Genomic DNA, 72089 nt, shown 5'->3' on the forward strand with positions numbered 1-72089 from the left:
GTCCCGGGACAGGGGATGTCGTATGTGTACCGATTGTAAAGCCCTCTGAGGATAATTTGTGATTTTGAACAATACAAAATAAATTGAATTGAATTAACGCACACACAGAAAACGGGGGCTGAACTCTTCATCAGGAGGTCTTCCTCACTCTCCAAGTCCTCGTACTCCCATGAATCCATACCAGAGCCACTGATGTGACAGCACAACAAACTGCACAGCCTACAAGAGCATATGAGTCCATGTTACATGTTTATAACACAATTCAACCATAAATATTAACATAAACCATGAATATGACTCTATGGAAGTGAGCTCCCCAAGTTATGGAAATATCTATTTTCATTTCCCTAGCTTGATGCCACACATGATTAGCTCACCTTTCTGGAAAGCTTACGACCTACAGAATCCACCAATACCTCAAAATCCCTTGTGAGACAAAGCCTCAAGACATCAACCAAAATAAACTGAAATATGACTTATTTATGAATAAACGATACTTGGTATGTATTGTACTTACTTATGGATAAACAATACTTGGTATGTATTGTACTTACTTATGGATAAACAATACTTGGTATGTATTGTTCTTACTTATGGATAAACAATACTTGGTATGTATTGTTCTTACTTATGGATAAACAATACTTGGTATGTATTGTACTTACTTATGGATAAACGATACTTGGTATGTATTGTACTTACTTATGGATAAACAATACTTGGTATGTATTGTTCTTACTTATGGATAAACGATACTTGGTATGTATTGTTCTTACTTATGGATAAACAGTACTTGGTATGTATTGTTCTTACTTATGGATAAACAATACTTGGTATGTATTGTTCTTACTTATGGATAAACAGTACTTGGTATGTATTGTTCTTACTTATGGATAAACGATACTTGCTTGGTATGTTTTGGTGCATCTGCTTGAGCAGAGCCCCTCTGTTGTGAAACCAGAGGCGTTCAAGGTCCAGGAAGAAAGTTAGGGCATTTTGGCTTTCAGCATATCTAAAACTACGGTTCACAAAATCTGCACTAAATTAATTAATACAAATATTTAACTTCACTTAATCAAAGTCAAACGTGACAGAGATACTGTTAACATATTGTGATATTTTATAGTGATGATATGCATAACTTGAATGAGGAGACTTTTGTTATTTCTTTTTTTCTTTCCTGTGTTCTATCATCAACCAATAAACCAGTAACACACATACTGCTATATGAACCTCTTAACTGGTCTCACACGTGTTTTCTGTATATTCTACTTTTTGAAATTATTCAAATGGTTGAGGAGATATTCTGTATTTAGTATGGGGATGCAAACCATTCAGAATTTGTGAGAAAATGGCTGTGGCTCAACTGGAGTTAAAGAGACTTGCTCGTTTAAAACTTCTGACATTAAACTATCCATGTCAACCAAAACCTGTGAATATGTATTCTTCATTTCCCCCATTATGTAATTCACAGGAAATTCTGAATGTACACTTCCAAAACATAAATGGCAATGTCATTTTAGGTTTCAGCTTCAAGCAGATCCTTAATAATTTGGTATAAGGGTATGCATATGACGTTATTGTCCAAACAAAGATGGTGTTACTATTGACTAGCATCGTTGGCTAGCATCGTTGACTAGCATCGCTCGTTAAAAACGTATATTCCTGTCATACACACAGACATGCATGTACAGACACGTCACACACGCACAGACACACACAAATGAAAAGTCTAAATAGTTGTAACATGTTATGGAACTTTCATCATTGGGTCTGAGGAGAATTTGCGCAAACACTGAGAAATAATTCAAAACATACTGAATATCTAACAAGGACAATGATCTTTCCCAAACTTAGCTTAGTGCCCTTTCAGACCTCATTTGTTCTGGAATTTCTGACTTTTCAGTTTGATCTGTATCTAAATTTACAGGGGAATTTTCCTTAACTGGCAAGCCAATTATCAGACTTGGTCATAATCAGCATCTGGTAAAGAGAAGCACCAAAAGTTAGTATTGCTTCCAGGCCGGTAGCTGCAACTTTAAATGACAGTTACCAGATGAGGCTGTACAGCTGCAGACCTCCCTGCAGGTCCATTGTCTACTCTGACTGCTGGACTGAAGTACTGTAGCTTTTCCACTCAAGCTTCATTTGTGGGAATCGCTGGGCCGGCTTTGTCATTTTTGTCCCCTGCTCCCAGTGTAGCCGTGCTCAGCCTGAAGAAGAAAATAAAGAGGGAGAGTGAAAGGCCGACCCTGGAGTGCAGAGCAAACTCAGAGTGGGTGGGGGAGGGGGAGGGCTTTTCCTCTCCTCCATCTGGCTCTGCTGAGCACAATGAAGAGTCAATGAATGTGGCAAAGACGGCAGATGTGGCTCTGTCTGTCAACATATGCCTTCTACGTTCTTCTTCACATTCACACTTGTCCAACCATACTTGTATTTATAATTTACACACAGGATTGACATTTTTTTTTCTCCCCAACTTTTGATACTTAAGCAAGGATGACTGTGTGAAACTAAACTCTTGCTATTGTATTTGCAGAACAGTGAGCCCCCTGTGTGTAGTCCACCAGCATCAATTGGATATGGTTGAGCTGCGTCTCCGTTTGTGTAAAATCACAGTAATGCTGTAATGAGCTGATGGAGCAACTTCCCCTTCAGGCTGTAGTTATGGTGAACGTACAGGGTTAGCATGACGTGTAGCGGCCTGAGGTGCTACAGTTTATAACCAGACCCCTTGATATTTGTAGCACCTCAGGCGCCCATATGTTATACATAGTTCTGGGCTAGAAGGGGCATGCCTACAGCTGCTAGTAGATTCAGACATTTAGGACCTTCACCCAGGAGACCACTGTCGTCAACATTGACTTTTTTTTTGGACGTACCATACAACAATCTTTTCTAAAATTAAAATGATCCAATAATAGATCAATATGGTAAACAACAAACAGATAAAAGTACTTTAGAACAAGCATATATTCCTCCGAAGCCTTTCTGTCCTGTGCCTCTCTTTACCCCTGACCCCTTACCCCCACTGCATGGCTGCCTCGTCCCCGGCTGGCAGATGGGCTGTGATCAATGAGAGTTCTGGCCACAAATGTTCACCTCTTTGGATCACAAAAGAACGAGAGCAGACAGGTTACTGCAGTGTCCATAGGATCCAGACCACAAACTACATTTCCCTAAACAAACTGTCATGCCTTAACTTGTCCCTTCTAAATCCCCAACAGCTTTGCAGTACTGGATTTTATTTGTTCCTTGTAAAAATCCAAAAGAGTATTTACTGCAGTTGCATTATGCACAAAAATAAAATCTGTTATGAAAAAAAAGGTGTTAAATATGAGGATCGGCGGTTTGATTCCCGGCTCTGCTAATCCATGTCAATGTTTCCTTGGGCAATACACTTAACCCCACATTGCTAATCATCCATACCCATATGGGCAGGTGGCTCCTTCATGGTAGCTCCTCCCATCAGTGTGTGAATGAGTGAATGATGACATGTAGTGTTAAAGAGCTTTGAGTGGTCGGAAGACTAGAAAAGATCTCTACAAATACAAGTCTTTTTTACATTTATCATGTATAGTTATTAGCTCAGGTGCACATCGTGTTACTGGCTCTTTGTGGAGAATTCTAGATGTTATTTGCTGCACTTAGTTCTAGGCAAACTGCACATTTATCAAATTAATGAGATAAAAATCTTCTACCTTCTTTTTATTTTGGCCGATGTGCCAGTGTTGCCCAGAGGGCAGAAGGCAGACGTCTGTTGATCTTGTCCAGCTGTCTCGTGACGCCAATTGTGTGGTGGCAGATGTTGATGCAAATTCAAGAGATGAGGTCGAGATGAGACTTGAACACTTGAGGAGCGTTTATTTGCAAAGGAAGAGCTCCAGCTGTGGCGTCACGGTCCCTTTCATAGCTTTGGTGTGATTGTGTGTATGTGCATGTGTGTGTGTGCAACTTTTGACTCAGCGAAATATGACCTAATATGAGGAGATACTGCTGTGCTGTTCTTTGCTCATCTAGATGTTATCAACATGTTGATCATTTCTGGGCAAAATGATGTTAAATTCTCTCTCCTGACCACCAGGGGGTGTCTCCTTTGGTTGTATAGAAGTCTATATAAATGACTCTACTCCTCTGGTTGTATAGAAGTCTATATAAATGACTCTACTCCTCTGGTTGTATAGAAGTCTACATAAATGACTCTACTTCTCTGGTTGTATAGAAGTCTATATAGATGACTCTACTTCTCTGGTTGTATAGAAGTCTATATAAATGACTCTACTCCTCTGGTTGTATAGAAGTCTATATAAATGACTCTACTCCTCTGGTTGTATAGAAGTCTATATAAATGACTCTACTCCTCTGGTTGTATAGAAGTCTATATAAATGACTCTACTTCTCTTGATGTATAGAAGTCTATATAAATGACTCTACTCCTCTGGTTGTATAGAAGTCTATATAAATGACTCTACTCCTCTGGTTGTATAGAAGTCTACATAAATGACTCTACTTCTCTGGTTGTATAGAAGTCTATATAGATGACTCTACTTCTCTGGTTGTATAGAAGTCTATATAAATGACTCTACTCCTCTGGTTATATAGAAGTCTATATAAATGACTCTACTCCTCTGGTTGTATAGAAGTCTATATAAATGACTCTACTTCTCTGGTTGTATAGAAGTCTATATAAATGACTCTACTCCTCTGGTTGTATAGAAGTCTATATAAATGACTCTACTCCTCTGGTTGTATAGAAGTCTATATAAATGACTCTACTCCTCTGGTTGTATAGAAGTCTATATAAATGACTCTACTTCTCTTGATGTATTCCCTCAGTAAACATTGTAAACATGAGTTTATGTCTCAATCTCTAGTTTCAAGTCTTCTTCAATACAGCATGATGTTCATTTAGTAACTTATGGTCATTTAGAGTCAAACAGACCATAAAGCAGGGACACTTTGGGGCGGGGCTACAAGGTGATTGACAGGTCTTTACCACGACGTTGTCCATTCTGGAGTGTTTTTGTCTAACAACCCAAACCCTTTCACAATGTGTTACATGGAAGTTATTTGAAACATTCTGGTCACCTAAACAGTCTTTAGCATTCCGTTGCACTAAAATAAGATTCCAACGGCCAAACTTGAGGCTTCAAAGCATCAGTCCAGAAACCAATGGGTGAAAACCTTCACTTCTTATATGAAGACTGCGGCCGTAAAGACACACCAAACACTGTAGTGTTTTTGCATTGTCCAGCTCTTTTACACACTCGACACACGGGACAAGCTTTAGTTGGTTGCAATCTGCACCTCACTTCCAAATCCTGAACACTGCTTCCATGAGTAACAGATCTGAATTCTCCTTCAACCGTTCCACAGTTTTGCATCCCAAAAGTCAAGCTTCATTTCCAGTTCTGTATCTCCAGCTAGCTGACCCTCTCCACCCTCCAGTTCCAGAGAAGGGGCTTACGTGTGTGTGTGTGTGTGTGTGTGTGTGTGTGTGTGTGTGTGTGTGTGTGTGTGTGTGTGTGTGTGTGTGTGTGAGAGTTCACACCATGATTGCAGCTTCTTTGTCACTCCAGTCAACTACAGAGGGTTTTGGTTGGGTGTCACCATATATCTCAGTTTAAGTGATAGCAGACAGACATCATTTATCTCAGCTCACTGCACACAACTTCAACAATTCTCCCTCTCTCTCTTTCTTTTCTAGCTTTTTACCAACACATTGACTTTCTACTTTATAGTCTCACCTCAGCTATTATCAGCTATCACTATTATTATTATTATTACTTCAACTTCTTTTGACACAGTCCGCTCACTATGATTTTAAAGCCTTTAAGGTTTTACAATCGCCCATCTATGTTATCAAACCATATACAGTAAATAGGACTTTAATAACATTGTCACCCATAAGTAATTTTAGCATTAATGTAATGTTTTTGAAGCCTCATTGTACAATGACAAATTCATAAAACGAGATTTGTTTTTCTTGACCAAAATCACAGCTGTGTGTTGACAACGTTGCTGTATTTGTATCAGACTTTTCAAGTTTATAATCAATCAGTAGTTATTGTCAAACAATATCTTCCCAATCTCTACATGATGTTTTTGTCAACCTTAATTATTTTGTGATGGATTCTTTTTCATGGTGATAAAATCAAGGCTAAGAGCAAGTGAAGCCCAGTAAAATGGTTGAGAAACAAAACACAAGACAAAAAAAGTGATTAAAGAAAAACAGCATCGTAAGAAGAAATTCTCTTCATGACTGCACCTAATGAGGAGGAATCATTTTACCCAGAGTCCCAAGAGAGGATTGATGGATCAGGGGAGGACTAAGCAATTATACCGTTGTATGAGGATACGTTGAGATACAATAATGATGTTTAGATTTAATACATACACACGATGCCCTGTTTCCTGTATGACCAGTCCATCTTCTCCCCCTGTGAGCCTCCAGTCAGGTCCTCAGGATGGGAGCAGCGTGTCTGAGGACAGCAGCAGACACCAGCCGTCATGGAGGTGGAGGGAACTGCAGAACCAGCCTTCGTGGACGTGGACCATGGCTTTACTCTGGCCTGCATCGCCTTCCTCTGTCTGCTGCTGGTGGCCATGATCATCCGCTGTGCCAAAGTCATCATGGACCCCTACAGCGCCATCCCCACCTCCACCTGGGAGGAACAGCTCCTGGATGACTGACACAGGGCAGCCCACTGCTCCTTAACCAAGGACGGGTCAAGTGCAGAGAAGAATGTCCCCAAGGGGATTCATAAAGGATAACTTCTTCTTCTTCACTTAGGCATACATAACGTGGATATACGTGTTCCTCCAGGCATCCAGATATGACAGTTTCCAGACAGAAAAAGAAGGTTCTTCAAGGGTTGTGTAGTAAGAAAGTGTTTTTGTATGAAACCTAATGACTCCACATTTTAAAATGAAGACAAGCCAGCAAACATGTACATTATTTATCTTTGAACCTTTAGAGCATTTCAGTTATTCTAAAACTATGAGATACCTACTGGGTGACTGTGGCTCAGTGGTGAGCAGGGTCGTCCTTCAATCAGAGGATCGGCGGTTCGATCCCCGGCTCCGCTAGCCCATGACGATGTGTCCTTGAGCAAGACGCTTAACCCTACATGTCTACGGTGTGATGATGATGATGTGGCTCCTTCATGGTAGCTCCTCATCAGTGGGTGAATGATGTCATGTAGTGTTAAAGCTTTGAGTGGTTGGAAGACTAGAAAGTGCTTCATAAGTATGGGTCCATTTACTGTGAAAGTTCATGGCTTGCTTTGTTTGAATCCACAATGTAAATAGTTCTGCTGTAGTTGTATTACAGCGGGGGCCGTGACCAGAGTGGTCGGAAGAGTAGAAAGGCCATTAATCGTTCACAGAGCATTGAACTGTGGCTATGGTAGAAAACCCTCTTTGGTATTATCCAGAACATTTTTGGAGGGGAGAAATACACACAGACATGAACAAGAAACCTGCACATCAGGTAGATCAGATGTTCATTGAGAAGACAACATGTAAAGATTGCTTCATCCACAGACATGAGGAGGGAGGAAGTGGGTGAAGCTCCCACTGGTACGACTACAGAGTAAAGCACACATACTTGCCCTTTTGTATCTACCTAGAGACGACTTCAGGAGCTGCCTTACATTCCTGTCGGATAACAAACACAAGCAGTAATCTCAAGTGGACCTCAACTTTTACTGAATGCACTTTCTCTTTATAAACTGGAATGAAAAATTAGCAGCATAGAGATAGATTAGATTAGATTATATATTCCTTTATTAGTCCCGCAGTGGGGAAATTTACAGGATCAGGATATCAGGATATCTATCAGGATATCAGGATATCAACATGATGAAGAGAATTCACAAAAGTTCAAGGACAACGGTTGGAAAATAGAACCAAAGATTCTAGAGGCTCACACCTGGAGACAACAATCATGGCAACATGTATTCTGCAACACAGCAAAATCATCATAAAGAATAATACACACATCCATCACAGTTGGTATTGACTCCCTTTTCTGGTTCAAGTCGCACTACGGTCATGGAACCACCACGGTCAGGAGACCTGGTGGTTTCAATCATCTGGCTAAACTGACTGCGTGTGGTTCCTACCATGCTGTGACAAAATCTGACCATTTCGAACCAAAACTACGAAAATAATCATGGTTCTGTTCCACTACAGCGGGCCAGGGCCCTGGTCTGTGAATACTGGAATGACAGTGACATTCTAAATAGAATGGGACCATAATCATTTACACCTGAGTTTACTCTGCTATGACAGCATGGCTGCTTGGAAGCAACAGAAGCAACAATCACAATCACTCAAGCGTTCAATGTTGTCATCAATTGAAGCTAAGATTGGTAATCTTCTTTAAAAAAAGCAATAAATCAGATGCTCTGACAAAAGAATCCCAGCTAATGTAAATTCTGCGAGAATGAATGATTGTTTTTGGGGGTGGGCTTTGGAGGGTGGCCTTTTGGGGCTATTGCTGCTAGGTTGTTCATTTTTTGGTCAGATCCCATTTAAAATGTAGTGTACTTGTTTCTCAACATTAGTAATGCCAGCGTTGATGTTTAAGTTGTCCACTAGGACTTCATAATATCATAAGACAAGTTTAAATGTAAAAATCAGTTTGCTAGAAAGAATGGTTGTTTACCAAGAAGGATGTGTTCTTGAGCTTGGACCCATTGCTGCTGGTTATGGAAGTGCAACACCACATCATCAGTGTCCCTTTAAATCACAGAAGATAATCAATAAAATGTCTTCTGGTTTCATGAAAAGCCAGCAGGTTTTTCAAGGTTTCCTAAAGAAGCATGACTTTCTTGCAGGACTTGATTGACTTGTGTGATTGCTATTCCGTGTCTGAGTATTTAGCATTGCCATGCAGACAGTCTGTCAGCATTCAGCCTTTAAAGCAGTCCTGCTAGATGATGTTGCTGTGGCAGCATGTCCTTCTCTTGTTGCTGAACCAGATGCACAAACATCCGTGCACCCAAAGACAAAACTGCTAAACAGGCACCTCATGCTGTGTAGTATGTCAGAGGATGCTCTATCACACACCTGATAAATGGGCCTTGTCTGCTTTGCCTTTCTCAGACATTAGTTTAGAACAAGCGAAAGAGTTCTTGTTGCTGTTCATTGAATCTGTCTAACTTATGCACCATGAAATGTTTGTCAAGAGCACGTTATGACGTGCCTTTGCTGAAAGTAAACCAGAAGAGCCATTTAGCACAATGCTGAACACAGCAGCCCCAAGTCTCTTTATCTGAAGTTACTCGGACAAATCAACATCATTTTTGGGATGGGAAAATGTCACATTGTGCTTCTCTTCAGGCAGCTGAGCTAGAGGTCAAAGAAATACTGATATGCTTAACTTAAGCTTATATGCTGTATAACAATGAGGTGAAGGTAAAGCCCCATAAAGGAATGAGAAGTGTGACCCATAGGACAGCATGACATACAGACTATTTTTATTCTCTATTTTTGCTGGAGCCGCATGCATTTCTAAAGCCTGAAATTCACTGTCGATGAATATCAATGTCTACATGTATGAGCAATTGACATTGAATAAATATTTGATTGTGCATTTTAGCTGTTTCTGACTTCTACTGTGTCTGTAAATAAGTAGTGAGAAAGACAGACGGAGAAGCAGAAAGAGACAGAGGAGTTGAGTTTGGCAAAGAATAAAGCTGCATCCCAGCCAACATCTGGAAGGAGCGACAGAGAGCTCAGTCTGCTGCATCTCCCTGCAGTCGCTTCCTGGTTTGTGTTATTCCCATGACTGTGTTTTAAAACAGCTGCATTCACCATTTAGTTGTTCTCTGTGTTTCAGTTGACAGACAATGAAACAAGTGTTTTTATGTTATTATTCAGTGCACACTGAATATAATGCACCAGGCTGCTGCTGCTGCTGCTGCTGCTGCTGCTTCTTCTTCTTCTTCTTCTTCTTCTTCTTCTTCTTCTTCTTCTTCTTCTTCTTCTTCTTCTTCTTCTTCTTCTTCTTCTTCTTCTTCTTCTTCTTCTTCTTCTTCTTCTTCTTCTTCTTCTTCTTCTTCTTCTTCTTCTTCCCCATTTTTTGATGATTGGGAATGGTGTGTTATGACCTTTCTCAGAGATTCGCCTCACAATTTTCACCAAAATTAAAAAATACAGCAATACATTTCAAATCATGGGAAATCTGCATGAACAGAGTTCAAAACCTCACCTCTTAAGGCTCATATTGCCTGAATGTTTTTTTTACTTCTTTATACTGTCAGCGAAAACACTCCATTAGTACCTGCAGTAGTACTTCAAATGTCTTGAAATGGTTCATTTGAGGATACACATCCTTTTGTATGGCAGCATAGCAGGTAAGCACAGGGGTAGTTGACGTAAGGCACAGGGGCCTGTATTCAGTGTTTGACTTTCCAGCAATCACTCGCTGTGTTTCCATTCAAGTCTTAAGCCAATTTTAGGTGAACTTGCAAATGTGAATTAAGGGCTACTCCGCTACAGAGAAAGTCACAACCATGTCTGGTTACCTGTGATAAGAAACAGATGAAATACACATATTGGTCAGATTTCATGCGGCCTGGAGACAAAGACATTTTTCGACGAAAGCAAAAAACACCTCAAGCAAGTTTTTGACAAGCATTTTGACGAGTGAGTGAGTTTTGGGATAATTTAAGTGCTTCATCCTTATGCTTATGCATTAAAAAAAAAAAAAAATGGATTGCGGTTCAATAAAGATAACTGTGAATTAAAAAAGTATCTGCCTTTTGTTTGCTTTATCAGTGAACATGAATGAACCTGGAAGCTAATCTTACATTATTTTGGACAAGTAATTAGGTCACACCAAAAGCCTGATGGGATTTCATTCTGCACTTATCCATGGGGAACGTCTGCCAGCCCAAACGCCTTTATCATCAACTTCTGTCTCATATAATGGGCTAAATGTTCCAAAGATGAAAATCTGTAATCGGGCTTTGAGTCAAGGGCGTCCTCATGTAGCCATCCACAGGGCTCTGAAGGTCAGGTGCACGGTGCAGTGTGTTATGGTAATGAGGTTGGCTCTACATTGTGAGAATGTAAAACAGTGATTTCATTTGCCTTGACAGTTAAACTGTGTCCTGTTTCTCTCTTCCCTTTGACCTTGGCTCTGGGCTGCAGCCGCTCATGTTGAGCATCTTTATGTCATTCAGATGCACGGCCTCCTGCTAGCGCTCCAGCGTTTACATGCTGCTGCACATTTCACATCAACTTTCTTTGATTCTGTGTGTGTTTTGGGGCAATGAAGCCAGTGCAATGAGTATTCAGAGACGGAGTGTTTCCTGCAGAGTTAATACAGGATTATTGTTTTTGAACATTGAAACATGTAAACATGTTCTAGTAACCAAAATACAAGTATGAATGAGCATGATGATATGTCCAATTTAAAACGTGTGCAGAGGGAACTTCCACCTGTGATCGGTCACACTGTAGATCCTACAACCAGTCTAATTCATATATGCATAATATGCATTACTTCATTAATTATTAAGGTAAAAACCTTTTTAATGCACCAACAAAAGGGTCAAAAGTTAAACAGGATTTGAATTCCAGTAGTATGTAGTAAGTATAATATATAGACATAGAATAGAATAGAACAGCTAAAAGAGAGAGAGATGTGACTTACATTCAGCGACAGCTCCAACTGAATGCTAATGCTAATGCTCATTCCTCTGTCGCTGCATGCATCTATAGACAATGGTTTACACACATGTTCACCATATTGGTTCTATGTATAATATGTATAATATGTTGTGTATACAACCTGTTCCGCTGTCCCCAAGTCATTAAAAATGAATGCAGTTTTACATAAAACCATGATATTCAATGCAATTCTTTCTGACTCTTGTATTATTGGAGTGATGCAAGTAGCAGACTAATAAGACTGGGATGGGTTCTTTAAACCCCCAGACCAGCAGGACTGTGACTGGCAGCCAGGCCTGGTGGGGGTGCAGCCAGGCCTGGTGGGGGTGCAGCAGGCCTGGTGGGGGTGCAGCCAGGCCTGGTGGGGGTGCAGCAGGCCTGGTGGGGGTGCAGCCAGGCCTGGTGGGGGTGCAGCCAGGCCTGGTGGGGGTGCAGCAGGCTGTGATGGATGTTGTGCTTTACGGCATTCAAGCAGAGCTGGAACGAGACGGAAAGGGACCTTTCAAAGATAGAAGCTGGTGTCGAAAGCTTCTGCAACAAACTCTTTGACATCTTTTATTTTTCAGATCAATACATATTTCCTCTCTGTGTATGCAGCACAGCTTAACACAAATACTGGAGGCGACACTGGACACAGGGGTCTCAAACAGGCGCCCCCCCCCCCTCCCAACTGCCCGCTACGTAATGCCAAAAGTATCATATTTCCGGGGCCGCACATTTTAAAAAATATATTTTTCTACTATTCTACTACTGCCCCTGAATATACAATTGGAAAAATAATTGACTTGCAGAGCAACAGTGATCTAAAAGCTAAATTCAGAGGCACAAGGAACACCAGACATGACGGACCATTTCTCCAGACAACAGTGATCAGTCGGGTAATCTGTGAGAAACCTTTCCCCACTATGAACTTTAATAAATGCAAGTACAGGTCCAGGCTTAGTGATGCCCACTGTGACCTGCATCAGGTTCCACTGTGACCTGGATCAGGTTCCACTGTGACCTGGTTCAGGTTCCACTGTGACCTGGATCAGGTTCCACTGTGACCTGGATCAGGTTCCACTATGACCTGGATCAGGTTTAAACTGTGACCTGGATCAGGTTTACACTGTGACCTGGATCAGGTTCCACTGTGACCTGGATCAGGTTCCACTGTGACCTGGATCAGGTTTACACTGTGACCTGGATCAGGTTTCACTGTGACCTGGATCAGGTTTACACTGTGACCTGGATCAGGTTTACACTGTGACCTGGATCAGGTTTTACTGTGACCTGGATCAGGTTTTCTATACTATGACCTGGATCAGGTTTCACTGTGACCTGGATCAGGTTTCACTGTGACCTGGATCAGGTTTTCTATACTATGACCTGGATCAGGTTCCACTGTGACCTGGATCAGGTTCCACTATGACCTGGATCAGGTTTCACTGTGACCTGGATCAGGTTTACACTGTGACCTGGATCAGGTTTTCTATACTATGACCTGGATCAGGTTTCACTGTGACCTGGATTAGGTTTACACTGTGACCTGGATCAGGTTTCACTGTGACCTGGATCAGGTTTACACTGTGACCTGGATCAGGTTTCACTGTGACATGGATCAGGTTTCACTGTGACCTGGATCAGGTTTCACTGTGACCTGGATCAGGTTTCACTGTGACCTGGATCAGGTTTTCTATACTATGACCTGGATCAGGTTTCACTGTGACCTGGATCAGGTTTACACTGTGACCTGGATCAGGTTTACACTGTGACCTGGATCAGGTTTACACTGTGACCTGGATCAGGTTTCACTGTGACCTGGATCAGGTTTTCTATACTATGACCTGGATCAGGTTTCACTATGACCTGGATCAGGTTTCACTGTGACCTGGATCAGGTTTACACTGTGACCTGGATCAGGTTTCACTGTGACCTGGATCAGGTTTTCTATACTATGACCTGGATCAGGTTTCACTATGACCTGGATCAGGTTTCACTGTGACCTGGATCAGGTTTACACTGTGACCTGGATCAGGTTTTCTATACTATGACCTGGATCAGGGTTTCACTGTGACCTGGATCAGGTTTACACTGTGACCTGGATCAGGTTTCACTGTGACCTGGATCAGGTTTTCTACTGTGACCTGGATCAGGTTTCACTGTGACCTGGATCAGGTTTACACTGTGACCTGGATCAGGTTTCACTGTGACCTGGATCAGGTTTACACTGTGACCTGGATCAGGTTTACACTGTGACCTGGATCAGGTTTACACTGTGACCTGGATCAGGGTCAATGTGACCTGGATCAGGGTCAATGTGACCTGGATCAGGGTCAATGTGGCTCAGCTGTGTGAGCAGAAGCTCTTCCAGGTGTTTGGCAAGAAATAGAAAAAGTACAAATGTATTCAGGGATGCATTAGTAAATAAATAAGTAAGCTTTTCTGTGTGGTCTCCTATGAGATCACAGCACCAGCTGTGGCCCCAAGGCCAATTGAGCTTGAGACCCCTGCTGTACACTGTACAATACATAAACACTCTTTGACCATATTCTATATGTTGTCTTATAATTTGATCAAATCTCATGTGCTACATTTTAGCAGCAGCGCTCATGGCATCAGAACATTAATGCCTTTGGGATTCAACAGGTGTCATAGGTTCTTCAGGACAAATGAAAGCGTCTGGAGGAGAAGATGGAGCGGTGTTCTTCCTCTATCCCCATTACCATTTCCATACAGTGTGTGAGTTGTAACTACAGCAGCAGAGCATGAATGAATAAGGAAAACTATCACATGTATGGCTATACAGTATGAATATATGGCTTTGTGCCAGGCTGAGAAGAGAATCAAGTGCTTCACTGGTTAATAATCTGCCAGCTGTTTCCAGCTAGTGGTTCATTTACCATCACAGAACCAAGAGTGACGCACAAATGTCGTTCATTTCCACTAGCATGCTGTCAACTTCTTCAACAGACAGCATGACTCACTCTGCCCTCTAGCTAGTTCACTCATATCGTACTAACATGTCATGGTGCAGGTCAGCTTCAGGCTTTGACAGGCCGCTACAACTTTTAACACTGAGAAAATAATACATGTTGTTTGGTAAAACGGGCTCTCCGGGTGATGTTGTTTAGTCAGTAAATTCAATATTTTGTCTCACTATTATTTATCCTTTTCCTCTGGTGGACCTCCTGAGCCGTCCGCCTCCAGACCCATCATGGGTTTCCTTGGCGACGTAAAAGAAAAGCTCACATCAGACCCACAGAGGACGAGCTGAATGATGACTGGCTACTCTGAATATGACTTCTTTTAATAATTCAGAGATGACTCACTTTACTCCCTCTGTTGTACTTAAAGTCATATGCATTCATGTATTTAAGAGGAACTCAGCGTACGGAGGGAGTGCTCTTCTGTTCGGTGGACGAGTGTCCTCCTGCTCTCCTGCTCTCAGGGTCAGGGTCAGGGTCAGGGTTAGGGCTAACCCTGACCCTGACCCTAACCCTGACCCTAACCCTGACCCTGACCCTAACCCTGACCCTGACCCTGTTCGGTGGACGAGTGTCCTCCTGCTCTCCTGCTCTCAGGGTCAGGGTCAGGGTTAGGGCTAACCCTGACCCTGACCCTAACCCTAACCCTAACCCTGACCCTGACCCTGACCCTGACCCTGACCCTGTTCGGTGGACGAGTGTCCTCCTGTCCTCCTGCTCTCCTGCTCTCAGGGTTAGGGTTAGGGCTAAGGCTCCCGGCCTGCAGCGGTGGACCCCGGCTCTTCTGTGGCTCTGTGCCAGAGGGCTGCCTCGACTATAGTGGTAATCACCTGCTTCTGGCGTCTCTGGTTTTTTGCTTTTGTTTTTTGAGATGTGATTAACTGCCTTTTCTCTTTCCCTTTTTTCTAGTTTTCGATATCATCGGGCAGCTCGTGCCTTTTGGAAATCCTGGGACCGAATGGATGTGGAAGAAAGCACAAAAGAGCCGAAAGCCGAGCGTCCCAGAGGCCACTGAGCCCAACCGCCTTAACTCTGCTGTTGCATTCCACGAAACAAGCACTTTTGTATTGTGAGATTTACTGTAGCTTCAGCCGTGTGGAGTTAATGTGGTGAAGGGGTTTTAAACGGTGAACCGGTCGCAGGTGTCGTGAAAATGCCGACAGTGCCGACAGACCTCTTCCACCAACATGCACAGGACAGGTCGTAAACGCTTCAGAGAGGAGACAGGAGACAGGAGAGAGGAGACAGGAGACAGGAGACAGGAGAGAGGAGAGAGGAGACAGGAGAGAGGAGACAGGAGAGAGGAGAGAGGAGACAGGAGAGAGGAGAGAGGAGACAGGAGAGAGGAGACAGGAGAGAGGAGACAGGAGACAGGAGAGAGGAGAGAGGAGACAGGAGAGAGGAGAGAGGAGAGAGGACAGAGGGAGCACGGAGGCCTTCAACACACATGCACACCTCAAATCAACATAGATTAATTTACATTAATGTCAAAGGCATGTTCTGCAAACCAGTGAATCAATATTTCATTCAGCATTGCTTTGAGTTTGAAAGATTAACATTAAATGTAATAAAACTTCAGCCATGCTGGTGGTGAAGGGATCGTATTTAATAAAACCTATTGGAAGAATATGAAATACACAGCACTTGATGAAAAATAGAGAACAAAACATTGATATTCTTGGCAAACACAAGGCAACAAAAATAAAATAAAGTAGTGAGGAGGTTTGGCCTGAAGGTGGCACCAGAGGTACACAAATGTTACAAATCCAAAGGTTAACCTTTAAAAGGTGCCAAACTATTAAAAATGTGAGTAAATTGTGTGCAAATTGAAAGGAGGTATGTTGCAGAGTAAACGGAGCTCCTCCTGCAGCATGCAAAAGGCCCGCAGCCGTCTTCAGGCGCACCGGGTGGGATATCTAATATAATCTAAAACATAAAGTGGCTTCTGGTATGTTTTACACAGTTAAATGGAGCTTGCAAGTTTAATGTAAACTCTTGAATATTACATGTGCGTGTAGTTTATTTTAATATTTAGATGTATACTAATACTTAATTAGATAGATTATGTTGGTTAGGGTCTGGAACTAAACATTCTAAAAACAAGTTATTGCTAACAATTACACACTACACTATATATGAATTACTCTAGTAATCTTTGACAGGTTGGAGGCTCCTTCATCTTTCTTGTTTGAAGGATTTTGACTGAGGACTCTCTAAACATTGAACTATACTATTGTCTTAACATGTTTGCACCATAAGCTGTCTTTATTATTATTGGTTGAGCTGGTAATGGTAGTTGTACTGCAGCACATGCAATAGCATGAGCATTGGCATGGGAACATTTGTCCTGTGCACAAACCAGAATATAATAATAAATAGTAAAAAAACTGAACGCACATCTCAAAGTCAAGCTTGTTTTAGAAATGAAAAAGTGAAAAACCGTGAAAACGAAAACTCTTCTAAACTTGTTTTAACGCGTAAAACCTTTTGTGAGGCACTAAGTCTCTTAATGAAAACAACATCTTCAGCATTGTGTTTAAATTATGAAAATGAAAGTCATCATGGTTTGGTGGCGTTCTCAGTATCACACATTTGGCCTCTGCACAGCCACACTACCGTGTCTCTGTCTCTAATTAGATCATTCCCCTTTTCTGAAAGTATTTGATTAAGTCATGTGGGTTTTGTGGAGTGTTTACAATGTGAGATGTTATGGAGCTGTTGTCATGATCTCTCATTCGTCAGTGTCTGTCAGACTGCCTTCACTTCAGGGAACAATGTATTAAACATCTACTTGGGTTAGAGATGTACTTGAACCAATGTTTCCGTCTGTGTATATTTTCTTCAAATAAACGTTATACATTTTGAACAGAAGTAAGAATGATGGGCTATTTTTTTTTTTAAAACACATTTTGAATGTAAACCCTCTTAACTTAAAATGGCAAGTTGTACACACATGTTAAACTTGAAACTGTGAGTTACAAAAAAGATGACATTTGTGTTTGTTCGACTACTTGAGGAACGTTTTCTTGACCTGATAAAGTAAAACAATTCTTTGTGGATTAAGTTTAAACAACAAGGGACAGAAAGTTCACTCAACTCTGACAGCGGCTCTTTGAAGCCAGCAGGTGAACTTTCATCACAAGTTGAAGTGCCTTGAAATGTTTTACAGTGCAGGGTCACCAGGTTGACCTGAGAGCATCCCTCTGCTCGTACATGTCCTGCTGTCCCCTCTGACTGCCACACAGCCCTGTGACCCTCTGACCTCTGACCTCTCTCTCTCTCTCTCTCTCTCTCAAAACCCACTGCAACAACTCATGTGGTTTAGACTTGTTTAACAATTATATTCTTCTTAACACTCAACAACTCAGTCTCGTACAAAATAACTTCCCCATACAACTAAACTGCGTTCTCAGATACATTTTAAGGGATTATGGTTGCTGTTTTTTAAACATATTTAAACATGTGTTCAACAAAAAACATGTTTTTTAATTATGTTTAGGCAACAAGCTACTTGTTGAGGCAACAAACAGGCAGGAATGAATGAAACAGAACAGAAGTATGATTCTGGGAATTTCCGGATTCGTGTAAACCTCAAACAAGACCGGCAGTCATCCAGGAATTCAAAGAACTGCAGTTTCATGGATCTCAGATTGTGGCCCTCTTCCCATTGCATTCTCCTGGTAGAATGGCAATGTGGTTTACAGATATAGTTGCACGTGGACATTTAAGATTGGAGCTTCAAAAAGATACTACAAGTAGCGCAGAGTGTTCTGCATGACACTGGACCTGACCCCTGTCATCCGGAAGTTTCTATAAAGCATTTTTGTGGAAAGAGCCTTTGCACTTTCTCACATATTGAGGTCTCAAGATCAATTACAAGTTGACAATTCCTAAAAATGCCCAGACTTCAAGAGGAGCTCTGTTCTCTGTTCTGCCTTCCAGGAATGATCCAGTCTCCGAGGTTCGGGAGAGTCTCCGCTCCCCTCAGTCAGACTGCCCTCGAGCATCTGGTCAAAACCAAAGGAGCCGGAGATATGCTGAAGAATAAGACGACAAACTGATATTCATGACCTGAAGGGCAAAGCGGAGGAATTGTTTTAGTTCTGGGTGAACAGAGAAGATACAGAGGTGCTACTCCCTGGACTCATCGCACATATTAAGCATCTGAAATGGAAGCACTTTGAGATACCTGTTCAACCTCCTCAGCTCCAGCATTGGCCTGAAAGAGTTTCTCTCTTTGGAATGAGGAAAGTAGTGTAGTGTAAAGGGGATGTATTGTGGATCGGTTGCAGCGGTATGAGACCTCAATGGTCTGCAAGTCTTTGACAAGTCTCTGAAAGCACTTCATCACCTTCATATAGCTACTGGCAGCGCAACCAGCGGGGTGCGGCTCCTCCAGGACAGGGATCACAGCTGGCAGGTGGAAGCCTGTGGTCACAGGGAGGGAGGGTTGAAGATGTGTGAACACTTCACCAGCCTGTTGACACACACTCTGAGCCGCCATCAGTCCGGCTGCCTTCCTGCCTTCACGCTCCTGAAGCCCAGTGTCGACACCAGGAGGCCACGCAAGGAGTTGTAATTCACTATACAATTATATCTCATTCAATATTCATGAACACACTTTATCACTTTTATAAAGTAAAGAAAGGAGACAACTACTAGAAACAACAATTGTATCATAATGATATCCTGTAAAAAACTAGATTCAGCTGGTAAAATATTTACTCAAATGTAGATTCTCGTTAAACTCTTGAGACATACTAATAGTAATTCATTATTTAACTTCTTAATTTAAATGTGCTTTGATCGTATTTATAGCAGCGCCTGGTTAAAAGATGTCAACACGTCATGTGTGATTTCCATCTTCAGAATCCTACATCATGGCCTCAGATCATGGGGATGAGAGGTCGTGACCCCAAGGTAGCCGGTTCGATCCCTGGTCTCCCCCGAGGTAAATATTAATAAAGGATCATTTCTATTCTTTCAATTGGTGGGTCTTCATCTGTAGTCTGAGCAGTTTTAGTTTGACAAAGCTGTTCCAAAGATTCAGCAGAGGCTCAGTCACCACTGCTTGTTTCTGAATGTGGGGACATCTCACCGGTCGATTTCAGTTCTGACTGGAGGATGGAGGTGCAAACGTCTGGATACACAATATAAGGTGGCGGCAGCCCATTTAAAACCTGAAAACAGACCAATATCAGTTATATGTGATCCCGTTTTCTTTTCCCTGTTAGAGGACGAGCTGCTGCATTTTCTACCAACTACAGACGACAAGAAGACGACTGTCCTCCACCACATACGAAGAAAGGCACGAAACAACTCTGACAGAAAGATAGGCTAAAGGGCCTACCTGGAAAGTGAGTTTTGAAAATGGACAATGTGTAACTTGCACCAAGATTCTTAACAGAAGTTTGCTTGTGAGAAGATAAAAGGGACAAACATAATGATCTGAGTCTTAAGATTGAAATCCATCCGGGTTTTGATATAATTTGACCACAGACATCTGAGAGGAAAACAAAAGACACAGACACAGTGAGATTAAAAATGGATGATTTCATTACAAAGCCAACACATGAAACTTCAATAACACTGATCCTGTATGGAAGTAACTGATGTGGGAGCTTCCCTCTGCTGGACGGGTAGTGCAGAGGTACAACGCTGCAAGCCTCTGAGTGAGGAAAGAGGACCAATTGAAGCTGGACACCTCGCTTTAAGAGGAAGAGCGGAGGAGTTGGTAAGCAACGCGTTTGCTTGCAGTCTTCTTCGTTCATAGATAGTGACTGTTACCACAGAGCGAGATACTTTGTAGGTTGTGTCTTCCAGTGGTTAAGCGTCACAGCGGCTGCTCACTTAAACAGCGTGTTGCAGGGCGGGGAGGACGCTTCCCTTGCACGGCCCGAAGCCCACCCTGTACCCGTCTCCCTGGGCGAAACCTGCACAGCACACACGGTGGGACGTTACTACAGGAATATAAACATGGGATTATGAGTCTGTGATGCAAGCCATCTGACAACTCAAAATGCATGTATTTTTGCTGTCAAACATTTTGTTGAACTTCTGGATCGTTAATATAGGGAAAAGAATCCTGAGGCCCATCAGAAGGGTTTCTCCACTCAGAGCCTGAGCGCGTCATTTCAAACAGCAGCAGCACCTGCACCTTACAAGCAAAGGACATGAGTAGTTTCATATCAACATTTCTCATCGTTAGCGTTTCAACCACTCAGGCTTGAAACTGCTTTCATTGGTTTCCTGCTTTATTTGTCTTTGCCCACCTGTCTTGTTGTCTCATTAGTTTCTTCTTTATTTGTCTTTTTTCTTCCGGTGTCAGTTGTCTGCCATGTTTCCTGTTTCTCTCGTGTCCTTCTGATCCTGTTCTCATTTTACAACTTTCTGGTTTTTGGATTTCCAACCGCTCACCTTTTGCCTCACGTGCCTTGTGCGTTTTGTTTGGGAGGCTTTCCTTATTAAATCACTGTCCAACATCCTTCTGCTTCCTGCGTCTGTCATCCCCTGATGTCTGCTTGCCAGAGCGTGACGGATCTTAACGGGACGAACTTATGTGACTTACTGGCGTAACATTACGGGGGAGAGCGCTCCCTCGGGTTGTCTTCGGGTCAAAATGACCCATCAACACACATCCATGTACACGGGTCACTTTGACCCGAAGACAACACGATTATTAAGAATCACTCAACTTTTGAGTTCACACGGGACACAAACAAACACTGAGGAAAAGTCCTGTTGGTTTGACCCAACCATGTCGTGTTATTCCTACTGTGGAAACCACTTTTTTTTGAAAAAACTTTGCACAACCTGCTGTTTGTTATTATTTCCCTATTAATAATATAGTTTGAAACCTCAGATAAGAACCACTCTATGTTTCCATTGAATGATTCAGGTATCTGGTTCCCATGGGAGAAGTTTGTCTAAAGGGCCTTCTGCCAGAAACCCTGGTTCGGGTTAGGAACATGTCCTGCTTTGGGTCAAATAAAACCTTCTGGCAGAAAGCCCTGAATGCATCTCCTGCTCTCCTCAGTGGTCACCTGTGATGGTGACCTCGTCTCCATCCCGCAGGAAGGTTCTAGACTCTCCTCCTCCCACATCGATGCTCTTAGATCCCCTCCATGACAGCTCCAGCATGGAGCCGAAACTCTCTGGATCCTGTTGAGAAGCCGCACACACAGAAACATGATGCACTGCAGATGTGAAACACGAGACAGACAAACATTCCTGCTTTTATAGATACTCCCTTGGCAAAAATGTATCATCCAACCCCGCAAAGTGATTCAATTACTACCGAGAAGTTTACAGTCTGCATATTGATTACAGTATCTTCTGAATGAGTCAGATCTTTGCTTGATGAAAAAGCAGTCATTTACTTTTGTCACCAGGTTAATCCATCTATTTAAGACTAGAAGTTACGAGAAAGAAAAAGGAAGCAGATTACAAAATATAAAAACAGGAGATGAAAATGGCTGACTAAGCTGACAGTGGAGCACTACGCAGACTACATGCAGACACTCACAGGTCCACTGATGGTTCCAGAAGCCAGCAGGTCTCCAGGTCTGACGTTGCAGCCGCTGACTGTGTGATGGGCGAGCTGCTGCTTCATGGTCCAGTACATGTACTGGAGACAGGGACAAGGATGGAGAGCATGAGGGAAGCGACTCCATCCTGGTTCACCATGTGCATGAAGGAGACTGCTGGTCCCAGCTGAGCCCTGAGGGCGTCTGCACCAACAACATGTGTGTTTTGATGCCAATGCTCACAGTATTGTAACTGATTAACCAGGAATAATTGTGATACAAAATAGTTAAAATATTGTGCTCAGCCAAAGCGGCCCTGAAAAAAGCTTGGGACTTTAGTGAAATCATCCGTGTGAGTTGCCATTAGAGCGAGGCACCGAGATCAAACTAGACTGCACTTGTCCTCAAGCAGAGATTAATAATTCAGAGTATAGATGATACAACTAACAGAAAAGTGACAGAAGAACATCTTGCTGGTGATCATTTAGATCATAATTATCAAGAAAAAAAATCTGAATTGAGCTGGTTTCATTTTCTTTCATGTGTTTTATATCATTGAGATTGACTTAAAAAACTGTGAATAAAACCACATTGTGCTTTTGGGAAGAAACTGTGATGGATATTTTTAAATCATCGATAGACTTAACAATGACCAAAAAAGACCATTTAAAGACCACCATCACAAAGTCCAAGTCAGATAGTGTCACAGTTCTAGACCCTAAGGCAACACCCACTCTGCAGACATTAATGGCCAAAATCAAATTTCAAGGAATTTTATGTTTTCAATTCTGTTTATGCGATCCAGGTCTAATTTGTAAACAGCCGAACAAACAAAAAATGATGAGAACAATAAATGATAATCGAGCACTAAAGCCTCCGTTATACTTTACAGACATGAGCCGATGAAACGTTTGGAACACTCAGCACTACCTCTGTGTCAGCGCAGTTACAACATGTTGGATGTGCACAGACACTCACGGCTGGAGCAAGAATCATACTTAAGAAGATAGGATGTCGCCTACATGCTGTATTATTTATTATTGATCCAACACACGAGGTCGCTACCTTAAAGTTTGACTTGCAGATGTTTGCTGCCTCTGACATGCGTTGTCCTGAAAGAGCAAACAAAAAAAGTAACACATTGAAACCCTGAGAAGTTTGGAAAGCACAGGTGGTAAAATATTAAGCAACACACACACAGAGAGATGTGCAGGTTCCCCTCTGAACTGTACCTTTAAGTGACACAAACAGGTCAATATTGAGAGTGTAAGCATCAGAGTGCTGAAGGTAGGGGAGGGGCTCTGGGTCCTGTAGGAAGATGAGGAACAAAATGAGCAGGAAATGAACGCACACCACTCTTTCCTGATGGAAGGCGTGACCCTGTACTAACCTGGATGGCGTTGGGCTCTGCAAAAGGTAACAGCGCCTCCATTGGGATGACCCAGGGTGAGATGGTGGTCCCAAAGTTCTTCCCCAGGAAAGGACCAAGAGGAACATACTCCCACGCCTGGATGTCCCTGGCTGAGAGCGGACACAGATAATACTGCATGAGTATGCGGGTTGTGATCTCTTTAGTCATTACATGCTGCTGGGAAATAACAAGGAGTCCAAAAGTAAAGAAACTACCAGGAGAACCGGAACCGGTGACCTGAACCGTTCTGCTGAGCAAGGTAAACAACAAACAATGACATGAATACGTTCAAGCTCTTTGACTCATGCTTCCATTATGCTGCAGATACAAAGGATTGCATAGTGCTGGAAGATTTATTGAAAGAAGATCTGGTTAAAAGTGGCAGGTTGTCTCAATCACAATTTTTGTATATGAAAGACAGGATTAGAACTGTAATTGTTAAAAACACATTCTGTATTAAGAACCACTGGTCTTGTAGACATCACTGCTAATCCTCTTTATTTATCTTCAAACATGCATTGTGGTGTTTTAAAGTCATAGCATAGTCGTATAATGAAATATTAAATGTGTGGGTTGCTGCAAGGCCCACCTGCTGATGTCTAATTTGTTCTAGGACTATATTTAATAATATAATATACACTTAGGAATATATACAGTAAGGAATATTAAGTCTGACTGGAGTTCAGAGTTATGCCGTACTATATCCATACTATTCATACTACATAACTCTAAGCAGGTGTTGTTCACACTGGGAACAAAATGTGTAAATCAAAAAGCGTAAAAAATAAATAATCGTGAAAAATAAATAACAATAACAATGTGCGGAGGTGGGGCTTGTGAAATGCTAATTTGAATCGACCACATAGCTTACAGGTGAGAGCAGGGCTCAGGGCCTCCAGGGCTCAGGGCCTCCAGGGCTCAGGGCCGCCAGGGCCTCCAGGGCTCAGGGCCTCCAGGGCCTCCAGGGCTCAGGGCCTCCAGGGCCTCCAGGGCCTCCAGGGCTCAGGGCCTCCAGGGCCTCCAGGGCCTCCAGGGCCTCCAGGGCTCAGGGCCTCCAGGGCCTCCAGGGCTCAGGGCCTCCAGGGCTCAGGGCCTCCAGGGCTCAGGGCCCCCAGGGCCTCCAGGGCTCAGGGCCTCCAGGGCTCAGGGCCTCCAGGGCCTCCAGGGCTCAGGGCCTCCAGGGCTTAGGGTCTCCAGGGCCTCCAGGGCTCAGGGCCTCCAGGGCTCAGGGGCCTCCAGGGCTTAGGGCCTCCAGGGCTCAGGGCCTCCAGGGCTCAGGGCCTCCAGGGCCTTCAGGGCTCAGGGGCCTCCAGGGCTCAGGGGCCTCCAGGGCTTAGGGCCTCCAGGGCTCAGGGCCTCCAGGGCCTCCAGGGCTTAGGGCCTCCAGGGCCTCCAGGGCTCAGGGCCTCCAGGGCTCAGGGCCTCCAGGGCTTAGGGCCTCCAGGGCTCAGGGCCTCCAGGGCCTCCAGGGCCTCCAGGGCCTCCAGGGCTCAGGGCCTCCAGGGCTCAGGGGCCTCCAGGGCTCAGGGCCCCGCAGCCAGAGCCTCTGCATGAAGGCGCTGCTCGTGTCATTTCCACCATCGCATGTTGCCTCGTCATGCCTCGTCATGCGTGTGCACAGCTTTGTGTCCGTTCGTCCAGGATAATCTAGCGTGCTGCTGCATCCTGCTTCATGACTGCGTGCTCAGTGCCAATGGTTGCTGTGATTCACACCTTTTTCTTTTCAGTTTCATACGTCCTGGACTGCTGGCTCCTCATTACTCTTGACAGGCAGGTGGAGGCTGCAAGTGCTTCAGTTTGAACTCTTGTGACCACTACACATTACAAATGGTTCCTATTGAGTTGCATGCCATGGGAGGACAACTAGTCATAATAACTATTCCTTACACACTGAGCTGTGTGCTGACTACAACAGTCACAGCTCTTCTTGCGCCGGTAGAGCTAGTGACAGCTGTTAGCAGCCGCTAAGGGTTACACGTCCCCACCCAGGCTCCACCGCCTGCTAAAGGCATGCAGCCCTCGTCAAACTGCAACAGTCAGCATGGGGTTGGGACAGATCTCACAGCAATGCAATGTTCCACACAAGCAGAAGAGAGATAGTGTTGCACTGACAGAGCTGTTTGCAGTCTGCTGTCAGTGTCCGTCTGTCTGTCCTCACACGGACACGGCTCATTGGCCGAGCCTCCCCTCACCCACTGTGAGCCTTTAACCAATGACTGTTCAATTAAGCCACTGTGGATCGTTGAGAACAGAGGGAAGCAAGATTCTCTCTCTGCCTTTCGTAAGCTCATGCTGCTGTTCCACGCAGCCCTCCGCCTCCCCAGCACCGCCCAGTCTGCATCACTTCCTCAGCCTCATCAGCCTCATCAGTGTCTGCGCTCCACAGGGGATTTATGTAGCTGCTGCCCAGGGAAGAGATCTACTTGTAGAGTCTAGCATACGACAAACTGTTTCAGTTCAACCGTTTCAGACAGCATATAATTTAACCTAACCAATGCTATATTGTACACGTTCTAAGACATGCTTCAGAAGATGCATGTTCTCCTGTGTTTGTGTACAGCAGACATCCAGGATAAACTAGCTAACGTCAGAACGTTTGATGTATTTCTACATCAAAAGCTATGTGATAAATAGATTTGTACTTCAGATTGTGAGTAGAAGTACAACTTTTTTCACTGAATTGTTGATAAAAAAAGATGCAGATCCACAAATAAATCAAATACAAGTCAGTCTGAGAAGATTTAAAGAGGACATGTTCTTTCTAGCCAAGTTTTGCACATCAGTAATTCACCTCAGCAAGTCTTCCAGTTGCTTCACATGGCTGCTCTCCGTGTAGGAGCTCCGCTCTCAGGAATACAGACAACGCATCAAATCGTCCCACAGCTGAATCCACAGACTCGCTGTTCCTCACAGACTGCTCACTTGAATACAAGTCGCCAAGAACTGGAAGAGCAGGGACAGCTGCTAGATCAGGCTGTACATGTAACCCTGCTTTCAATAAAATAGGTTTCAGCCTCCTGGTGTTTAAAACTGCTCTCACACATTTTGAGCTGAATTTCACAGTATATTGTACATCATCATAGTACTTGTATCGAGGAACAAGAGACATAAGAGAATAGGGGCACCCTCAGAAGAAACAACCCAAAGTAAAACTTTTCTGAAGGTATAATTGCTGTCTTTGATTTGTGCTGGCAGAGATGGAGAGTTTAGCAGGATGAGTAAAGAGGGATACTGGAGAGAAGGACAGGGCAACCGCACCATGCAGGTCTTCTCCAGAGAGATTCAGCTGAATCAATAATACATATAGCCACTCGTGTTTCGATGGGGACTGACACCATTTAATCTAAATCCATTTCCATCTGACTAAATCTGAAGTGGCATCAACATGAGTAATGCAGAGCTAAAGCACGCTGATAAGTGAGATGTCATCGTTAATAAGAGCTGCATACCATCAGCCTCATAATTATGAAGCACATACGGATGATGTTGGTGTGACGCTACCACTTACCACTCCAGTCATTCATGAGCACCATGCCAAAGATGTGTTCATGGGCCTTCTCAATGGGAATGGGCTCCCCGAGCTGATTCCCCCCTCCGACGAAGAAGGCCTAGTCACAGCAAAGAAGAAATATAACAGCACTGACATATATAAAAAGCAAAAGAGAAGAGCAAGTCTGGCATTTTTCCGAGGCAACTTTCAACATCTAATCAAATATTATAAACATGCCATCGACTCGCTTAAGTAAACACTGTAATCACCATCTCCAGCTCAATGTCCAACTGCTTAGACGGTCCAAACACGGGAGGTTTTGCTAGGAGAAAGAAAAAGGCAAGCGTGGTTATATCATATATATAAGAGGTTCAGCACACACAGCGGTGAATGTCAGGATCTTACTCTGGTCTGGTCTCATCTGGCCTGAGGGGCGGCGGATGGGGGTCCCAGAAACAACCACTGATGAAGCTCTCCCATGGTATCCCACTGGAAGCCTCAACCTGCACAAGGCAACACTGAAGGCTGAACAGAGTCTACGCACGTCATTCAGTCTACAATGTGCTTTTGAGGATTTCCCTGACACTACTTTCACAGTATTCATGTCATGGTTAGAGCCGACTGTAGAATGAATGCTTGGTAAAACTCAGTTACATTATGAAGACAATGAGGACGTAAAGATTGATCAATACTGCCCAGCAATGACTCCTGAGTCCAAGATGGACACGAGTAGTTCAATACATTGCTGTGAGCACCCTGAGCACCCTGAGCACCCTGAGCACCCTGAGCACCCTGAGTGAAGGCTGTCTGTGCCGTGTGACTGAGGCTGACTGCAGTGCAGAGCGGTGAGTGCAGAGCGGTGAGTCCAGAGCGGTGCGTGCAGAGCGGTGAGTGCAGAGCGGTGAGTGCAGAGCGGTGAGTGCAGAGCGGTGAGTGCAGAGCGGTGAGTGCAGAGCGGTGCGTGCAGAGCGGTGCAGAAGAGCTCCAGCTCCTAAATGCACGCTGATGGGGCCCAAATCAGTTAGAGAAACCTGGTAGTGTCCCTCCACATATCACTGCTGCAGAGAGCCTGAACCATTAGTTTCAAGCTCTCTCTCAACATCTGCTCAAACAACTATTAAGGCCTTTAAAAAGCTGTCAGGGTCTGCTGGTTAGATTGATAGTGTACCAGTTTGGCATCAGAGCGTTCTCCTTCCCCCGGAACATGGTGCCAACGTTGGTGGCGTGGTCCCTGGAGGAGTAGAAGTCGGTGTAATCACCTGGGAAAAACAGATCAGACAGTTCATGAGAGGAAAAGACTGAAAAATACACACACACACACACACACACACGCACGCGCACACGCACACACACACATGCACACGCGCGCACACACACACGCACACACACATGCACACGCACTCCGTTTGTTACTAGAAATGGAATATGCTGTAGAACAGCGCCCCCTGGTGCTGACCTACCTCAGGTCACTTTAACTATGCGTATGCAGTATTAACGAGTTGAAGGGAGCTGTTGGTAACTTTGATCAAAATGACTTGTTGTCACATCTCAAAGTGTCACTCCAGCCTGACGGCACATGAGAGCGATTCTCATGAAGAAGTCTGCCTCCTCTGATGCTCCAGATGGTATTTGCTAAATCCACTGGGCCTGAAGGTAAACCACCAATCACAGCCGAGCTATCAAACTTGGCAGCACTGATCCAATAGGAATCAAGATCCTCTAACTGAACTGCCTATTTCTTGCCTCAAATGTTTTCAGAAACATATTTTAGTGTACTATAAAAATTTGAAAACCAGAGTTTGGGAACCGGTGGCCAAAGCGAAAGTGAGCCAAGTCTTTAACTTGAAGCTCAAACGAAGACATTTCTCCGGCTGTGTGATGGGACATCGATAGATAGAAGTGATGCTGAGGGAGCGGCCACATCTCTAACAGGCTCACCGATGTCTGCAGGAAGGTGCATGGTGGCTGCACTCTGATGGACAAACGCTCTGCAACACAACGACACAACACACTGGTGAAATAAGCAGTCTAAAAAAAAAAGGAACAATAATATGAATGCAAATAGAAAAGGTTAAATATACGGCTGGGTTTCCTCTCTACAATAAACAATTTCCCAAAACAATACAGGTGACGAGTTTGATTGACATGTTTCAGAAAAAAGATGAGTACCACAGACCTGAAGCTCTCCATTACAGCCGAGCATGACCATTTGAAATGACATGTTTAGTTGAATTGTATTTTCACCACTTAGCATAACCACAAAATGATGAAGCACTAGACTTCTACAGACTGGGAGGCTGACCTGCTTCGAAGGCTGGCGTCATCTCTCAGTGTGCTCTCATTGGCTGACAGCAGCGACTGCAAGGTCCTCCTGGTCTCCCTCCAGGCCTCATGACCAAGAGCCATGAACGCGTTCAACGTGGACTTAAGGAGACAAAGGGAGACTCAGATAACAAGTCAAACCCTTTGGTTTGTCACAGGCAGTACATCTGATTTCCTCTCCTCTGATTGTTATTAATGATGAAACTCACCTGCTCAAAGACATCCTGATGTTTGGAAATCACAGGTCCTCGAAAAAAAGACTTAATCACGCTGAGGACCAGAATCTGGTCTCCAATGGCAACGCCAATGCGACGTTTGGGCTGGGGAAACAAAACACACTACTCGTGATCCACCGCACACTTCCACTACCCTGCATCTATTCTCAGTATGTCTAGGAGTTTAAATTAGGAGCCATGGCAAACATGAATGAAATACATAGTTCAAGCTATTAAAACTACAGGAGGTGGAGTAGTTAGTTTTTTTAACTTCAGGACCCCAATACAAATAAAGCACCCATGAGATCAAATAAAACGTATACCTCTGGGGTGTGAAGGGACCCACGTTGGTTTAAGGGTTCAGGTAGAGCAGGTTTCCTTGAATATATTCGCCCTTGAATCATTATAATTGTGTTGCACTCTCTTACTGCTGTTTGATTGGTTAGACTGATACAGGCTCTGGCATTGGGGGCTTCATGAGGAGACTTCAACATGCATCCTGTCCTTCACACTGCAGCAAGCTCAGATCACCGTTTTCCTCATGAACCCACATTTATGTGAGTATTTTATTTTGAAAACCACGACCAGAAGTCCTCAATGTGCCTGACCTGACAACAGTTTTTCTTTTTGCAAACCCAGTAGAAATAACCAGACTGCACTTACATGATCAGGCGTGGAGAATACTCCATAAGGGAGGTTGTGGAAGGAGAAATCCGACGAAGCATCTACTTTTAGGAAGGACATCTTCTCTTTGGCCGTGGTATTCCTCTCAACCTGGCTGGTTCCTGAGTGAATGAGCAGCAGCAGCAAGCACTTCCAGATGTTTGACTTTAGACAAGCCCGCCTCCCACTGCAGAGCCAATCACAGGCTGCCTGGAGTGTCCACCCTCCTCCAGCCTCCTTGGAGGTTAATGCAAACCAGCCTGGTAAATGACTAAGCAGAATCAGAGTCAAGGTACTGATAAGCCTCATGAAAGCCTGAAGCCCTGATTCCAGCACATGCATATGAACGTGATCCTCATGTTGGAATGTTGATCCTCCGTCAATTGATTCAACATCAACAGCCCTGGCACCGCCTTTGTTGTTCAGCTAGCCACTGTAGTGTACTTCATATACTTTGCACTTTTATTGTTTAATTTTCTAAATGAATACGCTCTGTATTTTGTTGTATATATTAAGTATTTTTCATTTCATTTTGTGTCTATGTAACTTGCTTGCTACTGTGACAAACTAATTTCCCCTTGGGGATGAATAAAGTATACATCTATATCTATCGTATGTCTTTTAGGCAAAGACAGTCCTCAACATTAGATTTTGACAATAAAATGTTGTTACATTTGTATGTTTAGTTATTATTTGGGCAATTAGTTAATGTTTAACTACTAGAGTTTGTTTAGGGAAAGTTTTGTAAGAAGAGCTGAGGTCAGAAATTGGGATACTAATTACTGTTCATGGACATTTTATTGTATCATTCTACTCAGATGTCAATGTTGTCCAATAATAAACATCTGAAGTGTGATACATGAACAACACACCGGTCTCCATAACTTAGGGGGACTGCCTGCAGGTTTAGGCTTCAAACACTCTGATACAAGATATATTGACCTACAGTTAGGTTGGGTGTTAAAAACAATATTTACGATATGGTTTATAACTCAGAGATGCTGACCAGCCACAACTCTCTTGAGCTGCTTATGATTATTCGGTGAAAAGAACTACAGATTGGGCTGTTGGCCTACACCCCATTACTTCCGGTATGCAGCTGACGTCACAGACATGCGGCGTTGTGATACTATGGCGTGGAGTCTGGACTCGTGACTGGTATCCACAGTCCTCGCTGGTAACTAACTGGTATCCACAGTCCTCGCTGGTAACTAACTGGTATCCACAGTCCTCGCTGGTAACTAACTGGTATCCACAGTGACGTCATCTGCAGCGTCATGTGTGGACATACCTGTTAACGTGTAACTTGTGGAAGCGCAGCACTGTCTACGTGGAAGCAGTCAGCTCAGCCGCAGCCGCTGAGGCACAGCAAACACACTCGAGTTCAGTTCAGTTCGAGTCCAGTTCGCTTCCCGCGGCTGAAGCATGGCCGCCCTGCGGGCAGCAAAGCAGGCTCTGAGGAGAGAAGTGAAGCGGCGGGTCGCGGCGCTGAGTGACGAGGAGAAGCGACGACAGTCCCTCGCGCTCTCACGGCAGGTAAGCCCCCCGGACTGGCTGCTGTGACGTCACTTTAACGGTTATGAATAGGCCATTAGATTGTCTGGCTATGACCAATTAGTCTAATACTAAAACAAACTCCAAGTGTGTGAACGTGACCACACGCCTGTTCATCTGCAGGGCTCTCAAGTGTCCCGCATTGAGCCTGACTGTCACGCATTGAGCGTGACTGTCACGCATTTCGGTCTTAAGCCACGCCCTCCCGCCACGCATCGTATTTCTCACGCTGAAAACAAACTCTCGGCTATTTAATGTGCCGCAGCGCGCTAACATGACCTGGTCGCTGCCCTCACCATGGAGGAATCAAGCGCGTCTCCCCGAGTCCCCTGGAGCTCTGCCGCGAGGTGCCACTCATCAGCCAATCAATAAAGACATGGGCGACACGAATAGCCAATCAGAAAAACGTATCTGTTGTATCTGGGTGAAATGTAATCCAGCAACCAATGAAAATAAAGCTAATAATAATACGGGGGGGGGGGGCTGGTCTGTGGGGGGGGGGGGGGGGGGGGGGGCACGCGCAGTATCTCATGGGATTTCCGCAATTATTGTATTATTGCCGTTATTTTGAGATCCCAAGTTAATGAGTTGTCTCTAGAATACAAGAGATGATGTGCACTTCTTACTAGTTGGTGTTGATCAGAGTTTCGGTGCCAGTGCTGTCAAACAGCTGATGAGAGGTGGAGTGACCCAGTGCTGACGTCACAGTCAAGCATCCAGCCGCACAACATTCAATTCAGTTGTTTTTATATAGAGGAGCTCCATGTTATATATGTTATATAACATTATATATGTTATACAACATGGAGCTGACATTAGACTATAAAGAGATTGATCGAGAAATGAAATAGTTGCCGTTTATTTTTCAACCAATAGATTAATTGGCTTCTTGTTTAATATAGTGCGTTCACTGAGGAGAAACTATAATGTTATATACAGCTTTAGTCTTTATGAATCATTTATTTGGACCCCGTGCTTTATAATGTCACAGATTTAAACTTTCTTTCACTGCATTTCCTTTCAGCTGTTCGGACACCCTAAGTATCGGTCCTGTAAGAGGGTCGCTGTGTTTCTCAGCATGGATGATGAGGTGGGCACCGAAGAAATCATCAAAGACGTGTTTAAGTGTGGTAAAAGCTGCTTCATTCCAAGGTATGAGAGCAGCAGCAGCCACATGGACATGCTGAGGCTCAACAGTCTGCAGGACATGGAGACGCTGCCTCTGACCTCCTGGAACATCAGACAGCCGGCGGAAGACGACCGCAGCAGAGAGGAAGCACTGGCCTCAGGTGAGCACCCACAGTCTGCAATCACAGGTCAGACAGACCTCTCCACTACTACGTTATTATTATTATTATTATACTACTGTAGGACTGAAGAGGGGTGGGAGTCTCTAAGTACCTCACAAATCGATTCTGATTCAAAGGGCTACTATATGATTATAAAACTTATCGATTGATCATCTTCATAAAATATATTCTATACATTACTTTTTTTTATGTATACAATTTGTAATGATTCCTAATTTAAAAAAAGATGAATTTACTCCCATTATCTTTTATTAATTCACTATTAGTTACAAATGGAAGAGATGTGAGGCTCAGTGGTGAGCAGGGTCGTGCTTCATTACAGTATCATGTGTTCATGTGTTCATGTCTAATCTCATGAACTGTAGTTTCAGTGAGAAACTTTAATACACATACAGGAGCTGTTTTCACAGCAATATAAATGAGCTGCTCACTAACTCTAAGCAGCTTATAATACACCATCGACTACTCCTGACATTTGTTTCAGTCAATACAAGTCCAACCCTTCATTTCCTTATCAAGTTAACTTGTATTTGTTGTGTTTACATTCCTGATGATGCAAGTCGTGGAAAAATTACTGTTTTTGTTTTGTCGTGTTGAACATGGGCTCCAACTGAAGTTTGCATCCCTGTGCTGCATAATGACTAAATTATCCTTGAATAGTGTTTTTATGAAGAAAAACACACAATTAATTACTATAACAAAGTAAAAGGATAACATTTATAATTGGTAATAGTTTACTGACTTCAGAGCAGTTTAAATGATTCTTGTGGACCAGCTGGTACAGCCAGCAAAACAACGGGATCTGTGTCTGCCAATGTGGATCATCAATGATCATCAATTAGTATCGGCGGCAAAAACAGAACGTGATCAGGGATCTCTAAAAGATATTTGCTCCCTTTTTCCTTTTGTGCTGATCCGATCTGTGAGATTAATGATCCGTTGCACCACTAGTTAATTTACACATGTATTTTTATTCATATGATCATTTATTTCGTAATGTGTTATTCTTTAACACTGAACTCTTTGGGTCCCAGTGTCAGACCCAAATCATTGTTTCACCGTGATGTTCAATGGATTCTGAAGACCAGAGGGGATTGAAGGGATTGGAATCTCCTCTCCAGGAAATTTCTCGGGTGTTCAAGAATTGACAGTACAGGTTATATTACAATCAAGGTTATTTATTTAAGCCATTATTACACATACATGGAATGCATACCTACAAGGCCTTGGACTCAGCTCCCCTGATGGTCTGCTCTGCACACAGTCTGCACACAGTCAGCACACCCCCAGAATGAGAGTGGGCCTCGTTCTCTAAGAACAATGGATATTTATCCCATTTCTGTGAGACTCCTCCTTATCTGACTTTCATATTTGTCTCAGTCTTAGTAGCGAAAGGGGAGCTGAGTCCGTCTGTAATTCAGACATCTAAAGGTCACAGGGTGAGCCACACTGAGCACAAAGGCGGAACCTCCCACCCCCGACAGGAGCCAGACAACCGTCCCTGAGCCAGACCGATAACGGCCTAAAGCAAGCTTTATGTGTTAATATGCGGTAGCAAGGCATATGAGGCACAGCGGCCTCTTTCTAGTCTGTTCAGCCAAGGTCAAGAGCGACTGAGAACGAGACCAGTTACGATTTCCCATCAGCTTCGAGACACATTCTTTTAGTGCAAGCAGGACATGAAACTTTAGTCCAAGTAAGGCAGTGCAACATATAAATCATTGAATTCTCTTCAGCATCCATACAGGATGGGAATCCAGGTGTTGAGATGTTTTAGTCTTGATCAAAGTGGCAAAGTGGTTATGACAAATAAAACAACCGTTTCATATTCAGAGCTGGTGTGATGAAAGTGTTTGACTTTTAATTCAGCATTAGTGTAAAGCAGTCCTAAAAGAGTATCGTCATAGATGCAGCGGTCCACATGGACTGACCTTCATCACTGTCTGCTCTCCTTCTCCAGGAGGTCTGGACCTGATCCTGATGCCAGGCCTGGGCTTTGACCAGCTGGGGAGACGTCTGGGACGAGGGAAGGGCTTCTATGACACCTACCTGCAGCGCTGCATCAGACACGCCAAAGGAAAGCCCTACACCATCGCCTTGGCCTTCAAAGAGCAGCTGTGTCAGGAGATCCCTGTGGACGACAATGATGTGCTCGTAGATGAGATCCTGTATGAGAGTGATGAGTAGCTTCAGCTGCGTTTACTTCATCTCACTGAGCCGTGTGTCGTATTCACATCCGCCTCTTCGCATCCTAGTCGGATTTAATTTGCGGTCAAATGAGCGGCTGTAAATCGATGGACATTTCATTTCCTATATATTCTTCACAATAAAAGCTTGGTATGTTATTCAAAAGCTTTCATTTTGAAGCAGCAGAATCACTGCTAAGGTAACAAGACTTACCAGTCTAATGTCATCACACAAGTGTATGGCTGTGTTGATGCTTGTGTTGAAGGGGCTGATACTTTGAGCCGGTGTTCTGGTCTGTATGTCATGCTGCTTGTGTTGCCATGAAGAGCTGTTAGCTAATCACCAACTGCCTAAAATGAACAATTGCTTTACACAATTAATTAATGGATAATTAAATTAAAGGCAAATACATGTTTTGAATATATCTCCTAATGGATCCTGATTGCTGTTTTATATATAAATATATAAGCCTCCAACAATCTGTCTCTCACATTGTTGACCATCTTTCCTCCTCACATGGTGACTGACCCATTACCACAGTAGCGACTCTATTGAGCGTCACTGCTGGAGCATATTGACTGTTATCACTAGAACTAGAAGTTCTACATGCAGGTGTAGCAGCCTGTTGACCACATGACTGAAGTTCCGTAATCAGGTCACATGATGATGACTCGGCAAACTCCATCCATGCATCTTCTTCCTCTTACCTGGGGCCGGGCTGCAGTGGCACTCCAAACATCATCCGCTCATCAGGACGATAAGGTGTCACTCAGCTCGTCTCTTTTCAGAACTGGTGATCAGGTTCCTCAAGATAATCCAGCGACCTCGTTGTGAGGAGTTTCATGCGGGGTCATGACTTCTACGGCCGATACCTCCAACTCTCAGCAAAACAATCTAGACTAATAAATAACATTACAGGTAAGAGGGGAGATGTATTTCTGAGGCTTTGGGACTCCAGTGAACCACAAATGGATAACACTTGAACAGCAGGGAACGGCCTGCCAAGAGCACATTGACGACTCATCCATGAAAGACCCCAGAACATCCTCTTAAATCCTGCAGGCTCAGCTCAGGTCAGTGTTCATGATTCAACAGTGAGAAAGAGACATGGTGGGAGAGTTCAAGGCCAAAGCCACCGCTGACTGAAAAGGACACAACGGCTCGCCTCATTTGCCAAAAAAACATCTTGATGATCCCCGAGACTTTTGTGAAAATATCCTGTGGACTGACTAGACAAAAGTTGAACTTTTTGGGATGTGTGCGTCCCGTTCCATCTGGCCTAAAACTACCACAGCATTTCATAAAAACAAGTTCAACATCATACCAACAGTCAGACGTGCTGGTGCCGCTTCAGGACCTGGACGACGTGCCCTACTCGATGGAACCGTGAATTCTGCTCCACCGGGACATCCTGAAGGAGAATGTCCGCTCAGGAGTTCGTGACCTCAAGCTCACTTGTGTTGTGCAGCAGGACAATAACCCCAAACACACCAGCACCTCTGAATGGCTTCACAAGACATGATTGATATACCTTCATCATTTATTGAAATGTACCAGACGTGATTGCTAGGAACAGTTCTCTACTTGTGCTAGGAGCTTCAGGAGTGAGGACGGGTTGTAAGGGAAGAGGTTCTTTGTCTGCAGCCTCGTCACCACGTCTCTGAGCTCTGACATGCAGCGCACTGCTCTGGCCAGTGTTCCACAGGGCAGCGGCCCCGACGTGGCTGGACATGGCGTCTGCAGCACCGGCAGTGATGGCCCTTCCTGTCTTCTTTCCAGTGTGGACTCAGGTTTAGAGACCGATGACTCGTATTGTTTCTGCCTGATAGGCGTAGGTGGTCCACGCATCTTTTGTTCCACATCCAAGGCACTAAATCTACTTTCCTCACATACAGACGGCCCCGGTTCCTCCTGAGAAACCTCCATGTCCTCTGGATCAGACTGGTCAGAGCTATCGTACTCCACAAGGGGAACCCCAGCAGCCAAGCGGATTCCCACTGCGGACGTAGCACCTGTGGGCTGGACATGGGAGCGGCCTTGGACCTGGTCAGGCTCAGCTGTACAGGTCACCTTCAACAGGTCGCCACCTTCTGGCCAGCTGATTCTTCCACATGCTGCAGTGAAGCCCCGCCAGTCAGCTCTGAGGTACTTGAGGTACCGCACAAAGTACTCTAGAAAGCAGGTCTCGGTGGAGATGAGGAAGTCGAGGAGGATGCTGTGGTCGAAGGAGATGCTGTGGAGCAGCAGCAGGAAGTGGCAGTGAGGGTTACAGCCAGAGGCACAGGCTGCCTCCAACACAGCCGAGTCATCCAAGCCAGAGCAGCGTCTGCAGGCAGAAACAACACTTCAGTTAGCTCCTTTTGAGAACATGATACCTGCATCCTGGCTGCACCGGATCACTGTGTCTCTTCTCCGATGGATGACCAGTGTTAAAGGTTTACTTGTTTTTGTCAACCTGGATTCTATTTCCCAATGTTTCTGTTTCTAAGTGACTAATAGGGACAGTCATTTCTGAAGCTGTTCCAGTATTCAGGAGGGTGCAGGTATACGAACACAGGACAGTCATCACATGCAATACTGGACCAACTAAGACAGAAAATAAGTCAAAGTGCAAAGATGTTTTTTCCTAAAGGTAAAGTCCCCTGTGTTAGTGTGTGACTTCCCCTCTGCACTGCTCTGGGCCTTCAGTCACATGGTCCCATTTCAAAAGTAATCAGCCAAACCCTTTTCCCCCAGGTGTTACTGTTGTACCTGTAGTGGATGAATATGGAAAACAAAGCTTTGGCTGCCTCCATCATGTCGTCGTCCTGGTCCCCAAACAGCAGGGTGACCCAGCAGCAGCGGTGAGTGTCCTCTGTCAGCGGGACACTGCAGCGCCTCAGGAAGCACCACAGCCTCTGCAGGTACCCATAGACCTGTGAGGCGCTGCCCCCCCCTGCTGTGACAGGACACAAGGAGGCGTCAGCAAACCACTGGACTCACAACGAGCGCCCCCTGCTGAGGAAAGACTGCAATACAGAGTCCTCTTCTTACTGCACGACTGACCCACGGGATGAAGTCAAGGAACATGACCTGAGTGAAGGAAAACTTAAAAGAATGACATGTCGCCACGCCGGTGGCAGTTTGTAAACACAGCATTTTACATTAGCCCCGCCTCTCGGCCCAGAGACAGACAGACAGACCACATCCCACGAACCTGCTGGACGTGAGGTCTGAATGCTGACCCAAATACAGCAGAATGAGAAGGAACGAGACACCTCTTCACACCGCTGGTGGAGTGAGAGGCATTATCTTTCTATGTCTATACATTGTTTTTTAGTAAAGTGCTGCATAGTATACCTTAAACTAATGCCAAGTTATGTAACTTAGATTTGAATCTAAACCAAAATCTGTGCAGTCACCCAACCAGAAGCCTTTTTCTTTTTGGAGCCTGAACTTAAAATTGTTTTAATTCAATTCATAACCTTAAGTTTCACTGTCACAACGTGGGAGGTGTAGTTTTGTATTGTTATATTAATACTGGCTCAATTGAAAATATTGCTAACACTAATGAACCCATAGAGGAATGTCACCCTCTCCCCTCAGCCCTACTCAGGGTTTCAGCATCTTTCAAGTGAAGCAACTCATCAAAGCACTAATCAAAACGTCTCGACACTTTGCATTGAAGCTCTCTTCAAACTCCTTGCAGCTGCTCTCATGTGACATCAATACATACATGTACCGTGTTTCCACCGTGGGTTCTCACCTGTTTCCCCAGCGGTTTGGATGTGACGCTCCGTGGACTTGAGCAGAAGCAGGCTGACGGCTCTCAGCATCACACCGTCTGGTTTCTGGCCTTCCTCACCTCCGACGCGTCTGGTGCCCCCAAAGAAAGAGGCCGGCTCCACTTGAACGCTCTGCAGCCAATCGGCGGCCACCGCTGTTAACGCGCTGCGGGCCAGCGCGTTCATGTCCGCGTGGAAGTGTGTGGACCTCGGCCCAGTGAACGGCCCTCCTCCTAAAGCCCAGTCCTCTCCTGCCTTCTGCAGCGCCGCTCTCTTCAGCAGCAGCAGCGCTCGCCTTTTGACAAAATACTGTGATGAGCAGCTGACCGCTGTCAGCAGGGCTGAGGCGTGGAGGAGGGTTATTCTCTGACTCTTCAGGCAGACGGCAGCTCCACATGTCAAACTGGATGCAGTCAGCACCTCCAGCAGGTCCAGCAGGAGACAGCAGCTGGTTCCCCAGCGTCTGCTGCTGCGGAGATCCACCAAATACTGGGGTCCCTCGGTTCTCTCTTCAGGGAGAAACGTTGAGCATAAAGCGGTCAGGCTGAAGTCAAGCGCTGCCAGAAGTTTCCCAAAGACGTCTGTTGGAAGGAAACAAGCATTCAGAGGAGAGATCACAAGGATCACTGCAAGAAACCTGGGCTCCATTCATCTGTTAAAGGAATACCGGAGAACCACATACACACATACATATATACACGTGTGTGTTTGTTTTATTTCCTGCTGCAGTGTATGACATCACCTCTCAGGAAGTGAATATGGAACCAAGCTAGTGATGGCAATACGGTGTATTGTTTGCACTTTCAATTCTCTTCCTGCAGCAGAAGCCACGAGCCTCGTCCTCGTTTGGGAGACACACTGATGCCAGCCGGTCCTGAGGAGAGGAGCCGGAGCTCATGAACATGGTGCTCAGCGTTGACCAGCATGGTGGGTTGCTCTCCCTGAATGAACAGAGCTTCTGCTCCCAGTGTGACATGAATACAGTACCAGCTTTACCTTGATGAGCTCCTTTAAGAAGTCGCTTTAAGATTTCAGTCAGTGACCACAGACAAGCGTCCAAGTCAGGCCCGGGGGCGCAGCTGTCAAACGCCTGCACACACTTCTGCTGCCAGACAGGACTGATCGTATCCTGAGGAATTAAAGTATATTAGACACATATAATGTTGGAACATAGTACAATATGTCAGATGCTATATGAAGCTAGTATTGATCAAATAACTGCTGACCAGCTGACTTCAGGTTGGTTGTGGTTGTTTCCCTGTAAACTGTAAAGGCTCTGAGACCCAAAGCAAGGCGCTGTAGATGTTTGGCCTCTTTGTTGGTGCTTTGTGTGTCTTTGGAGACATTTCTGTGGTTGTTTTGCCACTTGTCATAGTTGTTGTGAGTCTCTGTGTCTCTTTGCAGTTGTTTTAGCGTGTTATGAATCTAGAACTAAAGGGTTATGAAATAACCGAAAGACAGTCCATCAGTGAAGTTTCACAGCAAAGAAGCTAACTGGTGAACCTGACCTCGTTTATAAAAGAACGAGGTCAGGTTTTCTCAGCACACGTGTGTTTCTAAGAACACTCACAGACTGGAGGAGCTGGTAGAAAACACACGTTGACGCGGTCTTTGCAGCCAGATGGGAGACGATCAGGTCCTCCGTCTGGAACTGGTGGATCTGTGGGAAAGTAGTGCTTTCAGAAAAAACCTCTGCTGTTAGGATTCATTTGTGTTGTGTAGTCCGGAGAGATGATGACTTACAAGATGCGACATGAGGTCCATGTCCTGGAAAGACACCGACAGCACCTCCCCGCAGTGGAGCGCGGCTGCAGGAGGCAGAGCGCGAGACGCCAGGCTGGACGCCATCCTCTCCACCAGGGTCAGCGCGAGGCAGCGCACGTCCACGCTGCGGTCACGGCGGCTCTCAGGCGGAGAGCGTGCTCTGTCCTGGCCGGGGACGAGTCCACACACGCCGGAGGATATCAGGCAAGCCACATCCGCAGCACTTTGTCTGGGACGCGATCCGCTCACAAAGCATCTGTACGCATCGGTCAGAGAGTCGAGGTCCCGCGCGGGGCAGCGGTCCATGGTGCTGCCTCTTCCGCGTGGACCTGCCATGTGACACACGCGGAAGCAGCGCTGCAACAAATAACACCGAAGTCAGTCGGAGTCAAGTCCCCCAGAGTTAACGGAATGAGACCGGATGTATGCCACATGCGCCTTCAAAATAAAACGAATTCCAGCCGGTTTCATTCTGGTGGATTAGATATCAATGAGGACCCTGGTAAATAGACCCGGACTTGTCTTCCGACCACTACAGGACATCATTCACGGGAGGAGCTACATCATTATCAACATCCATACACCATGGAACTGCTACAGGAGACATGTAGGCTTAGGCGTCTTGCTCTAGGACACATCCACGGGGGCTGGCGGAGCCGGTGATCGAACCGCCGATCCTCTGATTGAGGGTCGACCCCGCTCACCACTGAGCCACAGTCTCTGCGTGGACACATCCAGACACCCTCAGCTTCCCACTGAGCTACTGGTACACCAGATAGCACATGACACAACACACACAGTTTGATAAACAAGCAACTTTAATTTAACTGTTGCATATTCATCTACAATGTTAAGAAACGGTGGAAGGACGAGGAAATGTTTAACTCTGTAAGGGTCGCTTTTGTTTTGACAAACATTCTTCAACAGGTATATGTATCACCAGAAGTGCCGTTTTTAAAAGGTAGCCTCGTGAACATGGGGAGCATCAAGAGTTGTTAACCGTATAGGGACGACAAAACAGAAGAAAAGAAAATAAGAGGACTTTGCTGTGTTCCAATGGTCTTGTGTTTCCCAGATGTATATGGTAAATAATGGAAATATTACAAAGGGTTCTATGTTTCCAGGATATTATGTTCCCAGTTCTACATGTGTGCTCTATCAGGGTCCTATGTTCCCTGTTCTACATGTGTGCTCTATCAGGGTCCTATGTTCCCTGTTCTACATGTGTGCTCTATCAGGGTCCTATGTTCCCTGTTCTACATGTGTGCTCTATCAGGGTCCTATGTTCCCAGTTCTACATGTGTGCTCTATCAGGGTCCTATGTTCCCTGTTCTACATGTGTGCTCTATCAGGGTCCTATGTTCCCAGTTCTACATGTGTGCTCTATCAGGGTCCTATGTTCCCTGTTCTACATGTGTGCTCTATCAGGGTCCTATGTTCCCAGTTCTACATGTGTGCTCTATCAGGGTCCTATGTTCCCAGTTCTACATGTGTGCTCTTTGTTCCCCAGTTCTACATGTGTGCTCTTTGTTCCCCAGTTCTACATGTGTGCTCTTTGTTCCCCAGTTCTACATGTGTGCTCTATCAGGGTCCTATGTTCCCTGTTCTACATGTGTGCTCTTTGTTCCCCAGTTCTACATGTGTGCTCTTTGTTCCCCAGTTCTACATGTGTGCTCTTTGTTCCCCAGTTCTACATGTGTGCTCTATCAGGGTCCTATGTTCCCAGTTCTACATGTGTGCTCTATCAGGGTCCTATGTTCCCTGTTCTACATGTGTGCTCTTTGTTCCCCAGTTCTACATGTGTGCTCTATCAGGGTCCTATGTTCCCTGAAAAAGATTTTCCAAGTTTCACCAACTCTTTTCACTTAATATGGCATTGGCTATTGTGGGAACTTGTCAAAGGGAACGTAAAATGGAGTTGGACAAAGAGCCCTGCAGTGAACATCTGCACTTGGAAACATAGTAACCTGGGAACATAGAACCTTGGAAAGATAGGAGCAAGATAGGAGCATGGAAACATACGACTCAGGGAACACAGGACTTTGGGAACATATGGCCCTGGGAATATATATATATATATATATATATATATATATATATATATATATATATATATATATATATATATATATATATATACATCTATCCATTATCAGCCCCTTATCCGGGGTCGGGTCGCGGTGGCAGCAGGTTCAGCAGGCCGACCCAGGCTTCCCTCTCACCCGCAACACTTTCCAGCTCATTCTGGGGGATCCCGAGGCGTTCCAAGGCCAGCCGGGAGATATAATCCCTCCAGCGTGTCCTCGGTCTTCCCCGGGGTCTCCTACCAGTTGGACGTGCCTGGAAAACCTCTAATGGGAGGCGTCCAGGAGGCATCCTGACTAGATGCCCGAACCACCTCAGCTGACTCCTTTCAACACGAAGGAGCAGCGACTCGACTCCAAGCTCCCCCTGATGTCCGAGCTCCTTACCCTATCTCTAAGGGTGAGCCCGGCCACCCTGCGGAGGAAGCTCATTTCGGCCGCTTGTATCCGAGATCTCGTTCTTTCGGTCACGACCCAGAGTTCATGACCATAGGTGAGGGTTGGAACATAGACCGACCAGTAAATGGAGAGCTTCGCCTTCCGGCTCAGCTCCTCTTCACCAGGACGGACCGGTACAGCGCCTGTTTTACAGCTGCAGCCGCACCGATCCGTCTGTCGATCTCCCGCTCCACCTTACCCTCACTCGTGAACAAGACCCCGAGATACTTGAACTCCTTCGCTTGGGGTAGGCAGTTTGTCCCCACCTGGAGGGAGCAATCCACCGGTTTCCGGCAGAGCACCATGGCCTCAGATTTGGAGGCGCTAACTCTCATCCCTGCCGCTTCACACTCGGCTGCAAAACGCCCCAGTGAATGCTGGAGGTCACGGTCCGAGGAGGCAAACAGGACCACATCATCCGCGAACAGCAGAGAGGCGATCCCGAGACTCCCGAACCGGATCCTCTCCGCCCCCTGGCTGTGGCTAGATATCCTGTCCATGAAGGTCACGAACAGGACCGGTGATAAAGGGCAGCCCTGGCGGAGGCCAACACCCACCGGGAACGTGTCTGACTTACTACCGAGGATACGAACACAGCTCCTACTGCAGGCGTACAGAGACCGGATGGCCCGTGCCAACGGGTCCGGCACCCCATACTCCCGCAGCACCCCCCACAAAAACCCCCGAGGGACCCGGTCGAAAGCCTTCTCCAAGTCCATAAAGCACATGTAGACTGGTTGGGCAAACTCCCAGGACCCCTCCAGTAGTCTTGCAAGGGTAAAGAGCTGGTCCACTGTTCCACGACCGGGACGGAATCCGCACTGCTCGTCTTGAATCTGAGGTTCGACAAGCGGTCGGAGCCTCCTTTCCAGCACCCTGGCATAAGCTTTTCCCGGGAGGCTGAGCAGTGTGATGCCACGATAGTTTGAGCACACTCTCCGGTCCCCCGTCTTGAAGATGGGAACCACCACCCCGGTCTGCCAGTCCATGGGCACTGTTCCCGACCCCCATGCGACACTGAAAAGGCGTGTCAACCAAGACAGCCCAACAATGTCCAGGGCTTTCAGCATCTCAGGGCGGATCTCGTCCACCCCTGGCGCCTTGCCACCAAGGAGCTTTTTGACTACCTTAGCGACCTCTGCCAGGGATATGGGAGAAACCACCCCAAAGACTTCCGGCGCTGCCCCCTCTCCGGGGGACATGTTAGCCGGGTTTAGGAGTTCATCAAAGTGCTCTTTCCACCGCCCGACGATGTCCCCAGTCCGGGTCAGCAGTTCCCCCCCTGCTGAGAACAGCCTGGGGTAGCCCTATATATATATATATATATATATATATATATATATATATATATATATATATATATATATATATATATATATATATATATATATATATATAGTGTTCTTATTAATTAAACTATCTAGCAGTTTCTACACGTAGAGATGAAACAATTAGTCAGTTGACTGAACATTTATTGTGAACTATTTTGATATTTGATGTAATTTTGCATGTAAAAAATGTCACGGTCCACAATGTGTAGATTTGCTATTTTCCTTTCAATAATGTTCATCATTTTAATATATTAGTAATTAGTGTTGGTTTGACTAAATACATATTGTGAACGTGTTACTGTGGGCTCTGGGATATTGTGGAGCATTTCTCACTATTTTCACTGTTTTTACCAATCAAATCAATCAATTTATGGGAAAGATCATCAAATCGAAATGAGCTACACCTCAACCAGCTACAACACTAAATTATTGTTTTTTTTTCTTCTTTTTCTTCTCCAGTTTTTGTAAACTACGGTTCGTAGTCAGTTTAGATTTGAGGATATTGTGTGTTTTATTCTGAAGGACCGCAGACGCCGGAACTCGTCTGGTTTCTGCTGCTGGCGTCACACTGACGTGTCCCCAGAGATACTTTGTTGTTAAAGCGGATTGTTCAACAGCGAAACGATGCGCAACACTGCTGCGACCCACATTTAGGGAAGTTTTGAGAGTCGCTGTTGCCGCTAAGTGATGGGTTCGAGTTGAAAGCGACAGCAATATGCAGCTTTGACAACTCCAATTCCTGCTGTCTGGAAGCTGGTTGGCTCAGTTAAGCGTCGGCTCAGCGTCTGTCAAGTATGTTAAGTCTTTGTTTTATAGTATCAAAGCTGTTGCGTTCGTCAGTACATGTGTGGACTCAACTTTATTATCGATGTATTGCGGTTTTATCTGGAGTTACCCACTGCAGCAAGTACCGTAACAAAAAGTCAACACAAGCTAGCAGGCTAGCGTTAGTGAGTTCGTTAGCTTGCTGGCTAGCCAGCGTTAGCTAACAGTTACCAGCCTGGGATGCAGCCCTAATGCGAAGGTTTTGTCACAGAGTCTTTCATGTGTTACGTTTGTGAACATGAATGTGTGAAATGAATTGTCTTCGTCTGCCCGTTTGGCTCCGTCGGCTCCTGTTAGTTACCGTCCTGTTGGACTTGTGCGTGGTTTGTATTGTTGGTCATGTTAGCAAGTAAAGCCTTTCTATTGTCCATTGTTTTGTCATCACCGGGGAAGCTAAGCAACTCCGAGGTGACGTGAGTGTGACCACATGAAGAGGGAGATTTCATCAATGAGGCGAAACGTCATTTCAAACCTGAGCTCTTTTTTTATTAGCAAGTTGAGAATTCGCAACATTGCTGTCATGTATCGGTAATGTTGCTGTTATTGTTATAGTCCTCGTAATAATGTATGCATGCCAGATCCATAATGTTGTGTGACGTTCATAGGTCAACACTCATCTACTAAAGATGATTATTGGATAATGTCTGTGTTTCTACCCAGTTCCCCTCCTTTGTGCTGAGCAGCTGGACATGCCTGTGTGTTGCAGGAGGAGCGCAGGAGACACACGCTGTGTATCTACAGAGCAGCTCGATATGACTAAGAGAAGCCCGTCTCTTCAGCTTGTCAAAAGGTAAGTCACTTTTTTCCTTGAGTGTTCAATAAAACAAGTTCAAATAGTTAAACAAAGTAAGTCATTTCTCTCAGCAACATAAGCTGTCTGAGATAAACCTCCATGTCCTCAGAACCTGCCATTTAAAACTATGATTGAGGGGCCGGAAATACTCCAAAATCTACCTGGACAACGTATGCGTCCACAGATCTGTTTTACTGCACCAGGTGAATGCACAGCTGGACGTGTTCATGCATATTTGTGCGGGCCACGCTTAAAGTCCACAAGGTCATACATTTTGGCAGTCAGCTTGTGGACGTCTGCTCTGGACACGAGGACCCGGGTGGGCGCCAGGACCCGGGTGGGCGCGAGGACCCGGGTGGGCGCGAGGACCCGGGTGGGCGCGAGGACCCGGGTGGGCGCGAGGACCCGGGTGGGCGCGAGGACCCGGGTGGGCGCGAGGACCCGGGTGGACGCGAGGACCCGGGTGGACGCGAGGACCCGGGTGGGCGCGAGGACCCGGGTCCTCATGAGTCGATGACCAAATGGTCTCACACCCTCGCTGCCATGCGAACGCGTGAAGTACAATGTCTGCTTTCGTCTAAATCCAGCTGCTTTGTCCTGTACAACTCGTACTAATGACACTACAGATAACTGAATTGAAGCTTTAAGTTACACCTGCTGTCCATATATTAAACTGAACTTAAAGCTCTCAGAGTTCCCTGTATGGATTATAATATTTGTAGCACAAGTACTTTGATTAATGCATTTGTTAATCTATTAAATTCATTTCAGTTTATTTTAAATTTGCCTCTGAGGGCTTTACAGTCTGTAACATGACATCCTGTCCCAGGACCTCACATCGGATCAGGAACAACTCCCCAAATAACCATAGTAAAAACCCTTTCACAGGGAAAACAGGAAGAACCTCTCCCCATGTATGATTTCATAAAGGCATCTCTTGCATTGGTGTTGAACTAATGTAGCTGTCTGATTACATTGAGAAGGTGTCACATCTGCATCATCTCAATTTTGACTCCAGAAAGAAGTTTACTGGTTATCTAGCAAATAATAAGAAAAAACAAACAAGGCTGTATGAACTAATGCAGCAGAACAGACATTTAGGCATGTGCCACAAAAAACCTTCACGCAACCGAGAAGATGAGTAAAACCAATTCAGAGTCTTTATTGTAGGCGGATGTTCATGCTACGATTGACCTTTTTATAAAAGTCTGAGACATATAAAAGTACCACTAGACTAAATGATAAAGCAAACTCTATATGTTTCCATATTTTCATTTCTTTAGCCGCTACTGATATTGTCGTATATTACCGGAGTAAATGGGTCATTGACACCGGTGATACATGCCGGTGTCTTAGCCGGTCCACGCCGTTGCACAGTGGCGTCTCAGAGGATCTACTTGCCTCATAAATGATCTGTTACTGAGGACAGACACTGGCTGGCAGAGGGACCTTTAAGCAGAACACAGTTGGCCTGTTATCCCGTTGCTCCCTGTATTACAGTGAACTGTTGACCGCTAGGTGATGTGCTGCCAGAGACGTCGTCATTTTAACCAAAGAAGGTTCACGCTGACCAGAAGGAGCAGCTGTGACCTGCATGTTGCGTACACTGCTCAGTTTAGCCACTGGCTGTATTTTGCTAACCACATGGTCTGAACTCACCATGTGTGTGCCCAAATAATTTGTCACATCTAATTTTCACTCACATATTTGGTGATGTGCTCACACCGTAGAGTATGGGAGTTTGTAAAGATATTATTTCATATTACGTCTTTGAGCGTTTTTTCAGTGAACAATGAGTACGACCTCCTTTTGCAAGGCGCATTATACAATGTTTAATTCCTGTTTAAATAGCACTGACATATATGTGAAATATGCGTATTATTTTGGATGGGAGACCATGTTCATAGCACAACAGTGAGGTCACCAGCCCTTGCATACCCACCCAGTCCCCCAAGACATGTGTTCAGAGGTTCAGTCCAGATGAACATTCCCTTTCTGAAATGTGACAGGATGCTGAACCATCACTGCAGAAGGAACCCTGAGCTTCATGAGGAGCTGCAGATCCAGGCTGCAGTGGCAGCGGGCGATGTGTGCACGGTCAGGAGAATGCTGGAGCAAGGATACTCACCCAAGATCCGTGACGCCAACGGCTGGACCCTGCTCCACTTCTCCGCTGCCAAAGGAAAAGAGAGATGCGTTCGAGTCTTTCTGGAGCACGGAGGTCAGAGGCTTTGTCTTTGTTTTGCTGTTGAGGTCGTCTTCGTCTTCACGTGGTGTGAGAACGATGTCATGATGGGTCTTAACACTAGAGGTCATTATTTTACTATATTTGAAAAAATATATTACATGATGTTGCACACATGTTCTTCAGACGCGAAGGAAATAGACCTCAATATGTGATGTAGAATATTTAGTTTTCTAAATCTATATATAAGGATGCATAGTTCACATTTGAAGCTACACAGCACATTATAATTCGGGTCAGTGAGTGACCAGCAATGATGAAGTATTATAGTACTTGCCCTAAAAAGCCATCATAAAATGCTTAATAATGTGTTATGATTATTAATATAAAGCATGCTGTACGTGGGCATTGCAGCTCTTTTCAATACAGATGTTACAAAGTACTTCACAGAACAAAGGCAGAAAAATGAAGCAACAGTACAATAACAATTTAAACAGACCTGTACGAAACATCAATAACAGTAATAGTTACATAAGCTTGCTAATCATAATTGAAACCTGTATTTACCGTAACTCCAATATTGCAAAAACACAGCATGGGCTTGTGAACCAGGAAATAAATATATTAAAGACGGTTATTGATGACATTTCTACAGCTGGTGGCAAAGAAACGTGTGTAACCACTGTTTCGTTACACAGTTACTAAAGTGTCCTGTAGCGTTCATCATATCTCACACCTTAACGTCAACTATGTGTCTAAATTACTGAAGGATTACAATCGATCTTATTGTGAACCTTTGTGACTGCATGACCCTTTAGAGGAACAGTGGGTAGCATTTAGGGGTTGATTGGCACTGAAGCGTGTTTCCACTGCTTTCTGTGAACCACACACACACACAGGCACACACACACACAGGCACACACACACACAGGCACACACACACACAGGCACACACACACAGGCACACACACAGGCACACACACAGGCACACACACACAGGCACACACACAGGCACACACACACAGGCACACACACAGGCACACACACACACACAGGCACACACACACAGGCACACAGGCGCACACAGGCACACACACACAGGCACACACACACACACAGGCACGCACACACACACAGGCACACACACAGGCACACACACACAGGCACACACACACAGGCACACACACACAGGCACACACACAGGCACACACACACACACAGGCACACACACACACGCAGGCACACACACACAGCCACACACACACACACACACAGGCACAGGCACGCACACACACACAGGCACGCACACACACACAGGCACACAGGCACACAGGCACACACACACAGGCACACACACACAGGCACACACACACAGGCACACACAGCCACACACACACAGGCACACACACACACAGGCACACACACACACAGGCACACACACACACAGGCACACACACACACACAGGCACAGCCACACACACACACAGGCACACACACACACAGGCACACACACACACAGGCACACACACAGGCACACACACACACAGGCACACACACAGGCGCACACACACACACACACAGGCGCACACACACACACACACAGGCACACACACACACAGGCACACACACAGGCGCACACACACACACACACAGGCACACACACACACACACACACAGGCACACACACACACACACAGGCGCACACACACACACAGGCACACACACACACAGGCACACACAGGCACACACACACACACACACACACAGGCACACACACACACACACAGGCGCACACACACACACACAGGCACACACACACACACAGGCACACACAGGCACACACACAGGCACACAGGCACACACACACACAGGCACACACACACACAGGCACACACACACACAGGCACACACACACACAGGCACACACACACGCACACACACAGGCACACACACAGGCGCACACACACACACACACAGGCGCACACACACACACACACAGGCACACACACACACAGGCACACACACAGGCGCACACACACACACACACAGGCACACACACACACACACACACAGGCACACACACACACACACAGGCGCACACACACACACAGGCACACACACACACAGGCACACACAGGCACACACACACACACACACACAGGCACACACACACACACACAGGCGCACACACACACACAGGCACACACACACACAGGCACACACAGGCACACACACACACACACAGGCACACACACACACACACACACAGGCACACACACACACACACAGGCGCACACACACACACAGGCACACACACACACAGGCACACACAGGCACACACACACACACACAGGCGCACACACACACACAGGCACACACACACACAGGCACACACACACACAGGCACACACACACACAGGCACACACACACACAGGCACACACACACGCACACACACAGGCACACACACAGGCGCACACACACACACACACAGGCGCACACACACACACACACAGGCACACACACACACAGGCACACACACAGGCGCACACACACACACACACAGGCACACACACACACACACACACAGGCACACACACACACACACAGGCGCACACACACACACAGGCACACACACACACAGGCACACACAGGCACACACACACACACACACACACAGGCACACACACACACACACAGGCGCACACACACACACACAGGCACACACACACACACAGGCACACACAGGCACACACACAGGCACACAGGCACACACACACACAGGCACACACACACACAGGCACACACACACACAGGCACACACACACACAGGCGCACACACACGCACACACACAGGCACACACACACACACACACACACACAGGCACACACACACGCACAATTGCACACCCTCACGCGCGTGTATATATGATATTATTATTATCATATATACACACCCTCACACGTGTGTATATATATTATTATTATCATATATAAACTTCACTCAAATATTATTTATTTTATAGATTTGTTTCCAGTGAGATATTCATTACTATATATTATGATTTTGCTCTTGTTAACATTACTGTTGCTACTCTATAAACAATATTTAGTTATATAAATTATAAATAACCTCTAATCGTGTTCTGAATTTATCTGATTTAAAAATCCTACATGTTTTTAAAAGCAATTATTTAGTCATACAAAAAACAAAGTATTGATAAGAGTAGCTCCCTGTAGTAATAAAAACCTAAAGATATCAACACGGAGCAGAGATGCCTCTAAATCTCACGCACTGCTCCTTTAAGTGAACGTTAAACTGAATGAATTGCTCAAAACACTGCGATCTCAACAGTGACATAACATGTGATCACCTAATAAAGTCGTTCAGGTGTGGAGCTCTTGGCCGTTCTCCAGCTGCCGTTGTTGGCATGGACAAACTGTTCCTCTTTGATGACACTTCCCTGAAAAGAAAACTGATGTGAACTGTCCTGACAACTGTTGACCTTTGTGTGGAACTGTTGTTCTGTCTTTTGCTCTGAAGTCATGTTATCCCTGCCCACTGGAAATTGATGTGAACACTGATTTTACTCTGAGGAGATCTGTTGCTTATTCATAATGTCTGAACTCTAGTGCACCGTATTGTCAGAATCCTTTGGTGTAAAAGTGTAACTACAGTATAATAGTAACTAGAGGACAGTTGGTGTGGACGGTGAATTGCTGTATTGATTCACTTGTCCTTTGCCCTCCCCTGTGTGCAGCTGACCCCACAGTGAAGGACTTTATTGGCGGCTTCACTGCCCTTCACTATGCTGCTATGCACGGCAGAGCACGCATCGCCCGACTGATGCTGGAGTCCGAGTTTCGCAGTGACATTATAAATGCAAAAAGCAATGACGGCTGGACGCCGCTGCACGTGGCCGCCCACTACGGCCGGGACTCGTTCGTGCGCCTCCTCCTCGAGTTCAGGGCCGAGGTGGACCCCCTGAGCGACAAGGGCACCACGCCGCTCCAGCTGGCCATCATCCGTGAGCGCTCCAGCTGCGTACGGATCCTTCTGGACCACAGTGCCAACATCGACATTCAAAACGGCTTCCTATTGCGATACGCCGTCATCAAAGGCAACCACTCGTACTGCCGCATGTTCCTGCAGCGGGGAGCGGACACTAACTTGGGACGGCTGGAGGACGGCCAGACGCCTCTGCACCTGTCTGCCCTCAGGGACGATGTGCTATGCGCCCAGATGCTGTACGCGTACGGCGCCGACGCCAACACCAGGAACTACGAGGGCCAGACGCCGGTGGCTGTGTCCGGCAGCATGTCTGGGATCAGCCGGCCCTGTCTGGACTTCCTCCATGAAGCCACCAGTGAGTCTACCGGCACACTACCCGTCACACCAGCATGTCCACACACAGTGACAACAATTCAACAACCGGTTAGCCTTATGAATAATAACACGAATCATGATACGTTGATCTCCCCAACATGTGAAACCCAGTGGTATTAAATACACTTGATAGAACCACAGACATGTAAAGCATTTACAAAGTTTGGTGTCACACATGCTACATTACCTTTGCTATAAATCCTTCATTAAATTAGTCATAAAGTAATTTTCTGCAATCAACAATTTGATTAAATATTTTGGGGGATTAGAAAATAAATTGTCCGCAGATGCGCTTCAATCAATTATTTAGATACAGCGCTCCACTAGAGAAATTGGGGTATTCATAGGCCTCCTGTTACTTAACATTACTTCAAGGAACTTTTATTCTGTGTTAATTTTGGTGGTCCTGGTCCTGATCTTGGTCTTGGTCTTGGTCCTAGTCTTGGTCCTAGTCTTGGTCTTGGTCCTGGTCTTGGTCTTGGTCTTGGTCCTGGTCTTGGTCTTGGTCCTGGTCTTGGTCCTGGTCTTGTTCTTGGTCCTGGTCTTGGTCTTGGTCTTGGTCCTGGTCCTGGTCTTGGTCCTGGTCCTGGTCTTGGTCTTGGTCCTGGTCTTGGTCTTGGTCCTGGTCCTGGTCTTGGTCCTGGTCTTGGTCCTGGTCTTGGTCTTGGTCCTGGACCTGGTCCTGGACCTGGTCCTGGTCCTGGTCTTGGTCTTGGTCTTGGTCCTGGTCTTGGTCTTGGTCCTGGACCTGGTCCTGGTCCTGGACCTGGTCCTGGTCTTGGTCTTGGTCCTGGTCCTGGTCTTGGTCCTGGTCCTGGTCTTGGTCCTGGTCCTGGTCCTGGTCCTGGTCTTGGTCCTGGTCTTGGTCTTGGTCCTGGTCTTGGTCCTGGTCCTGGTCCTGGTCCTGGTCCTGTTCTTGGTCCTGGTCCTGTTCTTGGTCTTGGTCCTGGTCCTGGTCTTGGTCCTGGTCCTGTTCTTGGTCCTGTTCTTGGTCCTGGTCCTGTTCTTGGTCCTGGTCTTGGTCTTGGTCCTGGTCTTGGTCCTGGTCCTGGTCCTGGTCTTGGTCTTGGTCCTGGTCTTGGTCTTGGTCCTGGTCCTGGTCCGGGTTCTGCCAGGCCTCTCTTCTCTCCATGGGGTCCAGCAATACGACCTGGTTCCTCGTCAAATTGACTTTGAGACGTTGGAGGCAGAGATGTCTCTTTGACAGAGGCTGATGTTTTAATCCATCATCATCATCATCATCATCATCATCATCATCATCATCATCGCTCCGTGAAGCTGCAGCAGCTGTATTTGCTCCTTTTGCTCGTTTGTGCTGATCCTTGCCTCAACACGTCATACAGTTCACGGTTTGTGAGTTTCATGATCCGTTGCCCCCTGTTGTCCAAAGAATCAGTATAATATACGACGGTGAGCTCTAACGCCCTCGTGTGGACACTTTAAGACTTGTGTATGGGTTCAACTGAGTCCTTAACTCTGTGAAAGTAAATGGGGTGTAGAACAGGATCACAAGTTTAGCACACAGTGCTAGAGCCTGTGAGGAGGAAGGAAGTAGAAACATGCAAATGGTTCAAGATGGCTGCTTGCCAGCACGAGGTTATAATGACTAGTGTTCAGTCTCAGAACAATCCCAGGCTGGAGGAACAGGAGAGCACGTTACCTGAAGCATTATGATGCAGCGAACAATGGCTGCATTCCTCCACTGGCCCCTGCTCTTTGATATCAAAGATATCAAAGCGCTGTGCACTGATTCAGACAAGTTCTTTCAGAAACTCCAATCCCTCAGCCAGATCACATATCTGTGGGTTATTGATTACACCTCTGCCTCCTGGATTAACTCGTATGCCATGAAAGGCTTGTCCCACACTGCTTGACAGGCACCCAGCCCTCTTCCCTGCTGCTTTCCCTCGGTCACAGACTGCAACATGTACAACTGGCCTCATTCAAAGGTTCCAACTTCAAGCAAAGCCCACATCTTACACGCACTCAACATCATCTCTGACATGCAAGTGGAGATGTTTGATCTTCAAGCTCCATGAATCATTACAAAAGGCGTACTGCTTCCCCTGTAGAGCGAGCGGTCATGACCACGGCGTGCACATTTCTAAAACACGCTGTGAATTGTGCGTATTCGAGTTATTCGTTATTTGCATCTTTCGCATTGGCCTTTTATGTAATCTCGTTGCACAAACATTTTGCATTGTGTTTGGTTTGAACACAGCATAACTCACATAATTCATATTCTCTGGCTGTACTGAACAAAAAAACCAATCCATAACCTGGGGCCCTCGTTGAGTGAGCTTTTAAAAGCCTTTTTGTATGAGGTATTCACTGTTTGATAAATTGTGAAGTTTCAGATATACAATATTCAGAGCAATAATGAGCAGTAAACAACACCTTGCTATGTAAATAACTAGTGTCTTTGTTCACATAAAATATATAGAATAAGGTCACTCTCATGAAAGTCTTGTCTGCATGAGACTGCGGCCGTGGATATTCCTACAAAAATCAATGCACCGTAATCTGTAGATATCCCACAAAATAATGTTCTTCACGTAATCGTGATGAAGACGTTTGAAGAGCAAAAGACCAACAAACCCGGTCTGACCCAGGAGACCTGTTCGCTCCCCGTGTGTGGAACAAGAAGTGGCCGGTGATTTATTTGTCATGTAACTTGCAAACTTCAGTAACGATACTTCCGTAGTCATTTTAACCCAATACGACAATCTTTTTTCATAAACATAACCAAGTGGCTTTTTTTTTAACCTAAAACCAACTAAGTTGTTTCCTGTTAAGGCGGAAGCTTATTTTAAAAGACTGTATTCATGTAACGAGCGTGAATTGAAAAATGTTGCTGGATTTCTTAGGAAAGCGCACAGAAATTGTCGAGTCACTTTTGGTAAGAACCACTGCATGAGGATCATAGATGCTAGTGCATGTGAGCGTGCCACACTGGCTAGCTTAAGGCTGTCGCTGTGCACTGCGCTCTACGGCAGGTACAGCTAGCTGGTACAGCTAGCAATGCTCTGACTCACCATGAGGTTCACACATTAGCTGGCCGCACGGTGGCCTTTGTTAGCGCTGTAAGCTCCACTAGCTGCTCACGCCATGTTGAGAGCAAGTGGTGGATCCGTGTGTCTCCGGCTGTCCTGGGGACAAACTGCAACATGGATGTTGGTCCAAGCACTTATCTTTGGCTTTCCATATTTTAATTTCTTGTTACTAATTTCCCAACATAAATACCAATAAAGACTTGTCTGCACTAAGCCAAAAACCATTGCACCAACTACTGGGTCCGGCATGAGCCCGTAATCAGCGACGGACTCCCGCTCAGGCACGACTCTTTGTGTAATTACTGTTTCTGTTCCTCTTTCAGGACAACCTCGGACTCTACAAGACTTGTGTCGTATAAAGATCCGTCACTGCATTGGCCTTCAAAGCTTGAAGTTGTTGGAGGATCTACCAATTGCAAAGGTTATGAAAGACTATTTAAAACACAAGTTTGACAATGTGTGAAGCCAACAACAATAGAACAACTCTCTGCTATCATTTATAAAGACTATGCAATCACAATCCTCCTCGTCTGGACGAAATGTCCACAGGTCTGTCGAGCTTGGTCGTCCAGTCCAAGACTTCTCTGCTCCGTTTCTCTGCGTCAGCCTTTTCACACCAACAACGTGTCTGAAGAATGGAAATGGATCCGCCTCATGTGAGCAATGGTTATGGTCTTTTTGGTAAGAAAAGAAGCTAGCAGTTGGCATTATTTCCATACATGTTGTCACTGTAAAAATGTGCATGGTGTTATCCTCGTCATCAAGTGCATACCTGCCAAGTCTTTTTTTTTTTTGCTGAGCTAAAGGAAGCTAAACTCCAAAAAAAAACACTCCCTGATTTTGTTTCCTCACCCAATAGTGAGGCCAATTTAGGTTGTTTTGTCTTTGTTTGTTTTTCCATTTAATTTAATGCCTATTGTTAATTATTCTTTATTATGTGCATTCCTTTTGGAAAAGTGTTAAGAAGAACAGAAATAAATTATTACTTAAATTCTCCAAATAGCCTGGTTCCAAACCTCTGAATCACCGCCCGCATCTCCAATTTGTTGAGTAACTTACTGTAAAGGTCGAGTTACAAGCCGCTTCTACTTCCGGGGGGTGTCCCCGCTGTAGCAAGCTAGCGCTGCTGCTAGCTAGCTCCCTGCTGCTGCTGCCCGCGTCCCCTCTGCCCGAGTCGGATGTCGAGCCGGGGCTGGTCCTGCTACCTTCGGTGGTTGTCGGGGAGCTAGCTGGAGCGCTAGCTGGCTACAGCGGGGAGCAAACGGGGACACTGACCGAAGGTAGTAGCGGCTCGTAACCCGACTTTTACGGTATTAGCATACTGATGTTGTGCCCTTTGTGACAGTCATTTCCAACAGCTGGATAATCAGAGCTAGAAAAAAGCAGTGTTACGTTTTGCAATTCTGCTTCGAGCAGAAAGCAGGAAGGAGAAAGTTTGCATGGAGCTGAAGATGGTTTGAGATGTAGGCAGGTAGCCCGTCCCATCATTTAGTTAGGGCCAAATGAAATGATCGGACGCACTTATTACAGTACAACTTGTTGTCAAAGCTTTTGATTCATTGTTTGCTGAGAGGATTCAATGATAATTTCAACAAATGTAACACAAATGGTTTTGAAAAGGATTACCAACCCTAGCTTTAATCTGCTTCTGGCATATATTCAGCTCTTAAATTCTAAATTTTAAAATGAGAGTTAAATTAAGCTGAAATAGACATCAATGTCATATCAGCAAAATGTGCTCACTGCACATAGAATCTCAACAGAGCTGAGAGGACATGTTGAGGTTGGGACGGCCACTGTGTGCTGAAACAAAATCAGAGGGTGTATCAGTCCAAACTAGCGCACAGGATTAGATCTACTCAAACATGCTCAAGTGTCTCCCCTGATATGGGAGAATAACTTGCACTGAAACATTAGTTTTTTATAATAACGAGCAAGAATATTACACACAGTTGAAATGGTTTTTGAATTTAAGTTCGATGGGGATAAAACACGTTTTGATCCTCGTGTCTCCACTATGTGTTGGACATGGTGTGGAGTAAATGCACTGTGGTGGAACTCTGTTCTGGAAGCACCTCTTTTACTCTGGAAATCATTTGTTTATGGAATCAGGAATGATGAGGAAGGTTTTGGATAACACTGACACAAACGCCACAAGCTGCAGTCAATGTAAATATATTACATGTACAACAGATATTTTTGTAGAATTTATTTAAGCAATGATCTCTGGTATTCTTAATGTATTTAAAGTTTGGAAAGTATTGTGATCTGTTTGGTGTGACTCTAAGTATTTTTAATTTGTGTGTGTCTGAGTCAAAGAACTCTGTTGTATGAGAATCATTTGGAATCAACATTAGATCTTTATGGCAGAAATGTTGGGTGCTTTCTTAAAATTCATCATCTCTTGCAGGTAACTCTGTTGTGGAGATTATACTGTGAATTTTTCATTTTGACAATTCAAAATAAAATATAGGATTTGGGATCTAAATGTTCCCCATGCCACAGGAAATATTTTTGTTTCCGTGTCTATGCATGTTTTTAAAATGCGTGGTGATATTGTGTTGCACCTAAAGTTTGTTTTTCTAAAATGTTGTATTCACAAATCCATTCTAACAATGCATTAACATGTCGGTGCCATTTTCATATTTGGATTTGTCTGCCGCTTTGGATCGAGACATTTGGTGAAAGGTTCACGTTCTGACATGCAAACTGTGCTCTATGCAGGTAAACTGAGGTTAACACTTGAAGACATTTCCACAGGACGCAGAGTAGTGAGCGTGTAGTTTAGGGAGTCCTTTGAACAGACCGATGCACTCGTGTGTCCCGTTTCAGGGGCTGCATCCATCAAGGTCTGCCTTGCCACCGTGAGCAGTGACCGGTCCCATTCCCATCCCCTCCCAGTGCAGGACTCTGTCCTCACGGCCCGTCACACTGTGTCCTCAAACCCAACGAGCCATGGAGAGCATTTCCTCCAAGGCTGGGCAAAGTATTGATATTTGTTATTGTCTTAAATTTCCGATATGGTTTTAAAGGCTGCATTACCGTGAAGTGATGTCATTTCTGAACAGTTTTAGCTGCTCTATTATTTGTCTTTACCCATTTTGTCATTATAGCCCAATTACTGATTTTTATTTATCAAAAATAGCCAACACTACAACATCTTTGCAATATCGATATCAAGGTATAATTCCTCCCTCAGAAAACATGAAGACGTGATGAGTAGACTGCATTGCTCTGCTTGCGTTTCTATTTCTATCTAGATTCACCAAAGCTTCTTCACACAATCTGACATGCCTCAAAACTGATATTGCAGATTGTATCTTAGACTTTGTGAGACCGTCTCACACAGTGTGAAACACGATCGCTGTTATCAACCACTTCATCAGGGCCTCAATCCGTTGACTGCTGCGTTGATATGGCTACATGGTGCCCTTGGAGCTTGGTCATGTTTTTGGGGACCACTTTGCATGTTCAGTTGGTCATCAGTTGTTAGTCTAAACAGGATTTTATTTTGTCAATCACAACAGATGTGTATGCTTTGAATACTCCTGAGGTTACCTCTGTTCTGTTCACTTCTGTGACACCATTTGAAAGCTCCCAACACTAAAGAAGTATTTAGAGCAGATGAGTCTCCTGGTGCTGCTGGTCTCTACGGCTACAGACCAGCAGCCTGTCGATGCAACCGGAGTCGGCTGTTTCCTCAGAAAGGCAGTCGATGATGGATCACAAAACCAGACAGTATTTGTTCAAATCGCCGTTTATTTTCTATTTGACAATGTGAGTCTTGTAACTGTGCATATGGCCTGTGTTTCTGATTGTGGGTCCAGAAGTAGTTTACTGATGTCTCTACTTGATTTGAATATTACTGTTAAGTCTTTTGATGATACGTTCTTGATGCAGCCCCTCCCCCTTTCCACTCAGATTATTTTGATAACACAGTACTCCTAGATGAGAGAGAAAATAAACTGTTCGTGTTCATCAGGTTCTGGCCTGATGAACACGAAGAGTTGATTCTCCTCCACTACGTTTCAGTTCTGGTTCATGTTCTCTTGCTTCCATCTCTGTGTACGGGAGTCAGACTTTGATACGATGACATTTTGCAGTACCAGTTTTGTATTGTGTGTGTGTGAAAAAGCGTCTCCATCGGTTCCTCAGCAGACTTTGGTCGTCACAGTCAGGGAAACCCTTCATACATGTCTTGTGTGGCCATCAAATGGCTGCACGTCTTCCACACCATAGCTACTGAATGTACAGATTATGCAGATTTTCAAACATGAAAAGAAAAATGTATGAATAAACTCAAATCAACATTTCCTTATGTTTAATTTACCTTTTATTTGTGTACTTATTGGAGTTCAACATCTGGGCTATATGCAATCAGCCTCTCTCCCACTATAACCAGTCCACTCAGCCTCTCTCTCCCACTATAACCAGTCCACAGCCTCTCTCTCCCACTATAACCAGTCCACTACAACCAGTCCACAGCCTCTGTGTCCCACTATAACCAGTCCACAGCTCCACTCTCCCATTATAACCAGTCCACTCAGCCTCTCTCCCACTATAACCAGTCCACAGCTTCACTCTCCCACTATAACCAGTCCACTCAGCCTCTCTCTCCCACTATAACCAGTCCACTCAGGCTCTCTCCCACTATCAGACATGAAAATCCCTCACTTTTCAGCGAAATTCACCGTTTTGAAACCAAAATATGTCATCCACGTGAATCACGTAGATCCGAAGAGTTTTTGTTTTTGGGAGAGGGGGGGGTCAACTGCCCGCCGTTTCTGAGATTGGAGTGGGACACGGAAAAAAAACTGAGGTCGTGATCATCTTAGCAATAGAAGATCTTTGACGTCGCGAGTCTTGGCCAATCAGCGTTAAGATGTCTACAGCGGCTTCATTTCCCTCCCACCAGTTCAATAATAGCAAGCGAGTCAGTTTGGTAACACGTTAGCTAACGTTGTTGGAGAGACAGCGAGTGAGATTACTGGCAGCAGAGAGTCTGTGGGCAGCGTGTGACGTCAGACAGGAGAGCGGCGAGTCAATCCTTCTCACCTTTTTTAACCCTGACCCGTTTTCATGCCTGCGCTATAACCACTCCACCCAGCCTCTCTCTCCCACTATAACACCAGTCCACAGCTTCACTCTCCCACTATAACGAGTCCACTCAGCCTCTCTCCCACTATAACCAGTCCACTCAGCCTCTCTCTCCCAATATAACCAGTCCACAGCTTCACTCTCCCACTATAACCAGTCCACTCAGCCTCTCTCCCACTATAACCAGTCCACTCAGCCTCTCTCTCCCACTATAACCAGTCCACTCAGCCTCTCTCTCCCACTTTAACCAGTCCACTCAGCCTCTCTCCCACTATAACCAGTCCACTCAGCCTCTCTCCCACTATAACCAGTCCACCCAGCCTCTCTCCCACTATAACCAGTCCACCCAGCCTCTCTCCCACTATAACCAGTCCACTCAGCCTCTCTCTCCCACTATAATCAGTCCACAGCCTCTCTCCCACTATAACCAGTCCACTACAACCAGTCCACAGCCTCTGTGTCCCACTATAACCAGTCCACAGCTCCACTCTCCCATTATAACCAGTCCACTCAGCCTCTCTCCCACTATAACCAGTCCACAGCTTCACTCTCCCACTATAACCAGTCCACTCAGCCTCTCTCTCCCACTATAACCAGTCCACTCAGGCTCTCTCCCACTATCAGACATGAAAATCCCTCACTTTTCAGCGAAATTCACCGTTTTGAAACCAAAATATGTCATCCACGTGAATCACGTAGATCTGAAGAGTTTTTGTTTTTGGGAGAGGGGGGGGGTCAACTGCCCGCCGTTTCTGAGATTGGAGTGGGACACGGAAAAAAAACTGAGGTCGTGATCATCTTAGCAATAGAAGATCTTTGACGTCGCGAGTCTTGGCCAATCAGCGTTAAGATGTCTACAGCGGCTTCATTTCCCTCCCACCAGTTCAATAATAGCAAGCGAGTCAGTTTGGTAACACGTTAGCTAACGTTGTTGGAGAGACAGCGAGTGAGATTACTGGCAGCAGGGAGTCTGTGGGCAGCGTGTGACGTCAGACAAGAGAGCGGCGAGTCAATCCTTCTCACCTTTTTTAACCCTGACCCGTTTTCATGCCTGCGCTATAACCAGTCCACTCAGCCTCTCTCCCACTATAACCACTCCACCCAGCCTCTCTCTCCCACTATAACGAGTCCACTCAGCCTCTCTCCCACTATAACCAGTCCACTCAGCCTCTCTCTCCCAATATAACCAGTCCACAGCTTCACTCTCCCACTATAACCAGTCCACTCAGCCTCTCTCCCACTATAACCAGTCCACTCAGCCTCTCTCTCCCACTATAACCAGTCCACTCAGACTCTCTCTCCCACTTTAACCAGTCCACTCAGCCTCTCTCCCACTATAACCAGTCCACTCAGCCTCTCTCTCCCACTATAACCAGTCCACTCAGCCTCTCTCTCCCACTATAACCAGTCCAACCAGCCTCTCTCCCACTGTAACCAGTCCACAGCCTCTCTCTCCCACTATAACCAGTCCACAGCCTCTCTCTCCCACTATAACCAGTCCACCCAGCCTCTCTCCCACTATAACCAGTCCATCCAGCCTCTCTCCCACTATAACCAGTCCACAGCCTCTCTCTTCCACTATAACCAGTCCACAGCCTCTCTCTCCCACTATAACCAGTCCATAGCCTCTCTCTCCCACTTTAACCAGTCCACTCAGCCTCTCTCCCACTATAACCAGTCCACTCAGCCTCTCTCCCACTATAACCAGTCCACCCAGCCTCTCTCCCACTATAACCAGTCCACCCAGCCTCTCTCCCACTATAACCAGTCCACCCAGCCTCTCTCCCACTATAACCAGTCCACTCAGCCTCTCTCTCCCACTATAACCAGTCCACAGCCTCTCTCTCCCACTATAACCAGTCCACTACAACCAGTCCACAGCCTCTGTGTCCCACTATAACCAGTCCACAGCTCCACTCTCCCATTATAACCAGTCCACTCAGCCTCTCTCCCACTATAACCAGTCCACAGCTTCACTCTCCCACTATAACCAGTCCACTCAGCCTCTCTCTCCCACTATAACCAGTCCACTCAGGCTCTCTCCCACTATCAGACATGAAAATCCCTCACTTTTCAGCGAAATTCACCGTTTTGAAACCAAAATATGTCATCCACGTGAATCACGTAGATCTGAAGAGTTTTTGTTTTTGGGAGAGGGGGGGGGGTCAACTGCCCGCCGTTTCTGAGATTGGAGTGGGACACGGAAAAAAAACTGAGGTCGTGATCATCTTAGCAATAGAAGATCTTTGACGTCGCGAGTCTTGGCCAATCAGCGTTAAGATGTCTACAGCGGCTTCATTTCCCTCCCACCAGTTCAATAATAGCAAGCGAGTCAGTTTGGTAACACGTTAGCTAACGTTGTTGGAGAGACAGCGAGTGAGATTACTGGCAGCAGGGAGTCTGTGGGCAGCGTGTGACGTCAGACAAGAGAGCGGCGAGTCAATCCTTCTCACCTTTTTTAACCCTGACCCGTTTTCATGCCTGCGCTATAACCAGTCCACTCAGCCTCTCTCCCACTATAACCACTCCACCCAGCCTCTCTCTCCCACTATAACGAGTCCACTCAGCCTCTCTCCCACTATAACCAGTCCACTCAGCCTCTCTCTCCCAATATAACCAGTCCACAGCTTCACTCTCCCACTATAACCAGTCCACTCAGCCTCTCTCCCACTATAACCAGTCCACTCAGCCTCTCTCTCCCACTATAACCAGTCCACTCAGCCTCTCTCTCCCACTTTAACCAGTCCACTCAGCCTCTCTCCCACTATAACCAGTCCACTCAGCCTCTCTCTCCCACTATAACCAGTCCACTCAGCCTCTCTCTCCCACTATAACCAGTCCAACCAGCCTCTCTCCCACTGTAACCAGTCCACAGCCTCTCTCTCCCACTATAACCAGTCCACAGCCTCTCTCTCCCACTATAACCAGTCCACCCAGCCTCTCTCCCACTATAACCAGTCCATCCAGCCTCTCTCCCACTATAACCAGTCCACAGCCTCTCTCTTCCACTATAACCAGTCCACAGCCTCTCTCTCCCACTATAACCAGTCCATAGCCTCTCTCTCCCACTATAACCAGTCCATAGCCTCTCTCCCACTCTAACCAGTCCACCCAGCCTCTCTCCCACTCTAACCAGTCCACAGCCTCTCTCCCACTCTAACCAGTCCACAGCCTCTCTCCCACTCTAACCAGTCCACAGCCTCTCTCCCACTATAACCAGTCCACAGCCTCTCTCTCCCACTATAACCAGTCCACAGCCTCTCTCTCCCACTATAACCAGTCCACTCAGCCTCTCTCTCCCACTATAACCAGTCCACTCAGCCTCTCTCTCCCACTATAACCAGTCCACTCAGCCCCTCTCTCCCACTCTAACCAGTCCACAGCCTCTCTCCCACTCTAACCAGTCCACAGCCTCTCTCCCACTTTAACCAGTCCACAGCCTCTCTCTCCCACTATAACCAGTCCACAGCCTCTCTCTCCCACTATAACTAGTCCACTCAGCCTCTCTCTCCCACTATAACCAGTCCACTCAGCCCCTCTCTCCCACTATAACCAGTCCACTCAGCCTCTCTCTCCCACTATAACCAGTCCACTCAGCCTCTCTCTCCCACTATAACCAGTCCACTCAGCCTCTCTCCCACTATAACCAGTCCACCCAGCCTCTCTCCCACTATAACCAGTCCACCCAGCCTCTCTCCCACTATAACCAGCCCACCCAGCCTCTCTCCCACTATAACCAGCCCACCCAGCCTCACTCTCCCACTATAGCCAGTCCACACAGCCTCTCTCCCACTATAACCAGTCCACAGCCTCTCTCTCCCACTATAACCAGTCCACCCAGCCTCTCTCCCACTATAACCAGTCCACCCAGCCTCTCTCCCACTATAACCAGTCCACAGCCTCTCTCTCCCACTATAACCAGTCCCCAGCCTCTCTCTCCCACTATAACCAGTCCACCCAGCCTCTCTCCCACTATAACCAGTCCACCCAGCCTCTCTCCCCCACTATAACCAGTCCACCCAGCCTCTCTCTCCCACTATAACCAGTCCACCCAGCCTCTCTCCCACTATAACCAGTCCACTCAGCCTCTCTCTCCCACTACAACCAGTCCACTCAGCCTCTTTCTCCCACTATAACCAGTCCACCCAGCCTCTCTCCCACTATAACCAGTCCGCTCAGCCTCTCTCTCCCATTATAACCAGTCCACCCAGCCTCTCTCCCACTATAACCAGTCCACCCAGCCTCTCTCCCACTATAACCAGTCCGCTCAGCCTCTCTCTCCCATTATAACCAGTCGACAGCTTCACTCTCCCACTATAACCAGCCCACAGCCTCCATAACCAGTCCACAGCCTCTCTCCCACTATAACCAGTCCACAGCCTCTCTCTCCCACTATAACCAGTCCACAGCCTCTCTCTCCCACTATAACCAGTCCACAGCCTCTCTCTCCCACTATAACCAGTCCACAGCTCCTCTCTCCCACTATAACCAGTCCACAGCCTCTCTGTCCCACTATAACCAGTATGATGTTATATTATTTCCTGCACCATTACTCCACTATGGAGATTTAAAACAGGTGACCTGCGTGTCCAGCAGGGGGCGCTGCAGGGCCAGAGCGCTGTTTGCTGTCTAGAGAGCATCACTGCCATGACAACGGGACTAAAAGGGAAGTATCTTCCCCAATGTCAGACTTTACTTCATGAATACCACATTGCAGCTCCTACCATCATAACTCCGACAGATGTTTTGAACATGACTGTTCATGCTGCAGGACTGACGCTCTCCATGTCCACAGGCGACCAGTAACGATGTCCACAGGCGACCAGTAACGATGTCCACAGGCGACCAGTAACGATGTCCACAGGCGACCAGTAACGATGTCCACAGGCGACCAGTAACGATGTCCACAGGCGACCAGTAACGATGTCCACAGGCGACCAGTAACGATGTCCACAGGCGACCAGTAACGATGTCCACAGGCGACCAGTAACGATGTCCACAGGCGACCAGTAACGATGTCCACAGGCGACCAGTAACGATGTCCACAGGCGACCACCAACGATGTCCACAGGCGACCACCAACGATGTCCACAGGCGACCACCAACGATGTCCACAGGCGACCACCAACGATGTCCACAGGCGACCACCAACGATGTCCACAGGCGACCACCAACGATGTCCACAGGCGACCACCAACGATGTCCACAGGCGACCACCAACGATGTCCACAGGCGACCACCAACGATGTCCACAGGCGACCACCAACGATGTCCACAGGCGACCACCAACGATGTCCACAGGCGACCAGTAACGATGTCCACAGGCGACCAGTAACGATGTCCACAGGCGACCAGTAACGATGTCCACAGGCGACCAGTAACGATGTCCACAGGCGACCAGTAACGATGTCCACAGGCGACCAGTAACGATGTCCACAGGCGACCACCAACGATGTCCACAGGCGACCACCAACGATGTCCACAGGCGACCACTAACGATGTCCACAGGCGACCACTAACGATGTCCACAGGCGACTACTAACGATGTCCACAGGCGACCAGTAACGATGTCCACAGGCGACCAGTAACGATGTCCACAGGCGACCAGTAACGATGTCCACAGGCGACCAGTAACGATGTCCACAGGCGACCACCAACGATGTCCACAGGCGACCAGTAACGATGTCCACAGGCGACCAGTAACGATGTCCACAGGCGACCAGTAACGATGTCCACAGGCGACCAGTAACGATGTCCACAGGCGACCAGTAACGATGTCCACAGGCGACCAGTAACGATGTCCACAGGCGACCACCAACGATGTCCACAGGCGACCACCAACGATGTCCACAGGCGACCACCAACGATGTCCACAGGCGACCACCAACGATGTCCACAGGCGACCAGCAACGATGTCCACAGGCGACCAGCAACGATGTCCACAGGCGACCAGCAACGATGTCCACAGGCGACCAGTAACGATGTCCACAGGCGACCAGTAACGATGTCCACAGGCGACCAGTAACGATGTCCACAGGCGACCACCAACGATGTCCACAGGCGACCAGTAACGATGTCCACAGGCGACCACCAACGATGTCCACAGGCGACCACCAACGATGTCCACAGGCGACCACCAACGATGTCCACAGGCGACCACCAACGATGTCCACAGGCGACCACCAACGATGTCCACAGGCGACCACCAACGATGTCCACAGGCGACCACCAACGATGTCCACAGGCGACCACCAACGATGTCCACAGGCGACCACCAACGATGTCCACAGGCGACCACCAACGATGTCCACAGGCGACCAGTAACGATGTCCACAGGCGACCAGTAACGATGTCCACAGGCGACCAGTAACGATGTCCACAGGCGACCAGTAACGATGTCCACAGGCGACCAGTAACGATGTCCACAGGCGACCAGTAACGATGTCCACAGGCGACCAGTAACGATGTCCACAGGCGACCACCAACGATGTCCACAGGCGACCACCAACGATGTCCACAGGCGACCACTAACGATGTCCACAGGCGACCACTAACGATGTCCACAGGCGACTACTAACGATGTCCACAGGCGACCAGTAACGATGTCGACAGGCGACCAGTAACGATGTCCACAGGCGACCAGTAACGATGTCCACAGGCGACCAGTAACGATGTCCACAGGCGACCACCAACGATGTCCACAGGCGACCAGTAACGATGTCCACAGGCGACCAGTAACGATGTCCACAGGCGACCAGTAACGATGTCCACAGGCGACCAGTAACGATGTCCACAGGCGACCAGTAACGATGTCCACAGGCGACCACCAACGATGTCCACAGGCGACCACCAACGATGTCCACAGGCGACCACCAACGATGTCCACAGGCGACCAGCAACGATGTCCACAGGCGACCAGCAACGATGTCCACAGGCGACCAGCAACGATGTCCACAGGCGACCAGTAACGATGTCCACAGGCGACCAGTAACGATGTCCACAGGCGACCAGTAACGATGTCCACAGGCGACCACCAACGATGTCCACAGGCGACCAGTAACGATGTCCACAGGCGACCACCAACGATGTCCACAGGCGACCACCAACGATGTCCACAGGCGACCACCAACGATGTCCACAGGCGACCACCAACGATGTCCACAGGCGACCACCAACGATGTCCACAGGCGACCACCAACGATGTCCACAGGCGACCACCAACGATGTCCACAGGCGACCACCAACGATGTCCACAGGCGACCAGTAACGATGTCCACAGGCGACCAGTAACGATGTCCACAGGCGACCAGTAACGATGTCCACAGGCGACCAGTAACGATGTCCACAGGCGACCAGTAACGATGTCCACAGGCGACCAGTAACGATGTCCACAGGCGACCAGTAACGATGTCCACAGGCGACCAGTAACGATGTCCACAGGCGACCAGTAACGATGTCCACAGGCGACCACCAACGATGTCCACAGGCGACCACCAACGATGTCCACAGGCGACCACCAACGATGTCCACAGGCGACCACCAACGATGTCCACAGGCGACCACTAACGATGTCCACAGGCGACCACTAACGATGTCCACAGGCGACTACTAACGATGTCCACAGGCGACCAGTAACGATGTCCACAGGCGACCAGTAACGATGTCCACAGGCGACCAGTAACGATGTCCACAGGCGACCAGTAACGATGTCCACAGGCGACCAGTAACGATGTCCACAGGCGACCAGTAACGATGTCCACAGGCGACCAGTAACGATGTCCACAGGCGACCAGTAACGATGTCCACAGGCGACCAGTAACGATGTCCACAGGCGACCACCAACGATGTCCACAGGCGACCACCAACGATGTCCACAGGCGACCAGCAACGATGTCCACAGGCGACCAGCAACGATGTCCACAGGCGACCAGCAACGATGTCCACAGGCGACCAGCAACGATGTCCACAGGCGACCAGTAACGATGTCCACAGGCGACCAGTAACGATGTCCACAGGCGACCAGTAACGATGTCCACAGGCGACCACCAACGATGTCCACAGGCGACCAGCAACGATGTCCACAGGCGACCAGCAACGATGTCCACAGGCGACCAGCAACGATGTCCACAGGCGACCAGCAACGATGTCCACAGGCGACCAGTAACGATGTCCACAGGCGACCACCAACGATGTCCACAGGCGACCAGCAACGATGTCCACAGGCGACCAGCAACGATGTCCACAGGCGACCAGCAACGATGTCCACAGGCGACCAGCAACGATGTCCACAGGCGACCAGCAACGATGTCCACAGGCGACCAGCAACGATGTCCACAGGCGACCAGTAACGATGTCCACAGGCGACCAGCAACGATGTCCACAGGCGACCAGCAACGATGTCCACAGGCGACCAGCAACGATGTCCACAGGCGACCAGCAACGATGTCCACAGGCGACCAGCAACGATGTCCACAGGCGACCAGTAACGATGTCCACAGGCGACCAGCAACGATGTCCACAGGCGACCAGCAACGATGTCCACAGGCGACCAGCAACGATGTCCACAGGCGACCAGCAACGATGTCCACAGGCGACCACCAACGATGTCCACAGGCGACCACCAACGATGTCCACAGGCGACCACCAACGATGTCCACAGGCGACCACCAACGATGTCCACAGGCGACCAGTAACGATGTCCACAGGCGACCAGTAACGATGTCCACAGGCGACCAGTAACGATGTCCACAGGCGACCAGTAACGATGTCCACAGGCGACCAGTAACGATGTCCACAGGCGACCAGTAACGATGTCCACAGGCGACCAGTAACGATGTCCACAGGCGACCACCAACGATGTCCACAGGCGACCACCAACGATGTCCACAGGCGACCACTAACGATGTCCACAGGCGACCACTAACGATGTCCACAGGCGACTACTAACGATGTCCACAGGCGACCAGTAACGATGTCCACAGGCGACCAGTAACGATGTCCACAGGCGACCAGTAACGATGTCCACAGGCGACCAGTAACGATGTCCACAGGCGACCACCAACGATGTCCACAGGCGACCAGTAACGATGTCCACAGGCGACCAGTAACGATGTCCACAGGCGACCAGTAACGATGTCCACAGGCGACCAGTAACGATGTCCACAGGCGACCACCAACGATGTCCACAGGCGACCACCAACGATGTCCACAGGCGACCACCAACGATGTCCACAGGCGACCACCAACGATGTCCACAGGCGACCAGCAACGATGTCCACAGGCGACCAGCAACGATGTCCACAGGCGACCAGTAACGATGTCCACAGGCGACCAGTAACGATGTCCACAGGCGACCAGTAACGATGTCCACAGGCGACCACCAACGATGTCCACAGGCGACCAGTAACGATGTCCACAGGCGACCACCAACGATGTCCACAGGCGACCACCAACGATGTCCACAGGCGACCACCAACGATGTCCACAGGCGACCACCAACGATGTCCACAGGCGACCACCAACGATGTCCACAGGCGACCACCAACGATGTCCACAGGCGACCACCAACGATGTCCACAGGCGACCAGTAACGATGTCCACAGGCGACCAGTAACGATGTCCACAGGCGACCAGTAACGATGTCCACAGGCGACCAGTAACGATGTCCACAGGCGACCAGTAACGATGTCCACAGGCGACCAGTAACGATGTCCACAGGCGACCAGTAACGATGTCCACAGGCGACCAGTAACGATGTCCACAGGCGACCACCAACGATGTCCACAGGCGACCACCAACGATGTCCACAGGCGACCACCAACGATGTCCACAGGCGACCACTAACGATGTCCACAGGCGACCACTAACGATGTCCACAGGCGACTACTAACGATGTCCACAGGCGACCAGTAACGATGTCCACAGGCGACCAGTAACGATGTCCACAGGCGACCACCAACGATGTCCACAGGCGACCAGCAACGATGTCCACAGGCGACCAGTAACGATGTCCACAGGCGACCAGTAACGATGTCCACAGGCGACCAGTAACGATGTCCACAGGCGACCAGTAACGATGTCCACAGGCGACCACCAACGATGTCCACAGGCGACCAGTAACGATGTCCACAGGCGACCAGTAACGATGTCCACAGGCGACCAGTAACGATGTCCACAGGCGACCACCAACGATGTCCACAGGCGACCACCAACGATGTCCACAGGCGACCACCAACGATGTCCACAGGCGACCACCAACGATGTCCACAGGCGACCACCAACGATGTCCACAGGCGACCACCAACGATGTCCACAGGCGACCAGCAACGATGTCCACAGGCGACCAGCAACGATGTCCACAGGCGACCAGTAACGATGTCCACAGGCGACCAGTAACGATGTCCACAGGCGACCACCAACGATGTCCACAGGCGACCACCAACGATGTCCACAGGCGACCAGCAACGATGTCCACAGGCGACCAGCAACGATGTCCACAGGCGACCAGCAACGATGTCCACAGGCGACCAGCAACGATGTCCACAGGCGACCAGCAACGATGTCCACAGGCGACCAGCAACGATGTCCACAGGCGACCAGTAACGATGTCCACAGGCGACCACCAACGATGTCCACAGGCGACCACCAACGATGTCCACAGGCGACCAGCAACGATGTCCACAGGCGACCAGCAACGATGTCCACAGGCGACCAGCAACGATGTCCACAGGCGACCAGCAACGATGTCCACAGGCGACCAGCAACGATGTCCACAGGCGACCAGTAACGATGTCCACAGGCGACCAGCAACGATGTCCACAGGCGACCAGCAACGATGTCCACAGGCGACCAGCAACGATGTCCACAGGCGACCAGCAACGATGTCCACAGGCGACCAGCAACGATGTCCACAGGCGACCAGCAACGATGTCCACAGGCGACCAGTAACGATGTCCACAGGCGACCAGCAACGATGTCCACAGGCGACCAGCAACGATGTCCACAGGCGACCAGCAACGATGTCCACAGGCGACCAGCAAC

General features: G+C 46.8%; 5 protein-coding genes across 5 annotated transcripts; 3 read left to right on the top strand and 2 right to left on the bottom strand.

Annotated features, from left to right (window-relative positions):
• Positions 1–6510: 6510 nt before the first annotated feature.
• On the top strand, positions 6511–6693 carry ctxnd1 (cortexin domain containing 1; the record flags this gene model as incomplete). The annotated part of the gene is made up of 1 exon (XM_079217532.1): positions 6511–6693. One exon carries the CDS (start codon positions 6511–6513, stop codon positions 6691–6693), a length of 183 nt encoding a protein of 60 aa, XP_079073658.1.
• A 13513-nt stretch (positions 6694–20206) lies between these two features.
• Positions 20207–30388, bottom strand: fah (fumarylacetoacetate hydrolase (fumarylacetoacetase)). The gene is made up of 14 exons (XM_079216402.1): positions 30279–30388; positions 29610–29720; positions 29381–29502; positions 29017–29066; positions 28247–28337; positions 27484–27581; positions 27348–27400; positions 27097–27196; positions 23568–23698; positions 23410–23485; positions 23243–23289; positions 22177–22278; positions 21695–21812; positions 20207–20584 (listed from the first exon to the last, which is right to left on the bottom strand). Exons 1-14 carry the CDS (start codon positions 30357–30359, stop codon positions 20502–20504), a joined length of 1263 nt encoding a protein of 420 aa, XP_079072528.1. The 5' UTR covers positions 30360–30388; the 3' UTR covers positions 20207–20501.
• A 1147-nt stretch (positions 30389–31535) lies between these two features.
• Positions 31536–35797, top strand: mthfs (5,10-methenyltetrahydrofolate synthetase (5-formyltetrahydrofolate cyclo-ligase)). The gene is made up of 3 exons (XM_079216583.1): positions 31536–31814; positions 32857–33121; positions 35103–35797. Exons 1-3 carry the CDS (start codon positions 31704–31706, stop codon positions 35327–35329), a joined length of 603 nt encoding a protein of 200 aa, XP_079072709.1. The 5' UTR covers positions 31536–31703; the 3' UTR covers positions 35330–35797.
• Positions 35798–36895: 1098 nt separating this feature from the next.
• On the bottom strand, positions 36896–41163 carry lins1 (lines homolog 1; the record flags this gene model as incomplete). Its single annotated transcript, XM_079217403.1, has 6 exons — positions 36896–37655; positions 38081–38267; positions 39075–39674; positions 40090–40222; positions 40664–40753; positions 40837–41163. 6 exons carry the CDS (start codon positions 41161–41163, stop codon positions 36896–36898), a joined length of 2097 nt encoding a protein of 698 aa, XP_079073529.1.
• Positions 41164–48337: 7174 nt separating this feature from the next.
• Positions 48338–56415, top strand: asb7 (ankyrin repeat and SOCS box containing 7; the record flags this gene model as incomplete). Its single annotated transcript, XM_079217044.1, has 3 exons — positions 48338–48549; positions 52274–52879; positions 56276–56415. Exons 1-3 carry the CDS (start codon positions 48339–48341, stop codon positions 56413–56415), a joined length of 957 nt encoding a protein of 318 aa, XP_079073170.1. The 5' UTR covers position 48338.
• Positions 56416–72089: the final 15674 nt, after the last annotated feature.

The sequence above is a fragment of the Taurulus bubalis genome (assembly GCF_910589615.1).
Source record: "Taurulus bubalis genome assembly, chromosome: 4".
In the NCBI taxonomy this organism is placed as follows: Eukaryota; Metazoa; Chordata; class Actinopteri; order Perciformes; family Cottidae; genus Taurulus; species Taurulus bubalis.

Coding starts and splice junctions, on each gene's coding strand:
- fah (XM_079216402.1), bottom strand. CDS start 30,359: ATGTCCTTCCTAAAAGTAGATGCTTCGTCGGATTTCTCCTTCCACAAC. Junction 29,721..30,278: donor TATTCTCCACGCCTGATCAT/GTAAGTGCAGTC, acceptor TTGTTTCCCCAG/CCCAAACGTCGCATTGGCGT. Junction 23,699..27,096: donor GCTCATGAATGACTGGAGTG/GTAAGTGGTAGC, acceptor GTCCGCTCTCAG/CCAGGGACATCCAGGCGTGG.
- mthfs (XM_079216583.1), top strand. CDS start 31,704: ATGGCCGCCCTGCGGGCAGCAAAGCAGGCTCTGAGGAGAGAAGTGAAG. Junction 31,815..32,856: donor CCCTCGCGCTCTCACGGCAG/GTAAGCCCCCCG, acceptor ATTTCCTTTCAG/CTGTTCGGACACCCTAAGTA. Junction 33,122..35,102: donor AGAGGAAGCACTGGCCTCAG/GTGAGCACCCAC, acceptor CTCCTTCTCCAG/GAGGTCTGGACCTGATCCTG.